The following is a 71,563-nucleotide window of genomic DNA, read 5'->3' on the forward strand; positions in this document are numbered from 1 at the left end:
TCTTTATAATATATAATGAAAATTAAAAAAAAAAACACACACACACTTTCCTGTTGCACAAAAACGCATGAGAGGCATGCAATCACTGACTCCTATGTACTCGAGGGTGCATAAAACGTTTCAAGGGAGCTCAATCCTATAGTCGTTTGGCTTTGCAAACTGAGAGTTGCCACTTCCACACTGTAAAAGGCCTTCTTTGCCACCCGTTGAACATCTCCTTCATTCAGATGAGGAGCCACAGGAACATGCGAGAAATTCCATATGTTTTAAAAAGAGTTTTATTTAATTTGTATATTCCGCCTATCTAGGGTTGCCAACTGCCAGGTAGTAGCAGGAGATCTCCTGCTAATTCAACTGATCTCCAGCCGATAGAGATCAGATCGCCTGGAGAAAAATGGCGGCTTTGGCAATTGGACTCTATGGCATTGAAGTCCCTCCCCTCCCATACCCCGCCCTCCTCAGGCTCCGCCCCAAAAATCTCCCGCCGGCGACAAATAGGGACCTGGCAACCCTACGCCTACCTTCCCCCCTGGAGATAGGGTTGCCAGCTCCAGGTTTATGGTTGCCAACCTCCAGGTGGTGGCAGGAGATCTCCTGCTATTACAACTGATCTCCAGCAGACAGAGATCAGTTCCCCTGGAGAAAAATGGCTGCTTTGGCAATTGGACTCTATGGCATTGAAGCCCCTCCCCAAACCCCGCCCTCCTCAGGCTCTACCCCAAAAATCTCCCGCTGGTGATTTACCAAAGCTGTCCATATTTAATTGCAAGCTTATAAGCTTCTTTTCCCATAAGGGTTATTGGCACACGGATACATTTGAAGCTTGAAAAAAGAATATGAAATGGGGACTTTACCGGAAGCCCATTGCGGTTTATAACTACTCCATTGCCTTTGCATACTTACCAGTTGGATGTTTGGACTTTTTGCTTATTATACCTCTATTTACCTTTTAGAGAAATTGTATACTTACATTTACCTTTGGGATATTGTAACTGTGAATATTGATTGGTTTTTGTCTTTTGCTCCTTGAGCACATATTTATTCTTATCATTGAGGTTGTTCTTTTGAATAGACCTAATTGCATTCCAGTTTGAGTCTGTGCTTTTATTGTTAGCTGTACAAGTGCATTATTTTGATTCCTAACCTCCAGGTAACAGCTAGAGATCTCCTGCTATTACAACTGATCTCCAGCCGATAGAGATCAGTTCCCCTGGAGAAAATGGCCACTTTGGCAATTGGACTCTATGGCATTGAAGCCCCTCCCCAAACCCCGCCCTCCTCAGGCTCTACCCCAAAAATCTCCCGCTGGTGGCAAAGAGGGACCTGGCAACCCTAAGGCTCTACTAGAGCAGGAGATCTGGCAAGATGCGGTAGGATTTGCAGAATCCCCTTCTGATGCCTTGTGGGTCTCTACTTTCTCTATCATGGTATAGTAGTTAAGAGGGGTGGACTCTAATCTGGAGAACTGGTTAGATTTCCCACTATTCCCCTTAAGTCTGCTGGGTGACCTTGGGCTAGTCACAGTTCTCCCTAAACGCTCTCAGCCCCACCTACCTCACAAGGTGTCTGTTGCGGGGAGGGGAGGGGAAGGCGATTATAAACCACTTTGAGACTCCTTAAAGGTGGAGAAAAGCAGGGTATAAAAACCAACTCTTATTCTTCTAATAACTTCAAAACCCCATGAGTGGCTCAGTCCGTCAGGCCTAAATATTTATTTATTCAAACATCCTGCACAGGCGGGGGTGAAGAGAGAGTTTGGTGTCACTTGAAAACTGTCTTCCAACACTCCTAGGTCCCTCAAAATGATAATTCTTCACTGGCTCAGGATTTTGCTTGCACAGAAGCAAAAAATAAATACATCTCTGTGTTGATTGTACATAAATGGTTGAATCCACATTAAACCACATTGCTGCTCTCTGGCGTGTCTGCTTTTCCGTGGAAGACTGAGAGGAACGGCGGCTGGGTCTTGTTTCATAACCCCATAGCCCAACCCCTTTGTACTTAAACAGCCCTAAACCACAAACCTGTAGATGGTGTAATACCCTTATGTTGGGTAAAGGAGAAAAGGAGAACCATTCTTCCCCTTTTTAAGCTTCTTGCTCCACCAACTGGAATCCAGCCCTACAGATAAGCCTAGGTGGACCGTGGACCGCCCCCCCCCCCAATCCTCTCAATGGTATGAATGCATGCAACTGCTGCATACTGAGTCAGGCTATTGCTTTGTAAAGGGCAGTATTGTCTACTCTGACTGGCAGAGGCTCTCCAGGGTCTAAGGCAAAGGTCTTTCCCATCACCCTTTATAACTGGAGATGCCGGGCATTGAACCTGGGACCTTTGGCATGCAAAGCAGATACTCCACCACTGTGCCATGGCTCCCTTAAGGAGAACACGTGAAACTGCTCCATACTGAGTCAGGCTATTACTTTGTCAAGGTCAGTATTGTCTGCTCTGACTGGCAGCGGGCCCTCCAGGGTCTCAGGTAGAAAGCTAATTCACAACCCCTTCTACCCCTTCTATCCTTTGAACCAGAGATGCCAGGGATTGGAGCCAGGACCTTCTACTCGCCAAGCAGACATTCCACCTCTGAGCCACGGCCCTCCCTAAACATGTCTGGTTTTGATAGGGGTGCCAACCTCCAGGTACTAGCTGGAGATCTCCTGCTATTACAAATGATCTCCAGCCGAAAGAGATCAGTTCACCCGGAGAAAATAGCCGCTTTGGCAATTGGACTCTATGGCATTGAAGTCCCTCCCCTCCCCAAACCCCGCCCTCCTCAGGCTCCGCCCCCCAAAACCTCCCGCCGGTGGCGAAGAGGGACCTGGCATATGTCGCCATCCACTAGCTATACTTTGTCATATAGGATACACTCCTTTTTCCTGGAACGTATGTTCTGAGGGATGTTAATCTCACTACAAAAGCTGCCAGAATTTCCAGAGTTGGCCAGTAATTGAAGAAGCATGACGCGAAATGGGGACTAATACCGGAATCCCATATTCCCGGCTTTTGGATCCATGAAGACTTATCTACATTTATGATAAGACGATTCTTATTCACAGTGTCTCTACTCTTTTGTATACCATACACTTTGTACCATTCTGTTTTGACATTGTGTTTTGTTTTACTTTCATTCCTTTTTGGAGAGATTGAGCTTTGCTTGTAATATTTCCATTGCCTTGCATCCTTGCATTGTCTTCATAAACGATTAGCAACCATTCTATTGGATATTACTTGATGTTGATATATGCCATTAGTGCACTGGTTCCCAACCAGGGGTCCGTGGACCCCCAGGGGTCCGCGAGAACTAAATTAAGGTCCGCGAAACAAAGTTATAAACCCATAATAAATTAATATTTTCAATTAAAAGTTCTCTATTATAAAATATATATATTCAAATATTATTCTAAGTTTAATGTTTAACGAACAGTTATGATTAAAGTTTATTTTCAAATTCTCGGAATTTTTATTTTGAACCTTGGGGTCCCTGCCCCGAACAAAAAAGTCCTAGTGGTCCCTGGTTAAAAAAAGGTTGGGAACCGATTAGTGCCTTTTTTTAGTCACTTCCACCTGTTGGCACGAGTTTGTCTTTTTGAAAACCCTCGGTTTTGAGCACATGAAATTTCCTTACACTGAGTCAAACCACTGGTCCACATTGCCCAGAACCTCTGAGGGGCTGTGCCTTGCCCGGCTGTCTAGGGCTTTTCTGGTGGCAGCCCCATGATTGTGAACAACATTCCCAGGGAGGTGTGCCTGGCCCCCTTGCCTTCGATCTCCGGGAGGCAGTTAAAGACAGTTTTATTTAGGACTGTGTTTGACTAATTTTGATGACCCCCCTCTTCATCTCCATTCTTACCCCTTCTCCTTTCAGGGAACCTCCGGGCAGGGCTGCCTTGGCCTGAAAGTACATCGTGAGATTTTGCAACGGCCCCAGCGTTGAGGCAAAGAGTACAAAACAGAGGCCGGAAACCACAGGCCCCCACAGCTCCCCGCAAGGCGCAACCCAGGTGCGACACAGCTCAGGAGGAAAGGGCTGAGAAGCGTGAGGTTGCGCTCGAGCTGGAGAACTGAGCGGTCCTCCTCCTCCACTCAAGGTTGCCAACCTCCAGGTGGTGGCTGGAGATCTCCTGCTATTACAATTAGGGTTGCCAACCTCCAGGTACCGCAAACAAATAGCACTGGGCTCCGTAATATATGCAAATTACAAATTTATATAAACGCAATTACAACAACTAATACTACAGTGTTAATATAAATTTGTAATTTGCAATATAAATTGTGTTTATATAAATTTGTAATTTGCATATATTACTGAGCCCAGTGATATTTGTTTGCATTAACTGATTATTATAGCATAGGTGTTTTTTTCCATAACCTCCAGGTACCAGCTGGAGATCTCCTGCTATTACAACTGACCTCCAGCGGATAGAGATCAATCCACCTGGAGAAAATGGCCATTTTAGCAATTGGACTCTATGGCATTGAAGTCCCACCCCTCCCCAAATCCTGCCCTCCTCAGACTCCGCCCCAAAAATCTTCCACCGGTGGTGAATAGGGGCCTGGCAACCCTAATTACAACAGATCTCTGGGTGACAGAGATCAGTTCCCCTGGAGAAAATGGCCGCTTCGGCAATTGGACTCTATGGCATTGAAGTCCCTCCCCTCTCCAAACCCTGTCCTCAGGCTCCACCCCCAAATCTCCATGTATTTCTCAACCCGGAGCTGGCAACCCTACCTCCACTCCAGAGCAAGCTTCTGGTGGCGTGGGAGGGGTCTCCTTCACTCAGTATCAATAGTGGTGTTACAGACCCTGACACAGAGGGTGACGAGCCTGTTCCTTTTGTAGCCAGGTGGGTACACTGCAGCACCCCAAAACACCCCTAGAAACACATCCCAGAAACCCTCACATTCAGTCCCATATTAAGGTTCAAGTACTTGAGGTTCTTCTGCTCTGCCTGAGATAAGGTTGCAAATTCTGGGATGGGAAATTCCAGGAGATATGGGGGTGTGGGATAGGGTTGCCAACCTCCAGGTGGTGGCTGGAGATATCCCACTATTACAACTGATTTCCTGACGATACAGATCAGTTCACCGGGAGAAAATGGCAACTTTTGAAAGTGGACTCTATGTACTAGCTGGAGATCTCCTGCTATGACAAGTGATCTCCAGCCGATAGAGATCGTATCACCTGGAGAAAATGGCCGCGTTGGCAATTGGACTCTATGGCATTGAAGTCCCTCCCCTCCCAAACCCCGCCCTCCTCAGGCTCCGCCCCAAAAATATCTCGCCGGTGACGAATAGGGACCTGGCAACCCTACGCCTACCTTCCCCCCTGGAGATAGGGTTGCCAGCTCCAGGTTTACGGTTGCCAACCTCCAGGTGGTGGCAGAAGATCTCCTGCTATTACAACTGATCTCCAGCAGACAGAGATCTTTGCTCCTGTACTGAATTTCTTATCCTTTGATACTAGTACAGTGGTGTCTATTTTCTCCTCCTAGCCTCCAGGAACTAGCTGGAGATTTCCTGCTGTTACAACTGATCTCCAGCCGATAGAGATCAGTTCCCCTGGAGAAAAATGGCTACTTTGGCAATTGGACTCTATGGCATTGAACTCCCTCCCCTCCCCAAAGCCCACCCTCCTCAGCCTCCGCCCCAAAACCTCCCGCCGGAGGCAAAGAGGGTCCTGGCAACCCTAGTTTTACTGGCCTCTGAAAGATACTGCAGACTTGGCCAACCTGAGAATTCAGCAGTGGCTGAACATGGACTGACACAAACAGGACACAGGGTCTTATTCCAAGACACTGAAAGACTGGACAATTCTACCAACTATTTTGTCAGATTGCACAGAGAAGCCATTGAAATTCATAAACATCAACACAACTTTAACAGAAAAGAAGAGAGTTTAAGAATGAATAAGGCTTGGCTTCCTGTCCTGAAAACCTCCAGACTAACAAAGACTACAGTCCACAATAGTAGTGCGGATTAGCTTTGGATTTCACACATTAACAGATCACTTCAGGATACAATGGTTCCATATTAACATACCACACCCTCATTAGCACATTATCTTGATACTTACAGGACAATGATTAGCACATTACCTTTGATACTTTTTGCAGGACAATGATTCAACTCAAACCCAACCCCTTTCTGACTATATATTACTCTTCCTACACACTTGACACTGAGAGACACTGTCCTTCAGTGTTACTCCTCAGTGAAGATGCCTGCCACAGTGAAGATGCCTGCTGGCGAAACGTCAGGAAAGAAAATACCAAGGCCACGGTCACACAGCCCGGATAACCTACAAGAACCAAATATAATAAACTTTGCAACAGACTACCGTACTGGCCTCTCAACATTTCTTAGTAAGGAGCAGGATTTCAGATCAGATATTTCAGAGACAACAGGTTGTTGCAGTTCTGGTTTTTTATAGACCAACTGCAAAAGTTCCCATTTTTGGTTAGCAGCACCTTTCTTCCCATGGGTTCTAAAAAAAGCCCAAGCTAATCTAAAGAGTTGCATTGAAATCCACTGGTCTTTAGATGAGCAAGATCTTTTTCTGGCCACTCTCTGTTTCCCTCAATCATCACTGCATCTCCCTATTTCTCTCTCTGTATCTCATGGCCTGCTTGCTTACCCCACCGTTTGCAATTTGCAAAAAAAAAAAAATCGCTTTCAAACCGACCGATGCTATTGAAAAAAAAAAAGCCTCAGAGCTTGCAAGCTTGGTCACACCAATAGGAAACCAGCCCTGGTGGTTTGTGTGACTTCACTTCCCAAAATTAGACACACACACATACACACACACACACACAAGCCCTGTTCATCCGGCCCCCGTGCAAGAACAGCCCCTGCCAATGCAACTGTGCTGGCTGCCCATGGAGTTCTAGGCGGGAAGCAGCAGGTAGAGGCGTGCCATGGATTGCCCCATCAAGGTAAGTTCTGGAGATGATCGGCCGGCTCCATCAGCCGCTGGTTCCTTCACCCCCTTCTCAGTCTGTCTTGCTCTGTGCTGGTCTCCGGTGCAGTTCCTCTCTCATACACACCCAGTTCCAGAAACAGGGGCCCCCTCCGCTCTTTCCTTCTGGTACAAAAAAATTTCCTCTTCCTTCCCTTTCGTGGTGGTTGATGTCTCTGAGCTTGAAAAACCCAAACCAAACCACCACGAGAGACGCCTTCAGCTCTAGAAGAGGAGAGCCCCTTCTGCTGCAGAGACTGACCAACCAATTACTTGGGTGAATAATCAGGGACCCCACAACGTGTTGATAAGGGAAGGCAGGGCTCCCTCTCTTCCAGTTTCTCAGGTGCCAAGGAAAAGGAGATTACTATAGGGATACCTACAATTGTCCCTTCAAACCATCAACTTTTAGGAATAGCTATGAAGAGTCGGGGTCCCTGCGATCCCACAAAATGGAGGTTTTTCCCATCGTAAAAGGTCAGTTCACTCTTCCTTTTGGATATCGAGCACTGGTATTTTTTTGTCCCCCAGATTTCAGATCGATTTATTCTTTACAACTTAAAAAAACATTGGAGGATTTAGGGGTCATTTTCTTGGTTATCACAGATCCAGTTTTGTCAACCAGTCACTGGAGTCTAGAGATGTCTTAAGGTTCCAACCTTCTTCTGCTAAATATCTGCCTTGATTTAGAAATCCTGTGGAATCAGACTTGGTTTTTATGGGTGTGTTCTTGGAGAAACGGATTGCTTTGTGTTAATTACATTTTTCTTAAATCATGGTTGAGATAAACTGTTCTGCCTCTCACCCCCACCCACCTCCAGCAAGCCAAGCCGTGCCTAAAAGATTCGAAAAACCCATTTAAGGACAAAAATAGTTTAGACAGAAAAAGATTACGAAAAACACGTAAGACATCTCGTAATATCTTGACAGTGGGTCTAGGCTGGGCTCGGCCGAAGATTAGGGTTGGCCTGATTTAGTTTTCAAAAACAAGAAACGCCGAGCTGTTCTTGCCAGGGTCAGCTCCGGAGGGTGGCAAAATAATGGGCAATCGCCAAGGCTGCCGCTTGGCAAGGAGCCGGCAGCTACGACCGGGCCCCTGTTCTCAGGATCATCTCCTTGGCTCGCTCAGTGCTAGAACAGCATGTGAAAATGTTGCTTGTCTGTACGCACCACCATTTCAAAGAGAGGTCCGTGAAAGGTATCTTACTCGCAAACTCCACACCATCTTGGAGTGGGGGCTCGCACTTGTTCTAGTGGATCTGCTTGAAAGGCAGTATTTTGAAACACCCTGCCTTAGATGTAAAACCATATCAGTGACACCCTAGGCCATTTTGATGGTGAATTTGGCATCGGCGTTTGGGACAGGAGCCTGAGCAAACGCTTCATCTACCGAAAAGGACAGAAATAGTTACTCCGATGCCGAAACCATTTAAGCTGCCTTTTTAGGATTCTCAGTATTGGTGCCGAATAACTGGGGAGGGAAGGAGGAGGTGGAACAACCAAACTCTCATTTTTTACTAGCTCCTGCTTTTCTGTTATTAACAGCTATTTGATCTGCAAGTGAAGATTTTCAGAGTAGGGAAATAAGTATCATTGCGTGGTAATTTCTGCAGCTGTTAAAAGCAGAACAGCAGGGGCCGCTAAGACAGTTGGCAATGCTACTTCTTGGGGTCACCCAGCAAGTATTCTAGCATTTTGAGCTAATTCTGGTAGAACATGAACAATGTGCAGGACTGACAATGTATTTTTTTTTTTTTATTAACCCTGTTCCTATGCCTGTAAATAGCATCCTAACATGAAAAATAACCAAAGCAGGCAAAGGTTTTCCTACCATGAACATAAAGTGACAGGGAAATATGTATGATTTCTGCATGTTGGATTTCTCTTTGCCTAGTAGAATGTGCTACTTTCAGTTATCCGCTGGAAAATGCAGAGTACAAACTTCAGCTAAACTATGAAGTCAGAAGGCAAGTTACTTTACCGCCAACCCACTCTCTGTAATATAGGAACTGCAGTAGTCGCTTACTTTGCAGGGTTGCTAAGGGTCACTCTGGTCGGTGTGCTTTTAAGAATTGTGTGCGTGGCAGCAGAAGATCAAAAACTGGGGGCAGCTTTTTCAGGTGGAGGTTGAAGGCACAACAGCCCTGCCAGAAAAAGGAAAGCGACAAACTTTATGGCACCTTAAAGGTTAACAAGTTTGTCTTCTAGCATAAAACTAAAACTTTTATGGAGTAGATCTCACTTCACTAGATGGAAGCTGCTAGACCGCTGTTTATTTGGGGGGGCTGAAACAGACACATGCAGCCAGCCCGCTGGAATTAAAACCCCAGGTGAAAATTATGCTGAATGCGGTAACCTTGAGTACTAGGGGTCAGTCTTGAATACAGTGCATCAAAACCTCGATTCCACAGTCCAAGGAGGTGTCAGTGCAAAGGCCCCTTCCAACCCAGACTGGTCTCTCGCTGCCAAATCTTAGCTATCCTCTGCTCAAAGGCAGAGGCGGCGGCCACAGGCTTGGACGATCACTTCATCTGCAGCCCTTAGCAAGTGAGAATCTCCCTACCGCTTTCGGTTGAACCTGCCGATCAAACTGCCTTTAAAGACAGTCCCTCCCGGTGCCCCAAGATCTGCTGGCAACCTTATTGATTTAGTACATTTTTATCCCATCCTACCTCCATGGATAGGGTTGCCAGCTCTGGGTTGGGAAATACCTGGAGATTTTGGGGGTGGAGCCTGGTAGGGCAGGGTTTGAGGAGGGGAGGGACTTCAGTGCCATAGAGTCCAGTTGCTGAAGTTGCCATTTTCTCCAGGGGATCTGATTTATATTGCCTGGAGATCAATCTCCAGCCACCACGTGGAGGTTGGCAACTCTATCTATGGAGTTCAGGGAGGTGTGGGGCTGCCAACCTCCAAATGGGACCTGGGGATCTCCTGGAAATACAATTGTTCTCCAGGTTACAGAGATCAGTTCCTCAGAGAAAATGGCTGCTTTGGAGGGTGGACTGTATAGCGTTATACCCCACAGAGGTCTCTCCCCTCCCCAAATCCCATTCTCCCCAGGCTCCAACCCCAAATCTCCAGGAATATCCCAACTTAGAGTTGGCAGCCCTATGGCTAGGGTTGCCAGCTCCGGGTTGGGAATTACCTGGAGATTTGGGGGCAGAACCTGAGGAAGGCGGGGTTTGGAGAGGGAGGGGGACTTCAAGCCATAGAGTCCAATGGCCAAAGCGGCCACTTTCTCCAGGGGAACTGATCTCTATCACCTGGAGATCAGTTGTAATAGCAGGAGATCTCCAGCCACCACCTGGAGGTTGGCAGCCTTACCTATGGCAAAAATCAATCCTCCTCCCTTTTATTATCACAGCAACTCTGTGAGGTAGGCTAGGCTGAGGCGGGGTGGTTGTCTCAAGGTCACTCAATGAGCAGAGTGGGGATTTGAACCTGGACCTCCTCGATTCTTGTCCAACCACTACACCAATCCATCTCTCCGGGGTTGGCTGCTCTGCTCCCAGTCTTAATGGGGAGGGTACTTCTCATGCCCGGCTTGGTCAGAAACTAGGTGCCAGCTGTAGGTTGGGAAATACCTGGGGATTTGGGGGGTGGAGCCTAAGGAGGGCTGGGTTTGGGGAGGGGAGGGACTTCAGTGGAGTATAATGGCATGGAGTCCACCTTCCAGAGCAACCATTATCTCCAGGTGGGCTGATCTCTGCTACCTGGAGATCACTTGTAATAGCAGGAGATCTCCAGCTAGTACATGGAGGTTGGCAACCCTACATAGAGTCCACCTTCCAAAGTGGCCAGTTTCTCCAGGGGAACGGATCTCTGTCACCTGGAGATCAGTTGTAATAGCGGGAGATCTCCAGCCACGCCCTGGAGGCTAGTACAGGAGCGAAAAAACAATTTAAACAAAGTGCAAAATTCTTTATAAGCTACTACATGAAAACAATACGAGACAAATTGTACACCAAAGACCTACAAAAGCCCATATATACAAGTTCATATGTACAAAATTGTTTTTCAAAGTTGTCTCTGTTATGAGTACCAATTCTTCTTATCGAAGGTAGATATCATGTAGTATTGTTTTCATGTAGTAGCTTATAAAGAATTTTGCACTTTGTTTAAATTGTTTTTCGCTCCTGTACTGATTTCCAAATCTGTTGATACTTGTACAGTGGTGTCTATTTCGTTCCTCCGCGCCCCAGAGGCTGGCAACCCTACCAGAAACCAGCATCTTGGGCTACTGGATAAATTTGTTCCCCTTTATGGAATTTTCCGTGCCGCCGCCAAGGTGCGGAAGGATTCTCCCCAAGTCTTTCTCCTACCAACTAAAGAGAAACAATAGCTAGCAGCTAACCCTCCTCGCCCCCACCCGCACCACGGCCAGGGGTTTGGTAGCCATACAGGAAGTTCTGACCCCATCCCTCCATTGTCCCCCTCCCAGTGCATCTGGCCTTTATTAGAGGAGATGGAAGAGCTATTTAAAGCCCCCCCCCCAAAAGCATGCAACTTCTGATCCCCTGTTTCTCAGCAGGCAGCCCTTATCAGCAACAACAGACACTTCCGGCTTTGCGGCTTCCAATTTCCTGCTTTGACTTCCTGCATTCGCTGTCCCACCAGCATCCCTGAGCCACATAGATTGCCCCCCCACACACACAAATGCTACCCCATCAGCCAGACAGACAGCCTCACATTAGAGCAGCCCCCATTTGAGACCCCCCCCCCCCTAATCTCATGCTCAATTCAGACTCCTGGGTTCAGGCTTATTTATACCCCACTTTGCTCTAGGGTTAGGGTTGCCAGCCTCCAGGTACTGGCACGGGAGAAAATCAGTACAATGGTACCAAAACTATATCAAGACAATTTAACAAGCACAGTGGACTGCAAAAAGTGCCAAATACAAATATATACATATATACAAAAAATGTTTGATGCAGTCAAAAATAGTACAATCTTCTTGGTATATATATATGTAGGAAAATTCATTTGACAAGTCCATAAGGTACGTGTATAAATAATCACAAAGTCTTCATTATGCAAAGATGGGTGGGGGGCGGCCGTTTCAAGGATATTTCTTCAGCCCCAATTCCAATCAAGTTTCCAAGCACATTTAAATTCTTTATACCATAAAGTCAATTCACCAGTTCCCGTAGGATACTCCAAAGTGTAGCCAGCTAATAAGCTTGTTTCAGACCAACCTTTTGTAGTCCACTGTGCTTGTTGAATTGTCTTGAAACACAATATAGTTTTTGTACCATTGTACTGATTTTCTCCCGTGCCAGTTTCCTAACCTTACGGTATTAGCACGGAGGTGCTTGTTTTCTTGCATAACCTCCAGGTACTAGCTGGAGGTCTCCTGCTATTAAAACTGATCTCCAACTAGGGTTGCCAACCTCCAGGAAGTAGCTGGAGATCTCCTGCTATTACAACTGATCTCCAGCCGATAGAGATTAGTTCACCTGGAGAAAATGGCCGGTCTGGCCATTGGACTCTATGGCATCAAAGTCCCTCCCCTCCCCAAACCCCACCCTCCTCAGGCTCCAGCCCAAAAACCTCCCGCTGGTGGCAAAGAGGGACCTGGCAACCCTATCTAGGGTTGCCAGCTCTGGGTTGAGAAATACCTGGAGATTTTGGGGGTGGAGCCAGAGGAGGGTGGGGTTTGGAGAGGGGAGGGACTTCCATGCCATAGAGTCCAATTGCCAAAGTGGCCATTTTCTCCAGGTGAACTGATTTCTGTCACCTGGAGATCAGGTGTAATAGCAGGAGATCTCCAGCCACCACTTGGAGGTGGTTAACCCTACTTTGCTCCCCCTGTAGGGTTGTCAGCTCCGGGTTGGGAAATACCTGGAGATTTTGGGGGTGGAGCCTGAGGAGGGCAGGGTTTGGGGAGGGACTTCAATGAGGTATAATTCCATAGAGTCCACCTTCCAAAGTGGCCATTTTCTCCAGGTGAACTGATTTGTGTCACCTGGAGATCAGTTGTAATAGCGGGAGATCTGCCACCACCTGTCCCCACAGGAGACCCAAAATGGCTTATGACATCATGCTCCCCTAGGATTGCCTACCTCCAGGTGGTGGCTGGAGATCTCTTGCTATTACAACTGATCTCCAGGCGACAGAAATCTCTTCCCCTGGAGAAAATGGCCGCTTTGGCAATTGGACTCTATGGCATTGCAGTCCCTCCCCCTCCAAACCCTACCCTGCACAGGCTCCCCCTCCAAATCTCCAGGTCTTTCCCAACCTGGAGCAGCAACTCCATGCTCCCCGCCTCCATTTTAGCCTCACGACAACCCTGCAAGGTAGGTGAGGCTGAAAGAGAAGGAGACTGGCTGAATGTCACCCAGCAAGACCGCGGCACAGTGGGGATTCAAGCCTGTCACCCTAGCTACTACACTACGCTGGTTATTATTCGGGGGGGCAGTCCTCATAACTGTGAGCCTTTACCTAATTCTCAAAGTCCCTGGTCTCCACCCTGTCATAGACAACCCAATTGAATAAAAAATTAACAGGATTTAGGGAGAGGGGGCATGGTATAGCCCGATCTTGGAAGATCTCCGAAGATAAGCAGGGCCGGTACTTGGAAGGGAGACCTCCAAGGAAGACTCTGCAGAGGAAGACGATGGCAAACCCACCTCTGCGTAATCACCTGCCTTGAAAACCCTTTGCTGGGGTCGCCATAAGGCAGCTGCGACTTGATGGCACTTGACACACACAGGGGAGGGAGAGAAGATGGGATATCTAGGTTCAGTCACACCAGAAGACGTTGATTTTTCCGGACGGATCCGCTGCTTCTCGGTAGCTGATCCTTGCAATCCTTGCTGGCCCCTGGGGAGAGGCTGGGATTAAAAATCCACGCAAGCAAACCTTCCCATCATATCCCCCTAGGGAAGCAGAGAAACATGTGCGGTTGCCGAGCAATCCCAGTTTCCTTCCTCCCTGGACCCAGGGGCAGGGCAGACCTCTCAAATGATGAAGCTGTGTCGTGGCGATAGAAGGGCCAAGCCCAAGATAATCCAGCAAAGTTTGGCGTGCGAGTGGGATGGAGTCAGGGGTGGACTGGGAGAAGTTCCCTGGAAAAGTTCCCATTTCAGGAACTGGAGGAATGGATTTCCCTTGGGGAAATATCGAATGGCTCCTGTATAGTGTGTCTGATGAGGGAGCTGTGACTCTCGAAAGCTTGCACCCTGAAACTCTTGTTGATCTCTGAGGCACTACTGGACTCCAACCTATAACTACTCCTGGGTAGATAGATCACGATGGGTAGCCGTGTTAGTCTGTCTATAGCTGTAGAAAAAAGCAAGGGTCCAGTCGCACCTTAAAGACTCGCAAAACCTCTGGCAGGGTACGAGCTTTTGTGAATGGAGCTGTTACTCATGAAAGCGCCTACCCTGCCAGAAATTTTGTTAGGCTTTAAGGTGCTACTGGGCTCTTGCTCTTTTCTACTACTCCTATGTAGGGTTGCTAAATCCAGATTTAGGAAACTCCTGGAGATGTTGGGGGTGGAGCCAGGGCAGGGCAACGTTTGGGAGGGACCATAACAGGTTGTAATACCATAGAGTCCACTAAAGCCGCCGTTTTCTCCAGGGGAATTGATCTCGGTTGTCTGGAGGGGCGAACTGTAATTCTGAGAGACCTCCTTGCCAGGTTCCTCTTTGCCACCAGTGGGAGGTTTTTGGGGCAGAGCCTGAGGAGAGGGGGGTTTGGGGAGGGGAGGGACTTCAATGCCATAGAGTCCAATTGCCAAAGAGCCCATTTTTCTCAAGGTGAACTGATCTCTATCGGCTGGAGATCAGTTGTAATAGCGGGAGATCTCCAGCTAGTTCCTGGAGGTTGGCAACCCTATCCAGGCCCCATTTTTGTATGGTGATAATACAAACTCTTGGACGCTTCTATATGATTATTTGATTATTTGTATGTTATAAATAATTTCACACACTAAATTGCCATTTATAAAGAGCCCACGTGCTGTTGTTTCTGCTATAGCCAAATTTTTTCAGCATAGGTTATTGTTCAGGTAGAGTTCCTGGAGGTTGGCAACCCTATCCAGGCCCCATCCAGAGGTTGGCAACCCTACTCCGGAGGCTGGCAACCCTACTCATATCCCCCCCCCTTTGAGATTTTCTGTAAGGGTTTGCCCCAGTCTCTAAGACTTCTCAAGGACAATGTCATAACATTATCTCGATATAACGATATTCAATTGCTGATGTTAAAAAGTGGAGAAAGTCTATGGGGGCAGGTAGCTGCTACCAGGGGACTGGGGCAGGGAAACCTGCCATGTGGAAGCCTCGTTGCTGTTAACCCTGTATTGGCTGGTGCCATGGAGAAATGACACATGTCCCCATGCGGAAGGTCTAGTCCCAGTTGTTTTCCGTGGGTGTTCCAGACCAATGTAAGCAAGATACAACTGATGGGGGATAAAAGCAGCTGGGGAGAGAATTTAAGGGGAAACCAACTGGTAGAGGAATGGATTGAGCATTCCCTCTTGCTGATCCCCCATGCAAATATCCCCCTCCCCTTTCTGCACTTGGTAACTCCTCCCCCCGAATCTTTATTTTTGGATTCTCCTTAAATCATAAGAACATAAGAAAGGCCATGCTGGATCAGACTGAGGCCCATCAAGTCCAGCAGTCTGTTCTCACGGTGGCCAACCAGGTGCCTCTAGGAAGCCCACAAACAAGACGACTGCAGCAGCACCATCTGCCTGTGTTCCACGTCACCTGATATAATAGGCATGCTCCCCTGATACTGGAGAGAATAGGTATGCATCATGACTAGTATCCATTTTTACTAGTAGCCATGAATAGCCCTCTCCTCCATGAACACGTTCGCTCTTAAAGCCTTCCAAATTGGCAGCCATCACCACATCCTGGGGCAGGGAGTTCCACAATCCACACTGTGACCCTGCATACTGGCTAGGTTTTCTTCCAGAGGTGCTGTTGAGAAGGGACTGGGGTGCTCTCCCCTCCTCCCCAAAAATCCAGCCCCCTTGTGCTGCTGTGAATGACTTTGCTCTCCTCCCAGCCCTTCTTATTTTTGCTGTTTCGCCTCCTAATCGGAGTCCATCAATTTTTCACAGTTAGGATCCTTATCTCGTATCTCTCGAAGAAGCGTCAGGCTAATCCACTAGCTTGCTGATTGACTGGCTTCTGAAGTGGAGATAGCGCGGAAAGATGAACGCATCACGTGCTGACAGATGCAGAGAAGGTAGAGGAGGGAATGGAGATTTCCATGCAAGAATGCTAAGAGCTTATGGGGATAATTCGGTGCAGTCCTATGCGGAGTGACTCCAGTCCAACCCATCTAAATCCATGGCCTCAGACAGGAGTAACTCTGCATAGGGTTCCATGGTTAGATTGGATTTAAGAAGAGGCCTGCTGGATCAGACCAATGGTCCATCTAGTCCAGCAACCTGCTCCACTGGAGAGTCAACAAACATAAGAACAAAAGAAAAGCCCTGCTGGATCAGACGTGGGACCATCAAGTCCAGCAGTCTGTTCACACAGTGGCCAACCAGGTGCCTCTAGGAAGCCCATAAACAATACAACTGCAGCAGCACCATCCTGCCTGTATTCCACAGCACCTAATATAATGGGCATACTCCTCTGATCCTGGAGAGAATAGGTATGCATCAGGACTAGTATTCATTTTGACTAGTAGCCATGGATAGCCCTCTCTTCCATGAACATGTCCACTCCTCTCTTAAAGTCTTCCAAGTTGGCAACCATCACCTCATCCTGGGGCAGGGAGTTCCACCATTTCCACAAATTCCACAACGTGGCATAGAAGGCAAAGCCTTCTCTGGATATTTATTTATTTACTTATACCTTGCCTTTCTCCCCAGTGGGAATCCAAAGCAGCTTACATTGTTCTCCCCTCCTCCATTTTAACCTCACAACAACCCTGTGAGGCAGGTTACGCTGAGAGTGTGACTGGCCCAAGGTCCCCCGGCGAGCTTCCATGGCAGAGCAGGGATTCAAAATTCGGCCTTCCCCAATCCTAGCCTGCCACTCTAGCAACTGTACCACACGGGCTCACCACACTGGCTCTCCATTACTTCCTAGTGCTGGCATTCAGAGGGTTGCTGCCTCTGTATATGGAGGTTCTCCTCAGTCACTGAGGCTAGTATGTATTGATGACATCAATGGAGAGAGAGTACAGCCGCTTAGATGTCATGCTAGAAATATAATGAAAAAGGGATTTTGTTTTAAATCACAAGAGCACTTTTTACAGTAGCTCACAGAGCAATCCTAAACAGAGTTACCCCCTTCTAAACCCATTGAAGTCAATGGGCTTAGGAGGGTGAAACTCTGTTTAGGATTGCTCAGTACAGGCACTGTGCTCAGTACAGGCACTGCTATAATTAAAGTGGTCAGAAGCAATGAAGGGAGATCTATTCCCACAATATGGTGTAGTGGTTAGTACTGGATCAGGAAGACCTGGGTTCAAATCCACCCTCAGCTGCCAAGCTCACTAGATGACCGCGGTCCAGTCCCTCTCTCTCAGCCTGTCCTACCTCACAGGGTGGTTGTGCGAACAAAATGGGGAGGAACCCTCCACGCTGCTCAGTAGAAAGGTGGTGAGATTAAAAATTAAAAAAACAATTCTCCCAGTTCTGCTCTGACCATAAATTGGCTAACATGTTTTAAGTAAAAGAGGAGAAATCTAAGCAATAACATGACCTGACTGGGAAAGCTGGTGGCTACTTTCTTATCTGAGTACATCCAGAAATTTTAGCAAGTGATTCTCTTCCTGTCAGGCAGATAAAGGGCTTGGAAACAATTCACCTCCTTAATCTCAACACCCCAGTCTTTTGCTAAAGGCGAAGACTGCTCTGAACAAGCCAAGCATAACCTCCCACAACACAAATGTTGTCATAGCCAGAATACTTTCCCTGTCTGCTTTCCATTTCAGATAGCCCCCACCCTCAGACCAAGCAGCTTGCCTTCTTGAGTGAATAGTCTCTGCTGAAATGTAAACCAAGACTCCTTGGAAAGATCCTGGCTTTTCTAAAATGGGAGCTTTCAAACTGTGTTACCAGAATACCCTAGGGTTCCTTCAGGATGTTTTCATCAGGACTGGCAAAAGTACTTTTACTCAATGAATAATCAGGACTGGCAAAAGTACTTTTACTCAATGAATAATTAAATTGTGGAATTTGCTGTCAGAAGAAGAAGAGGAAGAGGAAGAGGAAGAGGAAGAAGAAGAAGAAGAAGAGTTGGTTGTTAGATGCCGACTTACTCTACTTTTTTAAAGGAGAATGAAACCGGCTTACAATCTTCTTCCCTTCCCCACAACAGACACCTTGGCTGTTACCGCACTAGGTATTCCCAGCGATGTATTAAGAGTTTGAAAATGTTATAAAAAAATACTGTTCGCACTTTCTATGTATTCCCACCGATGTATTAGGAGTTTGAAACTGTTATAAAAAATGCTGTTTGCACTTTGTTTGGCCCCTTTAGCTGTGAAGACGTCTTCCGACCATTTTTTAGCCATGGCATCCAAAAACCCTTTTAAAGCGATGTTTTTTATAGCATTTCCAAACTCTTGATACATCACTGGGAATACCTAGCGGGGTAAGTGAAGTAGGTGAGGCTGAGAGAGCTCTAAGAGAGCTGTGACTAGCCCAAGGTCACCCAGCTGGCTTCATGTGTAGGAGTGGGGGAACCAACCCAGTTCACTAGATTAGAGTCCACCGCTCATGCGGAAGAGTGGGGAATCAAACCCAGTTCTCCAGATTAGAGTCCACCGCTCCTAATTTACTACACCATACTGGTGTATGGCCATGAGCATAGCCAGCTTTAAGAGGAAGTTAGATTCACAGAGGAGAGCTCCATCAATTACTATTCTCCGTGGTGAATAAAGGGAACCTCCGTATTCAGAGGCAGTCAACCTCAATACCAGTGCTAGGAAGTAATATCAGGAGGATGCCTTGGCCTCTTTGACCTGTTTGTTGGCCCTCCAGGCAACTGGTTGGCCTTCGTGTGCAACAGGATGCTGGACTAGATGGACCACTGGTCTGATCCAGCAGGGCTCTTCTGATGTTCTTATCAGGAAGGAAAAGATCGGTCAGGAATAGCAGACAATTTTTGTTTCCAAAGGCTGTTCTCAAACTTTGTTCATAAAACGCAGCCCCAAAACAGCAGGGAGTGGGTGTGTTCTAGGACACACTCCCAATGCGTGCAGACAAGAAACTCGATCTACGTTGCACACGAACTGTACATTCAGAATCCTTGGTAATGCACAAACCTTTTATGGCAGACATGTCGGGGCTGTTTGGCAGGAGAGGCGATGTGGAGAGGATTTTCTCAAGGTTTCGGGTTTGTGCTCTGGGAAAACCTGAGTCGGGAGAAATTAACAAAGAGGTGAAACTGACCAAAATGGTTTTCCAGCCTGAAGAAGCTATTGTGTCAGTTTCTCTTGTACATTTCATTTCAATCATTTACTCATTTATTACGGTCATTTGACCAGCATTAATTTCTCTTGTACAGATTCACAGGAACTGAAAAGGGATCAGAGCCCAGTAAGATTTTGGGGCTTGCCTTAAAAAAAAAAAGTGCCTCTGTTATGTAAGGAGCCAGCATGTTATGACTGACAGAGCGTCAGACACATCAGGAGAGTGGGGTTTGAATCATGAAACACAGTGGATAATCTAGGGCCAGTCAGTCATTACCTCTGGAGAGCTGGCATGGGGTAGTGGTTAAGAGTGGTGATTTGGAGCATTGGACTCTGATCTGGAGAACTGGGTTTGATTCCCCACTCCTCCCCATGAGCAGCGGAGGCTAATCTGGTGAACTGGATTTGTTTCCCTACTCCTACACATGTGGAGGAGCAGGGCTGGGGATTCAAACCTGGTTCTCCAGATTAGAGTCGACCGCTCTTAACCACTACACCAAGCTGGTGAGAAGCGAGAAGCAGAGGTGGTTTGCCATTGCCTTCCTCTGCAGAATCTTCCTTGGCAGTCTCCCATCCATGGACTAACCCTGCTGAGCTTCTGAGATCTGACCAAGTTCGGGCTATACTATAACATTCACATCCCATCCCAAACCTCATAGGATTTTAAAATGCCTACCTGACATTTTTCCTTCTAAAAAACTAAAGAATGTTAGGTGGTGGGGAAAGAAAAACAGAGAGGCCGTCAAGGATGGTGGGTTACGTTATGGTATAACAGCCAATAAGACCCTACTTTCGCTTTCTGTTCCTTGGATATGACCTCTTATGGACCTTTTGTTCTACAACGTCTTCGGTACTGTTTGGAACTTCTGCCATAAATCTCGACCAGTTCCTCCTCCCGATCAAGTTCAAGCTCTTTCGCCATTCTTCTAGCTAGTTTTCATCCGAAACTAGTCATCCGTTTCAATGGAAATGCCCATTTGTACATTATTCTTCCTGTACCGAGTCATCTGGTCAAGAATCTTAACTTCTTTTTCCTGAATGTGATGGGAAGAGATGTTAGGAGAAAAAACAGCCCTTATTCATTCATTCATTCATAAACCTTTAATGGCATATAGCACTTACTCTTCCATAGAGTGAGCCAGCGTGGTGTGGTGGTTGAGAGCGGTGGTTAAGAGCGGTGGACTCTAATCTGAAGAACCCGCTTTGATTCCCCACTCCTCCACATGAGCGGCGGACTCTAATCGGGTGAACTGGATTGGTTTCCCCACTCCTGCCCATGAAGCTAGCTAGGTGTTCTTGGGCTAGTCACAGTTCTCTCCGAACTCCCCCACCTACCTCACCTACCTCACCTAGCCCCACCTACCTCACAAGGTGTGTGTTGTGGGAAGGTGGAGGGAAAGTGATTGTAAGCTGGTTTGATTTTTCCTTAAGTGGTAGACAAAGTCGGCATATAAAAACCAACTCTTCTTCTTCTTCATAGTTAAAGTACGGTAGTATATTCTCTCTGGACCAAACAAGCTAGAACACTGGAAGATCCTTGACTGCATTATCTTATAGTGCCCGTCAGTATGCCCAGCAATGTTTGCTGTAGAATTTCAAGATTTATGAGTCAAAAGAAGGGACTCATCCAACAAAACTGACATGAAGTCTCGCGAGTAAACAAAAGGTGGCATGAAGCTACTCTTTGGTGGGGAGGATCTGAATGTAGTGCTCCTTCCCAGCAAACTAGATTATGCTCTGTTTTCTAACTGCGCTTTGTTAATGCAGACCTGTGCAACTGCCTTGGGGGTGGGGGGCCCATCGCGCTCGTGGGCATGCCTGGCTGTTTACTAAGGGGCCAATACCCATGTGGAAGCTGGTTGTATACTCCTAGCTGGATCAGAGTGCAGAATATTCCTTAACACGGAAAGAACCCAAAGGTTCTTCTATACTCGAATGTCGAATCTTATCTGAATATTTTCTGGATGTGTGGATATTCTCAGCAGGAGCATTTTGACTTCCCAATGTTTTCCAGCAGCAAGGAGAATTTACACATTTAGACCACTCAGAATTTAACAACCAGCATGCAACAGCCTGATCTTGTCAGAGCTCAAAAGCTAAGTAGGGTCGGCTCTGGTTAGTATGTGGATGGAAGATAGAGTTGCCAACCTCCAGGTGGTAGCTGGAGATATCCCGCTATTATCACTGATCTCCAGGTGACAGAGATCAGTTCCCCTGGAGGAAATGGCCGCTTTGGCAATTGGGCTCTATGGCATTGAAGTCCCTCCCCCTCTCCAAACCCTGCCCTCCTCAGGCTCCACCTCCCCCCCAAATCTCCAGGTGTTTCCCAACCCGGAGTTGGCAACCCTAATGGGAGACCTCCAAGGAAGTCCAAGGTAGCTACGCAGAGGAAGGCAATGGCAAACCACCTCTGTTAGTCTATTGCCATGAAAACCCTCCGGGGTTGCCAACTTGATGGAACTTTATATACATGCAACAGCAGCCGTTATTTGATATTTGATAGCATCTGACAGGACACATTGATGAATATTTCATTTTGACAGCTGACCCGCAGCGAAGTATAGTACATGTTATGTTAACCTTTCATTTAGCCAATCAAAAAAATTTCCCCCTAATTTCAAAACTGCTTGTTTTGAATTTTATAATGTTTTCTCTAGCTCTGGTATTCTTGAAGGTCAAATTTTCACGGGTGCAATTTAAAGATGTCTGGAATTCAACAATTCAAAGTTGGCGATTGGACATTTTGCTACATTTCAAATCTGCAAGACATTTTCCGTTCCATTTCAGCAATCCTAGACATCTGGCAACCAAAGGTGTACTGTGTTCAAACATGGAGGGTTCATTCTGATCAGATAATGGCCAAAACCTCCAGCAATCTATCTAATTCTTTTTCAAAGGACCATTTTCTATTAGTGACCATCACAACATCTTGTACCCATGAATTCCATAGGAAGAAAAGAGCAACCAAAACTATCAGGGGGCTAAAGCAACTGCCCTATGAGGAGCAGTTAAAACGCTTAAGGCTGTTTAGCTTGGAAAGAAGGCAGTTAAATGGAGACATGTTCGAAGTGTATAAAATTATGCATGGTTTGAAGAGAGTGGACAAGGAGAAGCTTTTCTCCCTCTCTCAGAATACCAGATCGCGGGGTCATCTGCTGAAGCTGGTGGATGAGAGATTCAAAACAAACAAAAGGAAGTATTTCTTCAAACAACGCATAGTTAAATTGTGGAACTCCCTGCCCCAGGATGTGGTGATGGCTGCCAACTTGGAAGGCTTTAAGAGGGGAGTGGACATGTTAGGTTGGGTTGCAAACTGCCAGGTAGTAGCAGGAGATCTCCTGCTAATTCAACTGATCTCCAGCCAACAGAGATCAGATCACCTGGAGAAAAATGGCCGCTTTGGCAATTGGACTCTATGGCATTGAAGTCCCTCCCCTCCCCAAACCCCACCCTCTTTAGGCTCCGCCCCCCAAATCTCCCACCGGTTGCGAAGAGGGACCTGGCAACCCTAATGTTAATGGAGGATAGGGCTATCCATGGCTACTAGTCAAAACGAATACTAGTCATGATGCATACCTATTCCCGGATGGCCAAACTTACAGATTCTTTACATGGTAAAGATATGGAAGAGTTTAAAAAAACATGGTTAAAGGCCGTCGCATACTGGGATAAACTGGCGAAAATGAATTTTACAAGCATAGTTAATGAATTATAGATAAAAAGGTAATGTTTTTTATAATAATAATAGTATAATAATTTTAAATACTGTCAAAACACTTCTCCGGAAGTTTACTGGTGATGGGACACATTGTTAAGGTGGGTGGTGGGTATTAGAGCACTATGTATTTTACATTTTATATTATTTGATGTAATTCTGATTGTTGTTTAATGTGCTCTTTTGGTACTTTTTGTATTTTTTATGTTATGTTTTGTATTTCTTTTTTTCTTTTTCTTTTTTGTTTGTCTTATTATAAAAATAATAAAAACTTATTAAAAATGATGCATACCTATTCCCTACAATATCAGAGGAGCATGCCTATTATCTTGGGTGCTGTGGAACACAGGCAGGATGGTGCTGCTGCAGTCGTCTTGTTTGGGGGCTTCCTAGAGGCACCTGGTGGGCCACTGTGTGAACAGACTGCTGGACTCGATGGGCCTTAGACTGATCCAGCAGGGCTTTTCTTATATTCTTATCTAAGAACTTCCTTTTCTTCATTCTTCCCCATTGACAACCAAATACCTGGGCCAACCTGACTTTTCAGAACAAACATTTCTCTCCATCCCTTCTATCTGCACTAGGTTTTATGAGCATGCCACGCTTGCCCATTTCTCTACGGGTAAGTTTCTGCTGGAGAGGTCATGCCAGGCAAAAATCTGGATCACACCCAGCCGGGGTTTTCTTCATTTGGTGACTCATAGCTTGGTGCCCCATCCTCCTGATCATGTTTTGATTTTGGAACTGGGTGCTGGTCACGATGTTGTACGAGCAGCCCGGGCATCACGTGTACCCTTCCGTGCCCCGTGCCAAGACCTGGTGATGCAAAACAGCATCCTAAATCTGGGCTCACACATTGAAGTAGGGTTGCCAACTGCCAGGTAGTAGCAGGAGATCTCCTGCTAATTCAACTGATCTCCAGCAGATAGAGATCAGATCACCTGGAGAAAAATGGCCGCTTTGGCAATTGAACTCTATGACATTGAAGCCCCTCCCCAAACCCTGCCCTCTTCAGGCTCTGCCCCAAAAACCTCCCACCGGTGGCAAAGAGGGACCTGGCAACCCTACACTGAAGGCATCTCTCTATAGGAATTCATTATCACAAGCAGTAGCAACAGCCGGTTGCTAACTTACTTAAATTCTCCGTGCCCTGAATGCTCAATAAAACATTTCCAAGGCTGCTGTCATTAAAACAAATAAAAACACAAAGCGATCAGAAATAATAGTAATAATAATAAAATAAAACAGCAGCCCCAAAATCCACAGTGGCAACACCTCCCATCTCGAACTAGGATGGCGAGGCATGACCCATCCTGACAAGTGTCATTGACGTCATATCGTAACAATTGAGTTCGGCACCCCCAGTTTAAAGCATCAGTAGAGACAATAAGAGCCAGGAGAGAGAAAACCATACCGAAGCCACCAACATTTAAACCGACCCAGCGAAAAATGAAGCAGAGAGAGACAAATGAACAAAAAGCTTAGGGGAAGCAAGTTCTTTTCACCTGGTGCCTGAAGAAAAACCAATCTGGTGCCATGTGTGTCTCTGAGAGTTCCCAAGTCTTGGTGCCACAGCTGAAAAGGCCCCGTCCCTGATGCCCACTCCATCTTACTTCTGAAAGTTGGAGCACAAAACAAAGGGCCTGCGAAGATGCTTTTAACTGATAGGCAGGCTCACATGGACGGAGGAACGCCTTTGCCTGCCCTGATCTACAGCACAATTCATCTTCTCCAACTTGTGTCCAGAAGCAAATTGGCAAGCAACAGAGACCTTTTTGACAGCAAGGGATCAGACGAAAAAGACAGAGGCTGGGTCTTCCAATGGCCAGCATTAGCCATGGGAGTTAGAAATGGAACCTCCGCATTCAAGGGCAGTATATCTTATTGTGATTGTGCAGGTCTGAGTGGAGGTTGGACATTAGCCACACCTGTTGCTTTCTCCCACAGTGCCAGCCCCAGGAGTGCGAAATGGTGTACCACTGTTGGCTAAGCTTGCCAACCTCCAGGTACTAGCTGGAGATCTCCCGCTATTACAACTGATCTCCAGCCAATAGAGATCAGTTCCCCTGGAGAAAATGGATGCTTTGGCAATTGGACTCTATGGCATTCAAGTCCCTCCTCTCCCCAAACCATGCCCTCCTCAGGCTCGGCCCCAAAAATCTCCCGCCGGTGGCAAAGAGGGTCCTGGCAACCCTACTGTTGGCGCATGTGCCAGGGGGTGCCTACCGAGAGGGTACTCTCTTGTTTGGGCCATACCTCTGTGCCCCGTTTACTCAGCAGTAAGCACCACCGACATCTACAAGGCTGACTGCCCAAGCCAGCAGGAACCGGGCGCCCGACTTCATCTGCCAGGCCCCAACAGCCTCTCTTGACAAACGAAAGACGCCTGGCAGCGAAACTAACCGCAGCTCCCCTCCCACCCCCACCACTGGAGCCTTTGCATCGGTTGATAGCATCTTCCACCCGCCAGCGGCACGCTGCTAGGAGAAACGCCTACTCAGCACCCCCAGAGACTTCTGCTTTCGATGCACACAGTAGCTCGCACCCCCAGGGTGGAGGCCGGGGACGCAGTTGCTAGATGCAGCCTTGGCGGCAAATAAACAGAACACGAGCCTAGAGCAGGGCTTCGTAAACTTTTTCCACTCGGGACCCTTTCCGCCCGAGAAATTTTTACGCGACCCCCGGGTATATAGGTATATAAAATAGGTATACCCACTCTGCTGGGAGCCTTCCCCCAGTAGTCTCTTTATACCCCAACATTTTACATGCCTAACCGATCCTAACCGAAGAACAGCCTACCGTATGTTTCGCTCCATAAGACGCACTTTTTTCCTCCTCAAAAGTGAGGGGAAATGTCTGTGCATCTTATGGAGTGAATGTATGCATAGAGCCGGCTGGGTGCACTGGGAGGCGGGCGGGGAAAGCCAGCTTGCGCCGTTCCAGCGCGCCCAGCTGGCTCTGAGCTCCCTGCCCGCCTCCCAGCTGGCCGTCAGGGCGCACAGAGCCGGCTCGCGTTGTTCCAGCGCGCCCACCTGGCTCTGTGCGCCCCGCCCGCCTCCCAGCTGGGAGGCGGAGGGGCGCACAAAGCCGGCTGGGCGCACTGAAGCGGCGCAAGCCAGCTCTGTGCGCCCCGCCCGCCTCCCAGCTGGGAGGAGGGGGGCGCACAGAGCTGGCTGGGCGTGCTGGAACGGCGTGAGCCGGCTCTGTGCGCCCCGCCCGCCTTCCAGCTGGGAGGCGGGCAGGGCGCACTGAGCCGGCTTGCGTCGTTCCAGCGCAAGCCGGCTTTCCCCGCCCCGATGGCCAGCTAGGGGGGGCGTATTATGGTCAGGTGCGTCTAACGGAGCGAAAAATACGGTATATCCTGGCTAGATTAAATGTTCTCCCATCTGCCATGCTGCATAGGAGATTTAATAAAGTCCCCTTTGCTGATAGGGTTTGCCCATGTAAAATTGAATCAGTCTCCCACGTTTTATTCAACGGTGTGCTAGAGGTCATTTTCAATTACTAGACCCAATATATGTGGACAGAGAATGATGACCTGTAAGCATCAAGGCCTCCGTCCTTATGAATAGGGTTGCCAGGTCCCTCTTCACCATCAGTGGGAGGTTTTTGGGGCAGAGCCTGAGGAGGATGGGGTTTGGGGAGGGGAGGGACTTCAATACCTTGGAGTCCAATCGCCAAAGTGGCCATTTTCTCCAGGTGAACTGATCTCTATCATCTGGAGATCAGTTGTAATAGTCGGAGATCTCCACCTATTACCTGGAGGTCGGCAAGCCTACTTATGAACGCACAGGATCCACTAATAATCGATGCAGTGGCAAGTTTTTTACTGAGGGCAATTAAAGTGTGTGAAAGCTTGTACAATTCATGAGGCAATTTTAGGGCTGTGAAGCAAGTAACTTCCACTACACTTAAAACCGTTTTAGTGTTAATTTTATGGAGGCGATCCTAAACTTTTTTTTATGCTTATGTAGGTATACAAAATAGGTATACAAATCAAACATTTACTGATAATAAATCACAAAGAAATTTATTTTAAAACAATTTTTTGGCATACATATAATTTGTTTGCGACCCCCGCATTCAGTGGTTGCGACCCACAGTTTAAGAAGCGTTGGCCTAGAGCATACCCCTGGGATTTGTTTTGCAATTAGGGGTGCCAGGTAGGGTTGCCAACTTCCAGGTGGTGGCTGGAGATCTCCCGCTATTACAACTGATCTCCAGGTGACAGAGATCGGTTCCCCTGGAGAAAATGGCTGCTTTGGCCATTGGACTCTACGGCGTTGACTCCCCTCACCTCTCCAAACCCTGCCTTCCTCAGGCTCCACCCCCAAAATCTCCAGGTATTTCCCAACCCAGAGCTGGCAACCCTAATACCAGGAGACTGAGAGGAAAATGCCCCATCCCTTTAAGAGAGACGTGCACGGGAATGAACAGATGAACCTTTGCGTGGCTTGGAGGCAGCCACCACCAACCCTGCTCCCAATTCTGGGTGGCAGGGGTCTTCTGATTAGGGTTGCCAAGTCCCTCTTCGCCACCAGCGGGAGGTTTTTGGGGCGGAGCCTGAGGAGGGCGGGATTTGGGGGAGAGGAGGGACTTCAGTGTCATAGAGTCCCATTGCCAAAGCGGCCATTTTCTACAGGTGAATTGAACTATATCGGCTAGAGATCAGTTGTAATAGCAGGAGATCTCCAGCTACTCCCTGGAGGTTGAGCAACCAAAATAAACCCCACTGTACTGATACCAAAGGTTAGGAAATAAGCACAGAGTACGGCTGAAGAAACTTACAACCACTATATGGAACAAAGTGTATTAAAGTGCATAAAGTGACTATAAATAAATAATTACATATATACAATATAGCTAAACAGTCCAAAAGATACAGGTATCAAAGTTCATAGCAAGTAGAAACTGGAACGATGTCTTCATGTATAAATGTTGTTGCAGGGGGACGATCGTTTCATTTCTTCTTCAGCCCCGTTTCAATTAGAATCACTTCACATGCATGTTTCAATTATGCAGGCATTTCAGATACTTTCAGTTCTCCCGTCGGGATGAAAGAAGCAACTTAAGTATATTAATAATCTTCAGTTGTATCCCTTTGGGAACAGTTAGAATCGTCTGTGCAACTATGTATGTGATTTGATGTATCCCATGTGGTACTCTGTGCTTACTCCCTGGAGGTTGGCAACCCTACTTCCGATCGACACCGCTTGCTGGATGGCACCTCCACGTGGAGGTCTGAGCATGTAGGCAGCAGGTATCGGAAGGCAGGGGCTTCTTCCCCCCCAGCACTTGGATCGCCCTCCCCCACCCCCACCAAAGTCAGGGGCTGCTGGGGAGGGCGATGTACACACTGGGCTAGCCATCGGAGGCAGCCACCCCCCAGTCCTGATATGGGCATGCAAGCCCGCTGCAGGCTGGTACACATGGCCAATCTGGGGTGGTACACATGGCTGAGCCTGACCAAATGACATTTATGTCATATCCGGCCTTCCTAACAAATGAGTTGACACCTCTCCCCTATGGGATTGCTATAAGTCGGCTGCAAAAACCTGACGGCCCTTTACACACACAGGCCTCTATTAAAGGGACTGGCATTTTTCTCCAGACCTGTTGGCAACCCTTGGTGCAGGCACATTAGCTAGCAATGTCAGCTTCCCCAAACCATTCTTGGGGAATCGGGAGGCTTTGCTGAATGGTGTGTATAGCAGAAATTAAAGAATCACCAGTTTGTGATTCTTACAAATATTTATTGTCAACAAATCATACATTTTAAATATCTTCCTTAATTAAAGATGCATCGGGATAAAGCCATCGCTGAGAAGAAACACTCACACGTTCTCTGTTTGACGATCATGCACTTCAATGCCAAAACGGCTATTTTCTCCAGAGGAACTGATCTCTGTCGCCTGGAGATCAGTTGTAATAGCAGGAGATCAGCTATTGCCTGGAGGTTGGCAACCCTACAGCCGACCCATGGCATCCCCTTGCGGGGTTTTCAAGGCATGAAACTAACAGAGGTGGTTTGCCAGTGCCTTCCTCTGTATAGCAACCCTGCACTTTCTTGGTGGTCTCCCCTCCAAATACTAACCAGGGCTGACCCTGCTTAGCTTCCGAGATCTGCCGAGATCGGGCTATACCATGCTGCCTTCCCTCCCTAGTGGCACACGTAAGATCCCACAATAAGTTATAAATAGCCACAGGAGCACCCTGCACAACTTCTTTAGTATGCTGGAATGAATCCGTGCATGATTTGTACTTGGATCACGGGCAACCGTTCCTCTCTGTAACGTCCCTTTCTGTAAACCATCTCGCCCCATAGAAATCATTGTCTGCCATTCCTTTTGCATCCTGGTGATTGCAGCATCCCAGCTACCCCTCCAATAGACCTTAATTATTTTATTATTATTATTTTTTACAAAACTGGTTATATGTGGTTCTGCACTGAGTCACGTTCGGCTATGGACTCATAGGTCGCACCCCCCTGTGTTATCGGCAGAGGGCAAGGAATAAAAACTCCTTGCCTGATCTAGAATAAAGAGGAGGGAGAGGCTGTTTTGCCTGCTAAGTGCCCCTTTAGCAGAAGGAGTTTGCGTGCTTATAAACATCTGTAGGATTCAGGACATAGAAAAAGGCCAGAGGAAATTGAGGTGTGAGACGGGAGGAGGAACGGCCCCAAAAAGACGGCAATCACTCGGGTTTTTTTTAAAGCTCTCCAAGGGCTGGAGGACCAACAATATCAACTCTACCCACTACTCTCCCCTGTTCTTGCAGATAGGGTTGCCAGCTCCAATTTGGCAAATTCCTAGAGATTTGAGAGCAGTGATTGAAGAGGACAGACTTTGGAGAGAGATAAGGGTTATGAACTCCATGCTGGGAAATTCCTGGAGGTTTAGGGGCAGAGCCTGGGGAGGGTGGAAAAGAAGAAGAGTTATTTTTTATGCCCCCCTTTTCTCTACCGTAAGGAGTCTCAAAGCTGCTTACAATCGCCTTCCCTTCCCCTCCCCACAACAGACACCTTGTGAGGCAAGAGGGGCTGAGAGAGTTCAGAGAGAACTGTGACTGGCCCAAGGTCACCCAGCGGACTGCGTGTGAAGGAGTGGGGAACCGAACCCGGTTCTCCAGATCAGAGCCCGCCACTCTTAACCACTATGCCACGCTGAAGAGGGGAGGGAGCTCATCAGGGATGTGACACTATAGAGCCAACACCCCAAAGCTGCCCTCTTCTCCAGGAGAACTGATCTCTGTAGTCTGGAGATCAGTTGTAATGCAGGGGAAATTATCAAGGTTGACCTGGCCTTGCTGCAGTAACATAATCAAGGTTTGGTCTCAGTGACTCCCCGTGCAACATGCACCATAAAGCAAAAGAAGGCTTTATTGTGATGGGAATTAATACCCTTGTCAGAGGAAATGGATCGTTGAATATTAATGGTATGAGCGGTAGAAGCTAATTAAGGTTGCACGCATACAATAAAGACTCGCAGTCTGTTCTCTTAGCAAAAATCAACTTTACTTACTAACATCAGGGAAGGGTAACTTTGAGTTTAAAATAATAAATTCCTTACTACATTCTAAGTTTCCTATCACTTCCCAGATTCATAGCTGGGAGTTTCTACAGCTTCACCTAGTAAGATCTAAAATACAATGGCTGTGGCTTCTTGCTAAACAAAGAAGAAGCACTTAATAGGCAAATACTTTTACAACTGTCCTGTTTAACCAATAGCTAGTTGGCACATACTGCAGGTCACATCACCTTTGGATCTGGTCAGCTTGGTTACAAGCAATTTCACCCTTGACTGTCTGCAATACAATGCAACTCGCTACCTAAGACCCAACATATTGAAGAAACTCAATAAATGATACAAAAACGCGGCATATAGCTCAGCGGCAGTGAAATGCACAAAAGTAACAAAACTGCCTAGCTATCTTCCTTCCTGGGCTCCTAACCCATTGCAGTTGGTTCTTAAAGCAAAGGGTTCCAGAGCATAATACAAATATTTTCTCAGCTGCAAGGAGGGATAGGAAGAAAAGGGTAAAAGGAGATAAGAATTTTTGTCTCTTATGGGAAAAAACACTGTCCGTAACCTCCTCAGCCAACCACTGGGCAGTATTCATGGTACTTTCCAGGATGAGAGTGAGGACCCCCTCCCTTACCAGATTCCCAGCTGAACTGTGTGAGCTAACTAACGGGCCCTGAGTAGATGACCTTGACCAGTAACGGCCAGTGTGTGAATCGGAGAGCTTAGCTGGAACGAACTGGAAAATTCCTCTAAGGTAACTTCTCTCTTGACCAGTTGGCAGCCCTAAGAGGCACAGGCAAAGCCCTCCGCGGTACTGAAAAGGAACCCTGACCTGGATGGCTCAGGCTGGCCCAATCTCACCAGCTCTCAGAAGCCAAGCAGGGTCAGTCCTGGTTAGGACTTGGATGGGAGACCATAGCGGGGTCGCTGTGCAGAGGCAGACAGCGGCAAACCACTTGTGAACGTTCCTTGCCGTGAAAAACCCCACGGGGTCGCCGTAAGTCGGCTGTGTTTTGATGGTACTTTCTGAGACATCTTCTCTCCTTCAGTGGGAATGACCGATATAACAAAACTATCCAGAAAATCCAAGGCAACATATAGATCGGCGCGATCAGGCAACACGGTGCTTTATTTGACAGTCCTAAGAAGGCTTTCCCTGGCAGTAAGCCCCATTAAATAAAATTGGCCTTACTTCTGAGTACACTTGCTTTGGTTGGCTTGCTCCCTTCAGTGGATTCTAGCGTGTCTTTGAAATTTGGACCCTTTAAATGAAAACAGCAACTGCACAGAATCAGCACATTGCTGGAAAAAATGCAATCAGTAGGCTTGCCATCCTCCAGGTACTAGCTGGAGATCGCCTGCTATTACAACTGATCTCCAGCCGATAGAGATCAGTTCACCTGGAGAAAATGGCCGCTTTGGCCATTGGGCTCTATGGCATCGGAGTCCCTCCCCTCCCCAAACCCTGCCTTCCTCACGCTCCGCCCCCAAAATTTCCCGCTGGTGGCAAAGAGAGACCTGGCAACCCTAGCAATCAGGCCTGTCTACAGTTGCCACCTCCAGGTTGGGAAAATCCTGGAAATGTGGGGATGGAGCCAGAGGAAGGCCAATGCAATCAGTAGGCTTGCCAGCCTCCAGGTACTAGCTGGAGATCGCCTGCTATTACAACTGATCTCCAGCCGATAGAGATCAGTTCACCTGGAGAAAATGGCCGCTTTGGCCATTGGGCTCTATGGCATCGGAGTCCCTCCCCTCCCCAAACCCTGCCTTCCTCACGCTCCGCCCCCAAAATTTCCCGCTGGTGGCAAAGAGAGACCTGGCAACCCTAGCAATCAGGCCTGTCTACAGTTGCCACCTCCAGGTTGGGAAAATCCTGGAAATGTGGGGATGGAGCCAGAGGAAGGCCAGTTTGGGGAAGGGAGGGACCTCAGCAGGTTATGCCATAGACTCTACATCTCTATCCTCCAAAGCAGCCACTTTTCTCCAGGGGAACTGATCTCTTGTCTGGGAATCTGTTATAATTGTGGCAGAGCTCTAGGAGGCACCAGGAGGGGCTACGGCTCAGTGGTAGAGCCTCTGCTTGGTATGCAGAAGGTCCCAGGTTCAATCCCCGGCATCTCCAGTTAAAGGGACCAAAGGCAAGGAGGGGATGTGAAAGACCTCTGCCTGAGACCATGGAGAGCCGCTGCCAGTCTGAGTAGACCTGGATGGACCAAGGGTCTGATTCAGTATAAGACAGCTTCATGTGTTCAGGAAGCTGGCAGCCCTAGCCCAAACCCATAGAGCTCTGCCCCCAGGTCCCAACAAGGGAGAACCAGATCTTTATGTATTGATTTCAAGAATTACAAGTGTAGCTCATGAATACAGTTTTGACAACTTCTTCTTTTTTTCTGCACCAGAGATACAGAGGTAAATGGAGTTTGTTACAGAGGTTTGGCCGCCCTAGCTTTGATTGCAAGGAGCCTCCTCCCTGCATTTCCTGAGCCAGGGCTGCGTCACCGCCCTGGAATTCCATTGTCAAGCCAGGCAGAGAGGTGGAAAAACCTCACAGTGCAGCCATGGGAAACCTCAGTCGGTCGATTCCCTCCCTGCCGTGTTTTCCAAACTGATTCCAAGCCCTGCTTTTAAGAAAACTTGACAAAGCCTCTGGCCAGCGTGGTGCAGCGGTTAAGAGTGCTGGACTCTAATCTGGAGAGCCGGGTTTGATTCCCTGCTCCTCCGCATGAACGGCGGACTCTGATCCAGTGAACCAGGAAAGGAATGTTCTGTTCTACTTCAATGACATACAGGTGTAATCATTCAGTATATCTTTACTCACAAGTAACTAGATAAATCCCAGGTTGCATATAGCCCTCTAGGATGTGAACTATTCCATTTAAAGATAAGTCTTGCTTCTTGTTGTAATAAATGTTTCTGGGCATATTAGAACACATTTCTAGAATTAGGGATCATATTAGAGAAGCCCCCTTAGTGCAACATTTTATGGATGATAAACATACTGAGAAAGATGTTACTTTTCAAATTTTATATAAATTGGACAGTATAAGTAAAGAACATTCCTTTCTAAGTACTCAATTGTTTTGCAAATGAGTCCCATCTGAGCACTTTATAGGTCTGCTTGGAGATGTTAACATGAGTCTATGAAGATGATTATGCGTTGGTAACTCATTAAGAGAACAAAACAGCATAGCCTAAGATAAAGACAATTCAACGTTTTGTTTATATAGAACATTTTTGGTAAAATGTAATTTGAATTAGAATGTTGTACTTATTGTATCTACAGATAAAAGCATTATATAAGGATTGAGGAATTCTATGTATGTACTAATAGATCCTATTCAGATCCTGCTCAGGTGCAATGATTGTAATACGCTATTCAGAAATATATATAGTAGTGAAAATTTTGGAGACAGTAAGTTTTAAAAGTATTTGATTTGTTATTGTAATTTTGTTAGAAAGAAGTTTGGATGTCTGAAAATGCTCAGAGGAAGTTAACCCCTGTGAAACAAGTGAAACCTAGGAGCTTGTTAACACAGATTTTGGCTGCTACATGAAGGACACAACTAGCAGCATATAATAATATGAAAAAGCACTGTATAATAGAATTATCTTTTATTCAGTCTGTATTATAAGGTGTCATTTTGCAAGACTTGCATTACAAATGTAACATGTACCTTGGCTACCACTGAATTCATATTTATATACAAATACATAGTGAGTCTTGAATATAAGTTTACACCAATGGCTGGATACTGTTTAATATTTTGTTGGTCTTGTACATTTAGTACCTGACTCCCCCTTTTTATTATTATTCAACTCCTCCAATGGTGGCACATTTAATCTAGCCTTGGTGAAAAGTATTCTATATTCGGGGACAGTTAAAAATTTACAACGAAGGGCTTTTATGTAGGGACTTTTCCCCGCAGTCACCCCGGCCGACCGCTTCAGGGCTTCCTTGTGATTATGCATGTCTTCTCCGACTGTCAGAGGTCACCTTGCTCTCCCCACACATTTTGCCTGCATTTTCCAGACTCTGGCTAAAACAGCATCTGGAAAACACGGGCAAAACGCGCGGGGAGAGCGAGGCGGCCCCTGACGGTCAGGAAAGGCGCGCATAATCAAAAGGAAGCCCCGAAGCAGTCGGCGGGAGTGACCATGGGGAAACGTCCCTGCATAAAAGGCCTAAGGGGGGGTTCCCATTCAAAAAACGAGAGTCGTGGGCTGAAGTACACACGTGAACCTCCAACAGGAGAGATGACTGTGCAAAGCTGGGCAGGAAATGAACTCCGCTCCCCAAGGCGCAACTATTTTTGCACGCCTAATCTAAGTCACACAGTCTCTGCTCTTACCCTTTCTTCTTGAAAAAGGCCGCTGTGCAAACATCCTGGGCCTGGACGATTTCTCTATTTCTTTTAAGAAGAAGTGTTGGGGGCTGGGGGGACTAGAGAGGCTACCCTCACCCTGAGCTCTGACGGTTTTTTAAAATTTATTTTCAAACGCACATCCTGCCAACCGGCCTGCCTGAAACTCTTCGATGGTTTAGGACACTAAAAAAAAAGAAGACGATGCAAATTCAAGAACACTTTTCATCGCCCTGTTAGGAAAAGCTTCCCTCGCTCAACGTTTGCATATTGAGCTTGAGACGCAGGAGTCAAGTCCGCTAAAAAATAAGAAGTTGGCAAGCCATGGGTGTGGAGCTCAGAGAGACTCAGTGTCTGTACACGAACACATGAAGCTGCCTTATACTGAATCAGACCCTTGGTCCATCAAAGTCAGTCTTGTCTACTCAGACCGGCAGCGGCTCTCCAGGGTCTCAGGCAGGGGTCTTTCACATCACCTACTCGCCTAGTCCCTTTAATTGGAGATGCCGGGGACTGAACCTGGGACCTTCTGCATGCCAAGCAGAGGCTCTACCACTGAGCCACGGCCCCTCCCCTTAATACAATCACATTACATATACACTCACAATGAAACGTTCAGATACCTTAAGATAGGACCTATTGATAAGGGTTGTCAACCTCCAGGTACTAGCTGGAGATCTCCTGCTATTACAACTGATCTCCAGCTGATGGAGATCAGTTCCCCTGGGGGAAATGGCCGCTTTGGCAATTGGACTCTATGGCATTGAAGTCCCTCCCCTCCCAAACCCCGCCCTCCTCAGGCTCCGCCCCAAAAACCTCCCGTTGATGGCAAAGGGGGACCTGGCAACCCTACTATTGATGCATGAAACAGACCATTAAAAAACACAATTTAAAAGCCGAAGTCATCATCTTTTAAAAAAACTACAGTATTAAAAGTTGCCTTCACTTAAACCAATAAGATATTACATATTATACATTTCTGAAATATTTTTTTAATGTTCAGTAAAAAACCCATATATTATCAACGTAAAGTATTTGTTGAGATGATATAGAAACTAGAGTATGTAGAGATGAATAATGACAATTAGTAATAATTATAGATATCACAGGAATAATTAAATTAGGGTATGTATTCCATTTGCCAGCTTAATTGTTTTTCATATGATATATTCAGATAAGCTATCCTTGAATTCTATAACTCTTTTAATATACCAAAGTGGTTTTTATTTAGTATATATGATAAGGATGTTCGCCTTATTTTATGCAATTGGGTCCTTGGCGTGAATTTGTTGGAGACTCATATACGTAGTGGTAATCTCAATTTGGTCTGTATTATTTGTTTGATTGACTCCCTCTTATCTTTTTTTCTCATCTTTTGTATTTTTACTATATAAAAAAACCAAAACCAAAATCAAAAAGACTTAAACCAATAAGAATAAAAAAAATTAGAACTATTCATGTTGAAACCATTTCTCCTTCAGAAACTCAAGAAAAGGTGTCTATAAACTATGCTTTCCCTTTCATAACACCTTTCTGTTTGTCTCATGGAGAATTTCAGAATGTAGTTAGAGGTGGGGTCCCCAACATGGTGCCCATCGAGTGTTTTTGGAAAGTCGGTGGAGCCGGGAAGGGTTCCCGCCCAGCAGTGCTTCTGCTTGGCCACTGGATAAATAATTGGCTTAAAACAATGTCTTCACGTAAGAACATAAGAACATAAGAAAGGCCCTGCTGGATCAGACCAAGGTCCATCAGGTCCATCAGTCTGTTCACACAGTGGACAACCAGGTGCCTCTAGGAAGCCCCCAAACAAGACGACTGCAGCAGCACCATCCTGCCTGTGTTCCACCGCACCCAAAATAATAGGCATGCCCCTCTGATACTAGCGAGAATAGGTATGCAGCATGACCAGTCTTTATGGGCAGCAGCTGCCACCATAATGGTAAAGGTAGTCCCCTGTGCAAGCACCGGGTCATTCCTGACCCATGGAGTGACGTCACATCCCTATGTTTACTCTGGCTGTTAGCGCACTAGGGATTCCCACCGATGTATTAAGAGTTTGAAACTGTTATAAAAAATACTGTTCGCACTTTGTTTGGCCCCTTTAGCTGTGAAGACGTCTTCCAACCATTTTTTAGCTGTGGCATCCAAAAACCCTTTTAAAGCGAGGTTTTTTATCACATTTCCAAACTCTTGATACATCGCTGGGAATACCTAGCGCGGTAACAGCTTCTGTTTACGGGGTGGTTTGCCATTGCCTTCCCCAGTCATCTACACTTTACCCCCAGCAAGCGGGTACTCATTTTACCAACCTCGGAAGGATGGAAGGCTGCGTCAACCTTGAGCCGGCTGCCTGAAACCGACTTCTGTCGGGATCGAACTCAGGTCGTGAGCAGAGCCTGGACTGCAGTACTGCAGCTTACCACTCTGCGCCACGAGGCTCTTTTAGCTGCCACAGTGTTGGTTTTATTTTCTCTCACATTCCCACCATATATTTGACAATTACTCCTCTTGCTCCCTGCAGGGCTCAAAAAGATTGGGGATGCCGGGTCAGAGCACTGGATTAAGATCTGAGACCCAGGTTCAAATCCTTACACCGCCACAAGACTTGCTGGGTGACCTTGGGTTAACCCCCCTCTCTCTTTCTCTCTCTCTCTCTCCCTCACCCTAACCTACCTCAAAAGGTTGTTGTGAGTATAAAATAGGAAATGGAGAATCGCGCATATTGGTCTGAGCTGTTTGGTGGAAGAGTGGGATTTAAAAAAAATGCTAGTTAAGATAAACTCTGATAATTTGGGCTCCTGACTTTTTAATAATCGGCAGCAACCTGCTGAAACATCCCTGTGTGTATGAATATATTATCTCAGTAGATGAAGATGCCTAATATGGAATCCGAACCTTAGTGCATCTTGCTCAATATTGTCTGCTCTGACTGGCAGCAGCTCTCCAGGTCTTTCCCAGTACCTAAGCGACTCTTTGGGATGTGGAATGGTATAGTATAGCCTGATCTTGTCAGATCTCAGAAGCTAAAACACAAAACCAGCACACACAATTCAATGCAATACAACTATATTAAAGTGCAAAAATATCAAGTGAAATACTTAACTAAGGACACTAATATTTACAATATATACAAATACACAAGGGTGCAAGGAGCAACATCAATTCTATATGTTCTTTTGATCCAGGTAAGTATTTCTGATATCGTTCATATGTTAATAGTATTGCATATGTGTAGCAATGCTACAGGTAAGTGGTTGCAGTCCACGTTGAGACAGCCGAGAAGGGGATACTAGAACGTGTCGTCCAGATCGGTATCCACGTTTCGCCGGAGGCTTCATCAGCTGATTCGATACATTCAAAGCAAAATAGTTGTACAGGAAAAAACTTCAGGCATAGAAATTCCAATGGCCAAGACGGCTCAAAATGTAATGAAGTGCAAAGTATAGTTGGCAACTTCTACATGGATGATTCCCTTACTGGGGTTGCCATACGTCAGATGCAACTTGGTGACATGTACAAAAAGGACCCTTCAACTGGAAATGCCCGGGACTGAACCCAGGCCCTTCTGCAAGTCAAGCGGATGCTCTACTACTGAGCCGTGGCCCAAAACACATCTTGTCCACATGAAGCTGCCTTATACTGAACCAGACCATTGGTCTATCATCAGAGTATTATCTAATCTGACTGGCCATGCCTCTCCAGGGTTTCAGGTAGATGCCTGTCACCTCCTACCTCATCTCCTCCACATGAAGCCAGCTGGGTGACCTCGGGCTAGTCACAGTTCCCTCTGAACTCTCTCAGCCTCACCTACCTCCCAAGGTGTCTGTTGTGGGGAGAGGAAGGGAAGGAGATTGTAAGCAAGTTTGATTTTCCTTAAAAGGTAGAGAAAAGCGGCATATAAAAACCAACGCTTCTTTTTCCGCTATTCGTTTAATGTTTTGCTGAAGCCTCTCCAAAGGGCAGCCGGTCAAAGCTAACCTCTGGCCTTGATGCTTCCCCCCCATCTGCAGGAGGCGCTGTCGGTGGTAAGCGAGGACCAGTCGATATTTGACCCATCCTTCGGCGCCCCACAGCTCTTGAAGACAGAGCTGCCCTCAGTGGACGACTACGGCGGCAAAGAAGGTCTCGGCTTGGAGGACCCTCAGTGGTCAACCCCGAACAACAGAGGCCATGTGGTCAAGCAGGAGAATGAGCAGGTCAACTGCTCCAGCAGGTCAGCAGGGATGGCTTTGGGTCTGATCTGGGGGAAACCCCTGCTCAGCAGGGTGGCCAACTTTTATTTGGGCAGGGCTCCTGTGCCACACAGCTATTAAGCATTCATCAGGGGAAGCTCCTCCCCCCCAACTAGGGTTGCGAGGTCCCTCTTTGCCACCGGCGGGAGATTTTGGGGGCAGAGCCTGAGGAGGGCGGGTTTTGGGGAGGGGGGGCTTCAATGCCATAGAGTCCAATGGCCAAAGTGGCCATTTTCTCCAGGGGAACTGATCTCATTCCGCTGGAGATCAGTTGAAATAGCAGGAGATCTCCAGCTAGTACCTGGAGGTTGGCAACCCTACCCCCAACACACACACCATACAGTTGCGGTCACGCACAAACATACAGCGTGGTGTAGTGGTTAAGAGCGGTGGACTCTAATCTGGAGAATCAGGTTTGAATCCCCTCTCCTCCACATGAGCGGTGGACTCTAATCTGGAGAACCAGGTTGGTTTCCCCACTCCTACACATGAAGCCAGCTGGGTGACCTTGGGCCAGCCACAGCTCTCTCTGAACTCTCTCAGCCCCATCTACCTCACTGGTGTCTGTTGTGGGGAGAAGAAGGGAAGGTGATTGTAAGCTGGTTTGAGACTCCTTAAAAGGTAGAGAAAACCAGGATATAAAACCAGCTCTTCTTCTTCTACGTGAAGCTGCCTTATACAGAATAAGACCTTTGATCCCATTAAAGTCAGCATTGTCTACCCAGACTGGCAGCAGCTCTCCATGTTCTCAGTCTTTCGCATCACCGACCACCTGATCCTTAATTGGAGATGGCAGAGATTGAATCTGGGACCTTGCTGCATGCCAAGCAGAGGTTCTGCAGTTGAGCCACGCCTCCTCCCTCATGGAGAAAGCTTTGGCTGCTGGATTTCTGCAGCACTTAAAAGTACAGGAGCCGTGCTTGGAAAAACGTTGGCAACCCCGTGTTTGCAGCCCATGTTCACTCTTTGGTCTTCCAGTTGCTTGCCAGTGGGTGGAGGACGGAGTCTCATTGGTTCCCCCTGGTGGTGAAAGGGAATGATGGCAGATTTGGGGGTTTAGATTACAGCAGTAGAAAAAATATATATATATATAACTGGATCTGCCGTAAAGTGAAAATTGTGTTTTGAGATTGGTTGATAAGTACGAACAGGGATATCTTGTATTCTGTGACTCACAATGCCTCTATAGTTGTCAACTGTCTTTACTGGCCTGGCTCCCTTCATCATTTTATTGCTATAACAGACAAAAGCTTGACCTGCTAGATTTCTGCATGGCGGGCAGCGATTCCCAGTGGCAGATGCAAGGGCCAGTCAAAAAAGTGATGCTTTCTTTCGATCGCACAAGGTGTTCCTTGTCTTTTGAAACAATCTGAAATTTCCATTTCTGTGGGAACCTGACGCTTAAGAGCAGAAGGCTCCCAAAGCATAACACTCACTTTTATTTATTTAAAACATTTATATGCCACCTTTCCACCCAAATAGGGTCCCACAAGGCAGTGAACACAGAATGTCTGAACCTAGCATTTCAGATGCTTTAGGACAAAATCTAGTTTGAATTAAGGAGTAAATGAGCAAATTCGCTTTTTTTTCCTCCCCGTGATCAGTTGGCAACCATAGAATTGGTTTTAACCCTATTGGGCTGGCTAATCATAGAATCACAGAGTTGTAAGGGACCACCAAGGTCATCTAGTCCTACCCCCTGCACAATGCAGGAAATTCACAACTACCCCACACACCCCCAGTGACCCATACTCTACGCCCAGAAGATGGCCAAGATGCCCTCCCTCTCATGATCTGCCTAAGGTCGTAGAATCAGCATTACTGACAGATGGCCATCTAGCATCTGCTATAAAACCTTCAGGGAAAAGGAGAGCTTACCACCTCCCGAGGAAGCCTGTTCCACTGAGGAACCGCTCTAACTATTAGAAAGCTCTTTCTAATGTCTAGATGGAAACTCTTTGGATTTAATTTCAACCCGTTGGTTCTGGTCCGACCTTCTGGGGCAACAGAAAACAACTGTGTTCCCTCTTCTATATGACAGCCCTTCAAGTACTTGAAGATGGTTATCATATCACCTCTCAGTCTTCTCCTCTCCAGGCTAAACATACCCAGCTCCTTCAACCTTTCCTCACAGGACTTGGTCTCCAGACCCCTCACCATCTTTGTTGCCCTCCTCTAGACACGTTCCAGCTTGTCTACAGCCTTCTTAAATTGCAGTGCCCAAAACTGAACACAATACTCTAGGTGAGGTCTAACCAGAGTAAAGCGATATTTAAAATCTTTATATGCTACCTTTCTGCCCAAATAGCGTCCCCCAAGGAGGTGAACACAGAATTTCTGAACCTAGAATTTCAGATGCTTTAGGACAAAATCCAGGTTGAATTAAGGAGTTAATGAGCAAATTCGCTTTTTTCCTTCCCGTGATCAGTTGCCAACCATAGAACTGGTTATAACCCTATCAGGCTGGCTGGTCCTAACAGCATGGTGATTTGGAGCTTAAGCGTGGGACTCCTTGGTGCAAAGGTGTGACCAATCCTACCCTGGCCCCTTCTGCAAGAGCTCTTGGGGATGGCATCAGAGAGGGCGCCCCGTTTTGCCCTCTCCCCCTTCCCCGAAGCCTCATAACGGGCAGCGAGACTGATCTTCTCCTCTCCAGTTTTGTGGCTGCTCAGAAACCCACAGGAAATAACTCACTTCCCTTTGGCCAAATAGCTTGGATTAGCATCTTGGCATCAATAAAGGGAGGCGGCTGGGAGGGGTTGGGTTGGTAGGAGTCCATACGGGTCAAGGCTGCAGCGGAATTTGCAGGCAAACGTTCCCGAAAGGATGGCAGGCCTTGGGGGAAAAGGTCTACCAGGAAGTCGTCTTCCAGGTCTCAGAGCTTTCACAAGAGCGCAGCTGGAAAAGGGGAACATGGCGCACCATTGCAGCGCAATGGGCCAAAGAGCTGACACAGGTAGCCCAATGTCCTCTACTCCTGATTGACATAAGACACTGCCCTATACCGAGTCAGACCGCTGGTCCATCAAGGTCAGTCTTGCCTACTCAGACTGGCAGCTGCTCTCCAGGGTCTCAGGCAGAAGTCTTTCCCATCACCTACTGCCAGATCTTTTAAACTGGAGATACTGGGGGTCAAACCTCAGGCTTTCTGCATGCCAAGCAGATGCTCTACCACTGAGCCACGGCCCCTTCCCTGGCTTTTCTGGGTCTCCGGGCAGGACTTTCCTGGCCTTGTACCTTATGATCCTTATACATAGGTCCCTCTTTGCCACAGGTGGGAGGTTTTGGGGGCGGAGCCTGAGAAGGATGGGGTTTGGGGCGGGAAGGGACTTCAATGCCATAGAGTCCAATTGCCAAAGTGGCCATTTTCTCCAGGGGAACTGACTTCTATCAGCTGGAAATCAGTTGTAATAGCGGGAGATCTCCAGCCACCACCTGGAGGTTAGTAAACAATAAATAGCAGTAAAAAAGAACACAATGAAATAATGCTTTGTTAAATAAGTTGCTATAATACTATATTCAATTTGGGCATATAGAACAGCACAGTTATGAATTCATTATGTGTACATACAATAATAAAGTCACGTAGTTGAAACACTGTGTTAATTCACAGGCATTAAAACATTGAAGCATTGAAAGTGACAAAAAAGTCCTTGCGAATGTATCGCTACTTGCACAAGGAAGCGTTTAGTTGCAGTCACGGAGCGTCACGTGGCTTGAAACGAAGATATTGATTTTCTTCTGTAGATGCTTCATGGAGTTTAATAACTCAGAGTTCACACAAATGGCAGTGGCGAACAATGCCGACAAGATATACAGGGGGCCGGTTAAGTCCCTGTTTCGACCACGAAGGTCTTCATCAGCAGCCAACTCGGGCTGTATTGTAACAAGCTCCTGTGTTGGGTGTTCCAAAATACTCCAAAATACGGAAAGATCCGAAATATGGACCGCTTCTGGTCCCAAGCAGTCTGGATAAGGGATACGCAACCAGTAGCTTGAAATTGTTGAGAGCCAGCATGGTGTAGTGGTTAAGAGCAGAGGTTTGGAGTGGTGGACTCTGATCTGGAGAAGCAGGTTTGATTCCCCACTCCTCCACATGAGCAGCAGAGGCTAATCTGGTGAACTGGATTTGTTTCCCCACTCCTACACATGAAGTCAGCTGGGTGACCTTGGGCTAGTCACAGCTCTCTTAGAGCTCTCTCAGCCCCACCTACCTCACAGGGTGTCTGTTGTGTGGGAAGGGAAGGTGATCGTAAGCTGGTTTGATTCTCCCTTAAGTGGTAGAGAAAGTTGGCATATAAAAACTAACTTTTCTTCTTCTAATGCAAAGCATATGTGCCATTTGGGATTCTCTGTGCTTTTTAAATTTCAGGGCCATTCTGTTCTTTTGTTGCTTTTAATTCTTTTATGTACTGGTCTTTAACGGTTATTAATTTTAGTTTTTTTTTTAATTTTTGTGATTTTTATCTTTTATGCCATGAGCCGCCTGAAGCAGGACTCAGAAGAGGCAGCATGGAAATTGTTTCCAACAAATACATAAACAGGACACGTTTTTTGGGATGAGCTCGAGGGCCTGATCCATTAAGCTCCCTTCTTCTCTCTCCTAGGCAGTCGCCTGTCGACTGTAGCGTCACCCGGAGGAACAAAGCAGGAGGTGCCGTGGACCCTTCTGAGATATCGTACCCCGGTGGCTACAACAACCCGCGCAACAGCCCCCCAGCCAACGCCCCCAGCGAGGAGAAAAGGGTCATCGTCCCCGCAGGTCAGCACAAAAACCACCCACACACATGAACACACATGAAGCTGCCTTATACAGAGTCAGACCCTTGGTCCATCCAAGTCAGAATTGTCTACTCAGACTGGCAGTGGCTCTCCAGGGTCTCAGGCAGACGTATTTCACATAGGGTTGCCAGGTCCCTCTTTGCCACAGGCGGGAGGTTTTTGGGGTGGGCCTGAGGAGGGCGGGGTTTGGGGAGGGAAAGGACTGCAATGCCGTAGAGTCCAATTGCCCAAGCGGCCTTTTCTCCAAGTGAACTGATCTCTATCAGCTGGAGATCAGTTGTAATGGCAGATCTCCAGCTAGTACCTGTAGGTTAGTAAATCCCTAAGGAAATAATCTCAGTACACAGCCACTAATTTTCTTTAACATATGCACCTTTACTAATATACTACTGCAATATGCACACTGTATATGCTTAACACTATATAACTAAATTCTAAATTACAAAAAGCCTGAAATTAATGTCAAATAGGCTTCTATGCATTTACACAGTTTTCTTCTTTATAATACAATCATCCCAGATCATGATGCCCCCAGGGGGAATATTTCTTACGACCAGCAGCAAGGTCCACAAAGTCCTTAAGATGTATTATACACCTCCAGTTTATAGTACCTGTAGGTTGGCAATTCTACTTTCACATCACCTACTTGCCTAGTCCCTTTAACTGGAGACGCCGGGGACTGAATCTGGGACCTTCTGCATGCCAAGCAGGTGCTCTACCACTGAGCCACGGCCCCTCCCCAGAGGCAAGAGCCTATACCCTTAAGCCAGCAGTCACTCCTTCACAACTTGAAAGCTTATACCCAGTAAATCTTGTTGAACACATGAAGCTGCCTTATACTGAATCGGATCCATGGTCCATCACAGTCAGTGTGGTCTACTCAGACCGGCAGCGGCTCTCCGGGGTCTCAAGCTGAGGTCTTTCGCATCACCTACTTGCCTGGTCCCTTTAACCGGAGATGCCAGGGATCGAACCTGGGCCCTTCGGCATGCCAAGCAGACGCTCTACCCCTGAGCCACGAGCCCCTCCACTTCATTCCTCCCCAATCACTGTATTTCCCCCAACAGACCCCGGCGTCTGGACCCACGAGCACGTCCGCCAGTGGCTAGACTGGGCCGTGAAGGAGTACAGCCTGCTGGACGTGGACCATGCCCTCTTCCACCACGTGGACGGCAAGGAGCTGTGCAAGCTGGGGAAGGAAGGCTTCCTGCGGCTCACCACGCCGTACAACGCGGACATCTTGCTGTCTCACCTGTCGTACCTACGCCAGAGTAAGCCCTCAGCCCTCCATCACCTGTTCGCCAACCGCAACATTGAATTTTAAAACAAACGGCAGACGCCAAGCCCCGTCTTGGGAGCATCCGCGTGGCATTCTGGTTGGAGTGTCAGACTAAGGTCTAGAAGATGCGCTGGCGTTTATTGATTGACAGCCCGCTTTTCTCCCAGTTGGGAATAATTTTCTAACCGTTAGAGCGGTTCCTCAGCGGGACAGGCTTCCTCGGGAGGTGGTGGGTTCTCCTTCCCTGGAGGTTTTTAAGCAGAGGCTAGATGGCCATCTGTCAGCAATGCTGGTTCTATGACCTTAGGCAGATCGTGAGAGGGAGGGCACCTTGGCCGTCTTCTGGGCATGGAGGAGGGGTCACTGGGGGTGTGGGTGGGAGGTAGTTGTGAATTTCCTGCTTTGTGCAGGGGACTAGATGACCCTGGTGGTCCCTTCCAACTCTATGATGCTATTATGCTATGACTCAAAGTAGCTTAGAACTTTGTTCTCCGTTTTCTCACAACAGTCCTGTGAGGCAGGCCAGGCTGAGAGACTGTGAGGTGCCCAAGGCCGCCCAGCGAGCTTCCATGATATAAGTCGGGACTCGAGACCAGGTCGCCCAAGGCCCTAGTCCACCACTGTCCACAACACAACACTGGCTCTCAAACCTGGAAGCGCCAAGTTTGAATCCCTGTTCTGCCGTGGAAACATGTGAGATGACTTTGGGCCAGGCACTCTCTCTTAGCCTAACCTACCTCACAGGGTTGTCGTGAGGGTAAAATGAAGAAGGGGAGAAAGCTGTCAGCCATTTCGGGTCCCCCACTGGGCAGAAAAATGGGGTACAAATGAAGTAAATCTAAGACAACATACAAGTATCTGGACATCGGTCTTTTATGCATGGCTATTTCATTCACCGTCATCCCTCCAGCATGGTGTAGTGCTTAAGAGCAGTGGTTTGGAGCGGTGGACTCTGATCTGGAGAACCGGCTTTGATTCCCCACTCCTACACATGAAGCCACCTGGGTGACCTTGGGCTAGTCACAGCTCTCTCAGCCCCACCTACCTCACAGGGTGTCTGTTGTGGGGAGGGGAAGGGAAGGTGATTGTAAGCCAGTGTGATTCTTCCATAAGTGGTAGAGAAAGTCAGCATATAAAAACCAACTATTCTTCCGATGACTTTGGGTCTTTGTGCTGATTACGCATGCCGTTTCCGACCGTCAGAGGTCGCCTCGCGCTCCCCCTGCGTTTCCCCACGTTTCGAAATTCGAGATAAAACAGGCTCTCTGAAAATGCGGGCAAAACGTGGGGAAATGCAGGGGGAGAGCGAGGCGACCTCTGACGGTCGGAAACGGCATGCGTAATGAAAACAAAGACCCAAAGTCGTCAGAGGGGTGACGGCGAGGGAAACAGCCACGCATGGAAGACCATTGTCTGAAAACAATGGAAGCGCACCATCATCTTCGAAATGAAAAGTTTTATCCCTAGGCAGATGTATGCACATTTAAGCCTCCAATGTTGAATCAGATAAGGTTTTTGAGATGGGATAATGGTCTTAGCGGAAACACTATCGCCGAGTTGTCTCCGAATGCCTCACTTGGAAAGATGGGAGCTATAACCTTAGAATAACGACTCCCAGATCTTGAGTCCGCAGAACAAGAGAGCGGTCTGCGGCTGGCCAGTTACCGCTCGGGCCCCCTCTCCTCTGACGCCTTCTTCCTCTTTCCTCCCCTGCACAGGCAGCCCCACCTTTACATATCCATCATCGCCGGTAATCACCCAACAGCCACCCCCACCGCCACCGAGGGCACAAGTCAAAACCGGTAAGTTGGCAACGTGGTTGTCTGTAACGAAGGCAGTGATGGTAGGACCGGGGAGTAAGAAGTGGGTTTCCTGGGGAAACTGCAGCACAACACAGGGCCTGTTCGTGATGCTAGAGAGCAAACCCCAGGGTCGGGGAAAACCTGGCCATAGAGTTGACCCTGCAATCTTGACGCTGGAGAGCCAGCATGGTATAGTGGTTAAGAGTGGTGGTTTGGAGCGGTGGACTCTTATCTGGAGAACCGGGTTTGATTCCCCACTCCTCCGCATGAGTGGCGGTGGCTAATCTGGTGAACTGGATTTGTTTACCCACTCCTATGCACGAAGCCAGATGGGTGACCTTGGGCTAGTCACAGTTCTCTTAGAGTTCTCTCAGCCCCCCCTACCTCACAGGGTGTCTGTTGTGGGGAGAGGAAGAGAAGGCGATTGTAAGCCGGTTTGTCAGAATATAAAAAACAACTCTTCTTCTTCTTCCATTTCTTCTTCTTCCATTTCTTCTTCTTCCATTTCTTCTTCTTCTATGCTCTGGGGGACCACTTAGGAAATGCCAGGGTGACAGCTGTCATCCCAAGCAGGAGAATTACATACAGTGCAATCCTATGCAGAGTTACTCCAGTCTACGTCCATTTAAATGAATGGGCGTAGACTAGAGTAACTTTCCTTAGGATTGCACTGATAGCGTACCTTTGGCTGCATCCAGATCGTGTAAGAGAGTGCATGTTTGGATGCTCTTGGGTGTTAAATCCGAAGACTTCCCCGCATATGGAAAACTAACGTAACAGAGAAACAGGGCTAGGCTAGGCATCCTGATGGGATATCTTTCTTTCTGCTTGGAGTTTATTAAGAGTGAGGGTACGCTTCCAAAGGAGAGAGCCATCACTCGCCGTCTCGAGGGATCCAATCTAGACATGTGGCTATATGAAGCTGCCCTGCACTGGGATTCATTGGCAGATCTGGCCACCGTGTCTTGGTTGTACCCAGACTAGATTACGGTAAAGAACACTGCACGGAAATCCCTTTGAGAGGTGTTTGGAAACCCCTGTTGGTGCAGAATGTGGCCTAGATTTACATAAGAAAAGCCCCGCTGGATCAGACCAAAGCCCATCAAGTCCAGCAGTCTGTTCACACAGTGGCCAACCAGGTGCCTCCAGGAAGCCACAAACAAGACGACTGCAGCAGCACCATCCTGCCTGTGTTCCATCGCACCCAAAATAATAGGCATGCTCCTCTGATACTAGAGAGAATAGGTATGCGGCATGACTAGTATCCATTTTGACTAGTAGCCATGGATAGCCCTCTCCTCCTTGACCGTGTCCACTCCTCTCTTAAAGCCTTCCAAGTTGCCAGCCATCACCACATCCTGGGGCAGGGAGTTCCCCAATTTAACAATGTGTTGAAGAATGCGTAGGATTCTGCAAATTTTGGCCATTCACCCACCAAGCTATTCCTGGGGTTTCTTTAGGGTTACCAGGTCCCTCTTGGCCACTGGTTGGAGGTTTTTGGGGTGCAGCCTGGGGAGGGCGGGGTTTGGGGAGTGGAGGGAATCCAATGCCATAGAGTCCAATTGCCAAAGCAGCCATTTTCTCCAGGTGAACTGATCTCTATCGGCTGGAGATCAGTTGTAATAGCAGGAGATCGCCAGCTTGTACCTGGAGGTTGGGTGTGTTCTGGGTCTCTGCGGGAGGGAAGAATAGGCAAAAAATCTCCGCCCCGGTCCCACCCATGGAAATATAGCAGGATCCAAGCCAGTGTCTGGGAGTCCTCTTTCTGATAATAGAGTTGATCCAGCAATCTCTTCTCCAGGGCATCTCTTGCCTCCCCTCTTTCAGACCATCAGCGGCCACAAGTCTTCTTGAGGAATGCATCCATTTCTGACTCTTGCGCCATATAAACGTCACCCCAGAAAACGTTGGCAAAATTCACAGCTTTTGTCTCCCCGCTTCTTCTAACCTTGGTGGGAACGTTGCCGCATACCCAAAGGCACCCCACCCAAATCTGAAACGGTCGCCCTCCTCCCTGTTTAATTCAAACCCCTTTTCCATCTCTGGGCGCAGAGTCTCCCTACGAGGAAATCCGGCGGAGCAGCTGGAGCGGAGGCCCAATCAGCACCACTCCTAAAGGTAAGAACCTGAGAAGAGCCCAGCCGGATCAGACCGGTGGTCCATCTAGTCCAGCATCCCGTCTCACACAGTGGCCAACCAGTTCCTCTGGAGGGCCAACAAGAGGGCCTGGGGTCAAGGCCTTCCCCAGGTGTTGCCTCCTGGCAGATAGGGTTGCCTTCTGGAGATTTGGGGGGGATGGAGCCATAGAGTCCATCCTACAAAGCAACCAAAGGTCCAGTGCCATAGAGTCCATCCTACAAAGCAACCATTTTCTCCAGGGGAAGTGATCTCTGTCGCCTGGGGATCAGCTGTAATAGCGGGGGTTCTGTGGGTCCAACCTGTAGGGCTGCCAGGTCCCTTTGCCACTGGCAGGAGGATTTGGGGTGGAGCCTGAGGAGGGTGGGGTTTGGGGAGGGGAGGGACTTCCATGCCATAGAGTCCAATTGCCAAAAGTGGCCGTTTTCTCCAGGTGAACATATCTCTACCGGCCGGAGATCAGTTGTAATAGCAGGAGATCGCCAGCTAATACCTGGAGGTTGGCAACCCTACCCATCTGAAAGTTGGCAATACTCGATCCAGAGGTTTACTGCCTCTGAATGTGGAAGTTCTCTTTAGTCACCACGGTACTGGACCTTCCTCAGACGGAGTTCGGGGACGCGGGGCTGGTTGGAGCCGTTGCGTCCCCTTCAGCCAGCCCCTTCCTCCCACGTCGTCGGCCCTGCAAAGTATGGGCATTGCCCCGTGATTGTGCCATTGCGTTTGTTCCCAGCCAAACACGGTGCCCGGCTTTTGTTTCTAGTTAAACCAAGTGACCGCCAGGACCTTTTCCCTTTCTCTCTTGCTTGCGCTCTTCTGCGCTTTAGGCTCCCCGTCACAGATCCCGAACGTGGGCCGGACTCCGGATTCGACACGCGTCGCGCCAGGTACACCACCATCCCTCCCTCTGGGGCAAGCTCTACCACTTCCTGTCTTCTCGTTGGGTTGCTGATCTTCTTTTTTTTAACCAGCCCTCCTCCCGGGGCCTTGAATGTCGATGCAATCTACAAACATGAGCCAGCGATAAAGGGGAGGGGGGAAAAAACCCTTATCTCTGCCGCTGCGAAGAGCTAGCAGCAGATCGAGCGACTGATTAAAATATAACAGCAGGCGAGGCCGTTTTCTTTACGTATATACGGTTGCGTTGGCCACCGGTTGCGTTGGCCACCGAGCCCCCTCGGCAGCACTCTGGGTTAGTCGAGGATGGCAACCATGTCCTGACGGTGCCGTCGCGCCAACATCTGCAGCTCTCGGAGGCGAAGGGAAGAAATTCTGCCGGTGAATCTTTTCCTGCAGGATGGCAGGGCTTTGGGGAAAGGATTATCTGTTGGGTCTTTTAGCTGTTAAAGGCACCGGAGCCCTGCTAGGAAAGGAAGCTAGCGACTCCACCAAGGTGGTCTTTTGGGACCTTGCTCCCAATTCAGTAGTCCAGAGTGGGTCTGATATGGTTTGGCTGGTGGCCTCGCTGAGCTGAGACGCCTGCGATGGAGCTGTGCCACACAAGGCCATAGGCGGGAGTAGATGCCTCGATGCAAACAAGGAAAGCCCTCCGGACAGAAAACTAGCAGCTTTTCCTTGACATACCGGCTTTCTGTGCTCAAGGCAAGCACCCAATAGATGACCCCCCCTCCACTTGCAGGCTCCAGTGGTACCGTCCTGACCCAGATTTACCACCTCAATGAGGACTGGGCCAGAAAGGCACCGAGATTAGCAGCCAGGCATCCTAGGATGATGGGATGAGAGAGACGAGGCAGGCAGAAGTAGGGTTGCCAGCTCCGGGTTGGGAAACACCTGGAGGTTTGGGGGGCAAATCCTGGGGAGGGCGGGGTTTGGGGAGGGGAGGGACTTCAGTGCCATAGAGTCCAATCGCCAAAGCGGCCATTTTCTCCAGGGGAACTGATCTCTATTGTACTATCTCCTGCTAGAACCTGGAGGTTAGGAAAATAGTATAGGAGCGAAGAACATTTACAAACAAGGTGCAATTTATATAAGCTACTGAGATACCTATAAACATACAATGTACAAACACAAGTAACCACGCTATAGCCAACACACAGTATGTACAAAATATACAATCAAAGGGCAAAAAGTCTTTCAAAGGTCTCAGCAGAGTACCAAGTAAGTAATGAGTTCAAGTTCAATATTCAAGATGAATGAGAAGCCACAATCTTCAATAGGATACGGCCGTTTCAAATTCACAATAATGTAGAATCCTTCTTCAGTCCTTCCTGTATTTTAAAACGGCAGTACATAGTCATATACTCTAGATTACAGCTATTCAAGATGCAAAGTTAAATGAATAAAACATACTTACAGAGAATGATTGTGTATGACTATACACTCTTTAGAAGCAATTCTCTGTAAGTATGTTTTATTCATTTAACTTTGCATCTTGAATAGCTGTAATCTAGAGTATATGACTATGTACTGCCGTTTTAAAATACAGGAAGGACTGAAGAAGGATTCTACATTATTGTGAATTTGAAACGGCCGTATCCTATTGAAGATTGTGGTTTCTCATTCATCTTGAATATTGAACTTGAACTCATTACTTACTTGGTACTCTGCTGAGATCTTTGAAAGACTTTTTGCCCTTTGATTGTATATTTTGTACATACTGTGTGTTGGCTATAGTGTGGTTACTTGTGTTTGTACATTGTATGTTTATAGGTATCTCAGTAGCTTATATAAATTGCACCTTGTTTGTAAATGTTCTTCGCTCCTATACTATTTTCCTAACCTTTGGTATTAGTATAGAGGTGCCTGTTTCTCCCCCAGTACCTGGAGGTTGGCAGCCCTAGGCAGAAGTGGGGAAGGATCACTTGAGTGCACCTGGCTCTAGCCCTTCTCTCTGATTCACTTCTCGTTCCTGCCAGATCCATACCAGGTCCTGGGACCCACCAGCAGCCGCTTGGCCAACCCAGGTGGGTCCAAATCTCCTTCCTCTTGGGGGTTGTGGGGCAGGGGGCGACAGGTTTAGGGGAAGGAGTACCTTTTTCTCCTGGCATGAAGGTATTACACAGACGTGGGAGCTTCACCTATTGAACATCTGCCTTTTGCATTTCTTCAGGGGGGAAATATGGGTGTAGAAATAGAAAAAACAAATTGGAGCCCACTGGCACCTTGAAGACCAACTAATTTTTCCAGGGATGAGTTAGTGTTCACTTTATCAGCCAGAAGTTTAATGTACTGGCTGATAAAGTGAGCTTTGACTCATCCCTGGAAAAATTAACTAGTCTTTGAGGTGCCTCTGGGCAAGGGTTGCCAGGTCCCTCTTCGCCACTGGCAGGAGGTTTTTGGGGTGGAGCCTGAGGAGGGCGGGGTTTGGGGAGGGAAGGGACTTCAATGCCATAGAGTCCAATCGCCAAAGCGGCCATTTTCTCCAGGGGAACTGATCTCTATCGGCTGGAGATCAGTTGTAATAGCAGATCTCCAGCTACTCTAGGCTCCAATTTTTTCTCTATTTTCTACACCCATCTTTCCTTCCTTCCGGCCTTTAACAGAAATGCAAAAGGCTCACGACCTGAGTTCGATCCAGACGGTTTCAGGTAGTCGGCTCACAGTTGGCTCCGCCTTCCATCCGAAGTCGGTAAAATGAGTACCCAGCTTGCTGGGGGTAAAGCGTAGACCACTGGGGAAGGCACTGGCAAACCACCACGTAAACATAGTCTGCCTAGTAAACGTCAGGATGTGACGTCACCCCATGGGTCAGTAATGACCCGGTGCTTGCACAGGGGACTACCTTTACCTTTCCCTAGCTTAATGTACAATACCATCCTGAGCCCAACTACACCCTTGTAAGTCAATTGTGGCACAGAGTGGTAAGCTGCAGTACTGCAATTCAAGCTTTGCTCACGACCTGAGTTTGATCCCGACGGAAGTTGGTTTCAGGTAGCCGGCTCGAGGTTGACTAAGCCTTCCATCCTTCCAAGGTTGGTCAAATGAGGACCCAGCTTGCTGGGGGTAAAGGGAAGATGACTGGGGAAGGCACTGGCAAACCACCCCGTAAACAAAGTCTGCCTAGGAAACATCGGGATGTGACATCACCCCATGGGTCAGGAATGATCCGGCGCTTGCACAGGGGACCTTTACCTTTACTTTTTAAAGTCAATTGTAGTCACTGGGCTTGCTCAGGACCTTTGAGCGCAACGATAGACGTTGGCTCATGTGGTGCCAGCCAGCATCAACAAACGAGCCAATGCCATTGTTGGTAGCGGCAGTGGGGTGTGAGCTGAATGGCCCCCGCAGTGCTCCGCTCGGCTCGTTCCGGGCCAATTCTGTCTCCCCCATCCCCGGCCGCTAACCCATCCCCGGTCTCCCTCGGCAGGCAGCGGGCAGATCCAGCTGTGGCAGTTCCTCCTGGAGCTGCTGTCGGACAGCAACAACGCCAACTGCATCACCTGGGAAGGGACCAATGGCGAGTTTAAGATGACGGACCCCGACGAGGTGGCGCGGAGGTGGGGCGAGCGCAAGAGCAAGCCCAACATGAACTACGACAAGCTGAGCCGGGCCCTGCGCTACTACTACGACAAGAGCATCATGACCAAGGTGCACGGCAAGCGGTACGCCTACAAGTTCGACTTCCAGGGCATCAACCAGGCCCAGCAGGGGCAGCCGGGGGAGCCCCCCCTGTACAAGTACCACCCCACGGACCTGCCCTACCTGCCCTCTTACCACCAGCAGAAAGTGAGCTTCAACCTCGGCCACGCCGGGCAGATGCCCGCCTCCTCCGCCGGCTTTTTCGGGGCGCCCTCCCCTTACTGGAATTCCGGCAGCGGGAACCTGTACCCGAACCCCCCTGTGCCCAGGCAGGCCGGCAACCACCTGAGCTCTTTCTATTAGTCCCCTGGTGGCTTTGAGGGGCGCGAAGCTACCTGGGACTTTGGCCATCTGGAAGATCTTGTTACTGAAACACCGGTCAACCCCTCGGGACTAGGAGACCTTCTGATCCACCATGAGTAAAGGTGGGTGGGTGGAGAGGGGGTTGCTCTGACACCAAAGCTGTCCCACACCTCTCACGCATGAAGCTACCTTACACTGAATCAGACCCTCGGTCCATCCAGGTCAGTATTGACTACTCAAACCGGTAGCCGCTCTCAAGGGTCTTGGGTGGAGGTCTTTGACATCACCTACCTGCCTAGTCCCTTTAACTGGAGACGCTGGGGATTGAACCTGGGACCTTCGGCATGCCAAGCAGATGCTCTACCACTGAGCCATGGCCCTTCCCCAATCTGGGCATCCTTGCCCGCTCTTGCGTCTGTTACACCCGGCCCTATCCTGGCATTAAAATCACCTAATTGAAAAATGGGAATTAGGGTATTGAAAGGATAGAGATTCGGGATTAGAAGACCTTTGGATCCACCATGAATAAAGGTGGGTGGGTGGGTGGAGGGGGGGGGGTTGCTCTGATGCCAAAGCCGTCCCACACCTCTCACTCATGAAGCTGCCTTATACTGAATCAGACCCTTGGTCCATCAAAGTCAGTAGTGTCTACTCAGACTGGCAGTGGCTCTCCAGGGTCTCAGGTTGAGGTCTTTCACATCACCTACTTGCCACAGTCCCTTTAACTGGGGGTGCCGGGGATTGAACCTGGGACCCTCTGCATGCCAAGCAGATGCTCTACCACCGAGCCACGGCCCCTCTCCTTCTTCCATCCCACCATTCGCCATTGGGTTCAGCACTAAGGAAGGCTGGATGGAAGGAAATGAAGGCAGGGCAGGCTAAAGCCCCCAGCCGAAGATTCCCTCTGGGGGCCCCTTCAAGCCCCCCAGACCCAACCCAATTAAAAAATAACAGGGGTCGCCAACCTTTTGGAGCCTGCGGGCCTATTTGGAATTCTAGCACAGGGTGGTGGGCGCAGCCACAAAACGGCTGCCACAGGAGACAGAGCCACACACACAGATAGGGTTACCAACCGCCAGGTACTAGCTGGAGATCTCCTGCTATTACAACTGATCTCCAGCCGATAGAGATCAGATCACCTGGGGAAAATGGCCTCTGTGGCAATTGGATTCTATGGCATTGAAGTCCCTCCCCTCCCCAAACCCTGCCCTTCTCAGGCTCTGCCCCAAATACCTCCCGCCGGTTGCGAAGAGGGATCTGGCAACCCTAAAACCACCGCACTCTGCTACTTCCGGCGGGCTAGCCGTATGGGTCTGCAGTACAAAAACAAACAGGAGCCTCCTGGCTCTTTAAAGACTAACACACCTTTATTCCAGCGTTTCCTATTGTGAACAAGGGCCCCCTTTGTCAGGTACACGGCTTCAGATGATTGGAGCTTCCAGCCGTCAAATCTTATGCTGGAAGAAAAACCGATTTGTTTTTAAGAAGCTCAGAAACTCCTTTGTTTTTGGATCCATAGAATCATAGAGTTGGAAGGACCACCAGGGTCATCTAGTCCAACCCCCTGCACAGTGCAGGAAATTTACTGAAGGCAGACATCTTGCTTAACCACGATGAACGAAAACCATGCCCAAACCTGGTTTGTTTCCAGGTTTGCACACGTGCCTCATTCCTCTTTCCTCCTTTCCTGGGCTAAGACTCGTGGTTAAAAACTAAAGCCTGGTTACCTGAGATGCTCAAATGCAGGCATGTGGATTAACTGGAGTTAGTTGTCCGCCCACTAACTGGGATCTTAAACCATCCAGGCTTAGAATCCCGTCGGGTGGGGTGCGGGAACGAACCGCCTGATGTTTGATGGTTCCTTCTCCCTTCTTTCTGCTCTGCTGAGGATGAGACCACTACGTTCTGCTGCAAGTGCGAACGAGGCCTTATTGATTCAAAGGAAGAGAGAAAAACATGGAATGAGCACACCTGTGTCTCCTTGTAACATCTAGATCTGCCTCATGTTTCAAACCCTTGAGGTAAAGACAGACCTATCACTTTCAGTGTGGTGGGGGTGGTTCAAAATCACCTTTGCTACCAGGGAAAACTCATGCATTTTTTCTATCCCAAAGTGAGCTTGGGAGAGGGGGAATGGTTCTGCAAGTTTTCTAGGTATTGGAGGAAAAGCTCCCTAGGGTGAGCACCTCTTGGCTCGAACCCGTAACGTCACCAACCTCTCTTCCATTCCAATCACCCAAGCTGTTTTGCAGTGTTTTTAAAAAGTATTCTTGGATTTTTTTTTTGTAAAGTGAAAGATGCAAATATATGTCTATAAATGTATATACGTAGCTTTAAAATGCACTTTTAATGGAAGGCAGGCTGCTTGTGGCAAGGAAGGAAAAACCGGGGCAATGGTCCAGCAGGAGTTGACCTCTTTGAGAGGAGAAAGGCAAGTCCTTAAGTTGGGTGGGACACATGTGCCATTCGTCTTCACGTCTGGTTATCCTGCCGGTAGATAACTCCTGCTGCCCTCCAGTGGTCGCAAACCTCAAAGGACAACTTGCAGAGAAAACTCAACAGAGCTCTATGAGGAATCTAGCGGCAGACTTGAGCCCCAGCTGTCTTTTAACCTGCCTGTGTTTTACCAAGAGGTGCGCAGTGGTGGGTATTGTTGAAAGTAGCCTCCTCTAAACAGAGGGCTAGAGGTAATCTGGTAGGGACATCGTTACACTACCAACTTGGTTTTCAGTTGCTTGAGAACCTTGAAAATTCAACGTCTTTTGGAGGAGCTCTGTATTTTTCGTTGGAGAGATGCAGCCACACAATTTGCAGAACTACTGTCTGCAGAATTTCCCTGGGGAGTGGGGTGGGGAAGGCATGACGATTCAAACTGTTTCAGTCTACCAGAAGGTAGTTGTTACAGGCAACTCTGTTGGCCCAGAGCAAATTCTCACAGCGAAATCCGTTGGATACCTTTTACGAAGAGCGGTCAAAATCGTGGAAAACGGCGTGCAAGCCCTCAGATTCTCCAGGATTCTGCGTCAAGCCGGATGCTAAAACAAAACAAAAAAAAACACCAGCAACAAAACTGTGTGTATGTGGTGAGATGTCTCATGGGAGTTCCTTTCTGGATAAGGAAGTGAATTTAGAAATTGCTAGAGAGCATGGAGAGGAGGAGAGGGGATGAACTGGTGCAGCGACATATTACGCCTTGAACTGCCACTATAGAAACAGGCAAATATTTGACATTACACCGAACTCTTTGGCTGCCCTCAAGCGTTCTGTGTAGCTTGACGGTTTGCCCAGCCTGGTTCCAGGAAGCAGGTTTACAGTGCTACATCCCTTAGCAAAGTTCCCCCTTTCTAAGCCCACAGACCCCAGTGGACCCAGAAGGGGGAACTGTGCTCAGGACTGCATCGTTCTTGTTTCTTGCTAGCCTCCTGGGACCTTGCTGGCGGCAGCATCCTCTCAGAAAGAGGGCTGACTGTCTGTTGGTTGGATGAGGTTCTGGCATCCCCACAGGTGCCTTTGGAAGAAGAAGAAGAGTTGGTTCCCCAATTTTCTCTGCTTTTAAAGAATTTCAAACCGGCTTACAATCGCCTTCCCTTCCTCTCCCCACAACAGACACCTTGCCAGGTAGGCGAGGCCGAGAGAATTCGGAGAGAACTGTGACTAGCCCAAGGTAACCCAGCAGGCTTCATGTGTAGGAGTGGGGAAACCAACCCAGTTCACCACATTAGAGTCCACCGCTCATGTGGAAGAGAGGGGAATCAAACTGATAAAAGGAAGTATTTCTTCACACAACACATAGTTAAATTGTGGAACTCCCTACCCCAGGATTTGATGATGGCTGCCAACTTGAAAGGCTTTAAGAGGGGAGTGACATGTTCATGGAGGAGAGGGGTATTCATGGCTACTAGTCAAAATGGATACTAGTCATGATGCTTAACTATTCTCTCCAGAATCAGAGGAGCATGCCGAATATATTAGGTGCTGTGGAACACAGGCAGGATGCTGCTGCAGTCGCCTTGTTTGTGGGCTTCCTAGAAACATCTGGTTGGGCCACTGGGTGAATAGACTGCTGGACTTGATGGGCCCTCGTCTGATCCAACAGGGCTTTTCTTATGTTCTTAACCTGGTTTTCCAGATTAGAGTCCGCCGCTCCTAACCACTACACCACACTGTTTTGGGGTCACTCTGTTGCTGGGACAAACTGGGAACGGGTTCTATCTGCATACGTTTGAATTGTATAAGAGTCTGGGCTGGATGTGGTCGCTAGCAAGAGTCTTGGAATCTTCTTACTCCAAAAGGGGGATTGCGCTGCGATACCCAGTAGGGCTTTGCCAAGTGACCCGAAGAAAAATTCAGCTGGTTTTTTCCCCAGTAGCAGCGTGATCTGCAGGCAATAATGCCATGGAAAATTGTCTCTATTGGTATTGGTGGATCACCTCCTAGTAAAGGCACAGAAACAGTGGCTAGTTGAAAAGTTGGCAGCCTCAGATTTAAAAAAAATATATATCAAGTGCTATCTCACAGCGCCACCCTTATATGGAGTTCTTGGCTGCAACTAGTGGCAATCTGTGAATTCTGCAATTTTGCCACCTATTCACACATGCCTAGGATTTAGCACTGGCCAAGGAATTCCACATCCCTAGAATCATAGAGTTGGAAGGGAGGGGACCACCAGGGTCATCCACTTCAACCCTCTTCACAATGCAGGAAATTCCAAACTACCTCCCCCACCCACACCCACAGCGAGCCCTACTCCATGCCCAGAAGATGGCCAAGGTGCCCTCCCTCTCATCATCTGCTTACGGTCATAGAATGAGCATTGCTGACAGACGGCCATCTAACCTCTTCTTAAAAACCTCCAGGGAAGGAGAGCCCACCACCTCCCGAGGAAGCCTGTTCCACTGAGGAACCGCTCTGTCAGAAAATTCTTCCTAATATCTAGACGGAAACTCTTTTGATTTAATTTCAATCTGTTGGTTCTGGTCCGGCCTTCTGGGGCAACCGAAAACAACTCGGCACCATCTGTATGACAGCTCCACTCCTTGCTTTTTAAAACTTTTGAAATCAAGTTTCTGGCACTTAAGTATTGAAACCACACGGGCAAAACTTAGTGAAATCTCAGGGGCCGATCAAGACGGTTAGCTGCACTGCTTTAGTAGTACTATAGTAGAAGGAGATTGAGACTGGGAAGGGCAGCCATGAAGGAGCTAGAAAAGAATCTTAAGTGTGAGGATGTGTCACCGGCCACCCAGATCAAGTTAATTCATGCCAGAGTATTCCCTATTACTGCGTATGGGTCTGAAAGCTGGACAATGAAGGAAGCTGATAGGAAGAAAGTAGATTCCTTTGAAACGTGGTGTTGGAGGAGAGTGTTACGGATACTGTGGACTGCCAAAATAACATATCAGTGGGTTGTAGATCAAATCAAGCCTGAACTGACCCTAGAAGCTAAAATGACTAAACTGAGGCTATCATATTTTGGTCACATCATGAGATGACAAGAGTCACTGGAAAAGACAATCATGCTAGGAAAGATTGAAGGCAGCAGGAAAAGAGGAAGATCCAACAAAAGATGGATTGGGTCTATAAAGGAAGCCACTGCCCTCAATTTGCAAGATCTGAGCAAGGCTGTTAAGGATAGGACACTTTGGAGGACATTGATTCACTTCCATGAGTTGGAAGTGACTTGACGACACTTCACACACATACAAAAGGCAAAATAAGGGCAAGCTGTATCTGAAGCTCATTCCCTGCCAGAAATTTTGTTAATCTTTAAGGTGCTACTGGACTCTTGCTTTTTTCCAAGGGCAAGCTGGTCACAATCACAGCGATCTTTTTGCCCCTCCTCTTTCTCTCCGGCTCCCTTATTTATTTACTCAAGGAGCCTCGTCCTTCACAACAGCTGGCGTCTGACCCGCCTGCCTCTTCCCCCGCAGGAGTCAAAGCGACCCCCTTCCTCTGCTTCTCCCATCTGCTTCCTACTCGAGAGGGGCCTCCAGCCAAAGCTGCCTTTCCTGTTTGTCCAGCTTCAGAACAATGCTGATCTCTCGTCTGGAGTCAGCCCAGCAGAGATACTTAGAACAATGAGGGCTGCCACGCAGGTGGGCTGGGCAGCAACGCCAGCTGCTGCGGGCATTTCCCTTCCTCCTGTTTTGATCCGTTCCCGCTGTGGACGAAACACCACCTCTGCCCAGTAAGAAGAAAAGAGCAAGAGTCCAGTATCAACTTAAAAGACGAACAAAATTTCTGGCAGGGTATGAGCTTTCATGAGCCACAGCTCACTTCTTTAGGTACAACTAGAATGTGAGTCCATCTATCCTTAAGTAGAGAAGAGGGAACTAGACACACAATGGCAATGTAAATGTCAAAAGTAAATGACATTAGCAGGCGTGATTGGATTAAGTGTGATATGCAAAGGGGTCGTAGGCTCGGAAAAATTAGCATTGGTAATAAGACAGGAATCTCAGATCTCTATTTAGTCCAGGAGAATGCATTGTCTTGAACTTCATTATTAGTTGTAATTCAGTAGTAAGAATAAGAATAGGTTTTTATACTCATCTTTTCTCTAACTTTTAAGGAGACTCAGACCAGCTTACAATCACCTTCCCGTCCTTTCCCCACAAGACACCTTTTGAGGTAGGTGGGGCTGAGAGAGTTCGGAAAGAACTGTGACTAGCCTAAGGTCACCCAGCAGGCTTCATGTGTAGGAGTGGGGAATTGAACCCGGTTCTCCAGATTAGAGTCTGCTGCTCATGTGGAGGAGTGGGGAAGCAAACCTGGTTGTCCAGATTACAGTCCACTATTCTTAACCACTACACATGCTAGTCAGCAAAAGGCACGAGCTTAAAAAAAAAGAGCACACTTCAGCCATGCACATGGAGCAAAGGGAAGGGTTCTCACACATGGGTAAGAGAGCACTTGTAGGGTATGCTTGGCTCCTGCTCAAGCACAATGACCTGGAATACGCTTGGGGTGTGTGTGTGGGGGGGAAGGGTCTCCCATCCTCTCCCCCTGTGATTCAGTAGCCACAAACGCCCTGGGGTGCACACTGGATAAGCCCTGGGGTGCACACTGGAGAAGCCAGAGGTCAGTTCCTACATGAGCCGCAGAAGGAAAAGAAGAGTTAGTTTTTATACCCCACTTTTCTCTACTTTTAGAAGTCTCAAAGTACCTCTTCCCTTCCCCTCCCCACAACAGACACCTTGTGAGGTAGGTGGGGCTGAAAGAACTGTGACTAGCAAGGTCACCCAGCAGGCTTCACATGTAGGAGTGGGGAATCAAACCTGGTTCTCCAGATTAAAGTCGGCCGCTCTTCACCACCACACCATGCTGGTTCTCCATCACGCTGGCTCACCACGCGGCTCTTAACCACTTCATCATGTACTGCTAATTGGCTCAGGGACACAAGGGGGGGGGGCTGCCTCATCATGAACAGCAACACTTTGAGCAAAGCAACATCTCCACCTTAGCGACAGGCAGAACTTTGGAAGGGGGTCCACATGGGATGGCCTTAAGTGGTAGGAGGACAGCAGAAAGGGTAGAAGCACTGCAACGGAGAGTAAAGGTGAAGAAACAGAGGGACACTGTTTGTTCCCCCCCCGTCAGGTCTGATTTCCCAGACACAATGAACCCATAGGGCAACCACTGAAATTGAACACATGAACCTGCCTCATACTGAATCAGACCCTTGGTCCATAAAAATCAGTATTGTCTGCTCAGACCAAAAGCGGCTCTCCAGGTCTCAGGTAGAGGTCTTTCACATCATCTACTTGCCTAGTCCCTTTAACCGGAGATGCCAGGGATTGAACCTGGGGCCTTCTGCATGACAAGCAGATGCTCTACTGTCAAGACACAGCCTTTCCCCTAAAGAAATGCTTCATACATGAGCAGACATGAAGCTGACTGATACTGAACCAGACCCTTTGTCCAGCCAAGTCAGTATTGTCTACTCAGACAGGCAGAGGCTCTCCAGGGTTTCAGGCAGTGGTCTTTCACATCACCTACTTGCCTGCTCCTTTTTAACTGGAGATGCCAGGGATTGAACCTGGGACCTTCTGCATGCCAAGCAGATGCTCTACCACTGAGCCATGGTCCATCTCTAATTAAAATTCTTTTAAAGATACCCTGCTTTCCTGGATGGTAACCTTTTCCCGAGTCTCTGCACTGCAGAATTGAGCCAACTGCACCCACTCACAGAAATAAGGATGCCGGCTCAACCCAGATTGCATCATGAGAAATGCTGTTTATATAGAAAACCATGATTTTAATATAGTCTTACTGACTAGTGATTTATATCGTGATTTAAATCAAACCCACCCTGGGAGCGCCATCTTTTCCTCCCCACTCCATTAGCTGGGCAACGATACACATCAACACATGAACCTGCCTTTTACTGAATCAGACCCTTGGTCCATCAAAGTCAGTATTGTCTACTCAGATAGGCAGCAGCTCTCAAGGGTCTCGGGCAGGGGTCTTTCACGTCACCTACCTGCCTAGTCCTTTTAACTGGAGATGCCGGGGATTGAGCCTGGGACCTTCTGCATGCCAAGCAGATGCTCTACCACTGAGCCACAGCCCCTCCCCTAAGTGGCGATTGGCATTACCCTAGGCATGTAAGATGAGGCCATGAGAGCCAAACACTGACACAAGCCTTCCTGCCCTTCTTCTCACAATCTGCCTAAGTTCACAGAATCAGCATTGCTGACAGATGGCTGCCTCATACTGGATCAGACCCTTGGCCCAACAAAGTCAGTATTGTCTACTCAGACAGGAAGCAGCTCTCCAGGGTCTCGGGCAGGGGTCTTTCACATCACCTACCTGCCTATTAACTGGAGATGCCGGGGATTGAACCTGGGACCTTCTGCATGCCAAGCAGATGTTCTACCACTGAGCCACGGCCCCTCCCCGACCATCAATGCAGAGACCGAACTGTCTGGGATTGAGGACTTTCAGGCCAGACTGCCAGCATCAAGCGAGCAGGGAAATTGGATGGCTGACGATGCAGAGTGTGAATGTGCCACCAGGCGGGCCCTATAACACTTCAGCCTATAACAAAGACTATCAAGCCCAGGTCAGTTTTACTTTAAAAAAATAATAAGTAAACTGTGCCCAAGGAAAAAAGTGTTCTTGCAGAAGTCAAGAAATTTCAACGCAGAGATTTTTCTAACCACCAGAAAGGCAGCGAGGCGAGGAAAACAGTTTGACAAAGCCCCGGAGAAAACAACTGAAGCAGAAGTGGTAAGAAAAAAAAAATAGAGACACGTTTATTGGCTTAAAACACTCCCCCCCATGAAAACTGTTGTTACACTCAATGTTCTTCCCCAGAAGAGAGCGGAGGACCCTGATCTCGTTGGTGCTGCACCCACTCAAAGGCTTTAAGTCTGTCAGAGCTATAAGGAGGGGTATGCGCGTGCACATCTTACGCGGCTGGCAGGCAGAGGAGCTGTGGAGGAACTTGAGGTCTCCTACCCTCAAAGCCTGCCTGCGATCGGCCTCCCGCCCGCCAGAGAGCAGGACTTGACAACTCAGAGACGACCTGACGGTTCGATGGTTCCTTGCTTTCCGAATATGAGGGTGAACGGCCAGTAAGCTTCCACCTCTGCCGGGCTACCTCAGTCCCAGCTTCTTCTTCTCCTTATGTTTCTTGCGCACCACGTCAATGTTGCGATCCTTCCACATGCTCTTGCGCAGCTTGATGGGCCGGCTGCCAACGTACTTCCCTACAGCAGAAAATGCAAGAAATGGAAGCGTGGAGAACGTTTAAACGGGCTGGCTAAACGCGGAAATGGAGAGGTTCCCTGAGCAGAGCCCGTTCCTCCGTGACCTGGACTTCTACCCAACAGCCTAAACGGCCCAGTATGACCAAGGTTCAAAGGAATCTGGTCACACCTCCCCTGAGAAACAGAGCAGGAAGGGACCCCCAAGAGTCATCCAGTCCTGCCACCTGCACAATGTAGGAAATTCACAGCTACCCCTCACTCCCCCAGTGATCCCCACTCTATGCCCAGAGGAAGGCAAAAAACCCTCCAGGATCCCTGGGCCAATCTGGCCTGGAGGAAAATTCCTGACTGACCCCAAAGTTGCAATCGGCATCACCCTGGGCATATAAGAAAGGGCCACAAGAGCCAAGTACTCATGCAACGCTTCCTGCTCTCCCTCTCATGATCTACCTAAGCCAGCGTGGTGTAGTGGTTAAGAGCAGTGGTTTGGAGAAGAGGACTCTGATCTGGAGAACCGTGTTTGATTCCCCACTCCTCCACATGAGCGGCGGAGGCTAATCTGGTGAACCAGGTTGGTTTCCCCACTCCTCCTCATGAAGCCAGCTGGGTGACCTCAGGCTAGTCACAGCTCTCTCAGCCCCACCTACCTCACAGGGTGTCTGTTGTGGGGAGGGGAAGGGAAGGTGATTGTAAGCCAGTTTGATTCTTCTTCAAGTGGCATATAAAAACCAACTCCTCTTCTTCACAGAATCAGCATTGCTGACAGATGGCCTCTGCTTAAAAACTTCCAAGGAAGGAGAGCTCACTACCTCTTGAGGAAGCCTGTTCCACTGAGGAACGGCTCTGACTGTCAGGAAGTTCTTTCTAATGTTTAGCTGGAAACTCTTTTCCTTTAATTTCAACCTGTTGGTTCTGGTCTGACCTTCTGGAGCAACAGAATACAATTCTGCTCCATCCTCTATATGACAGCCTTGAAGGTACTTGAAGATGGCTATCATATCACCTCTCAGTCTTCTCCTCTCCAGACTAAACATACCCAGCATCTTCAACCTTTCCTCATATAGGACTTGGTCTCTAGACCCCTCACCATCTTTGTCATCTTCTTCTGGACACATTCCAGCTAATCAACATCCTTCACAAGATCATTAGTTCTCTCTCTCTCTCTCACACACACACACACACACACACTTCTCTGCAAACCACAATTTACTGCGAGATAGATCAAGATGGGCAGCTGTGTTAATCTGTAAATAGCAGTAGAAAAGAGCAAGAGTCCAGTAGCACCTTAAAGACTAACAAAAATTTTTGCAGGGCATGAGCTTTCGTGAGTCACAGCTCACTTCTTCAGATACCTGAAGAAGGTATCCGAAGAAGTGAGCTGCGACTCATGAAAGCTCAAACCGTGCCACAATTTACTGCTGCGTCAAAAATCAGCAAACCTCTGGTTTCGAGCTCCAGCAGGATGCCAAAGAAGGGGGGGGAATCAGGGTGAGCCTTCTCCTGCACAAAGCGGGGCTTTCTAAGTCATTTCATCCTGGTTGGAAACAGCCAGCCAATTTGCCCGAGCGCCTGAGTTCAGATTTCAGGGCAAACTGGGACCTACACCGAGAGCTTATAAAACACAAAAGTCTTCGAGTGCGTTCAAGGCACGATGGGAGAAGGGAGGGAACAGTGCATACACATGCATGCAGCAATGGCCATAGAGTATGGGATGGGGGACTCCGGCTTGCACACATATTTAAAGTATTTATGTGATTAACGCTTTATTTATGTTATTTACAGCCCACCTTTCTCACTTGGACTCGAGGGGGATAACGCAGAATATGTCAATATAACTGATGGGAAAGGACATTCAATAAACAATAAAACGATATTAAAGTTGTAGGACCAACCAGAAACCCACCTTTCTCCCCAATGGGGACCCAAGGCAGCTAACATCATTCTCTTCTCCTCTATGTTATCCTCACAACAGCCCTGTGAGGTGGGTTAGAGGCGAAGAGTGTTTTGACAACCCGGCAAGCTTCTATGGCAGAGTAGAGGATTTGAACCGGGGTCTCTCCGATTCTAGTCGGACACCCTAACCCAGGGGTGTCAAACAGAAGGCCCGCAGGCCGGATCCGGCCCCTTGAGAGGTCTTACCTAGCTCACAAGCCAGCCACGCTGCCCACACATTCTCGACCAAGTGACACTGAAGTCATATCTGGCCCTCGTAATAACTGAGCTCATCACCCCTGCCCTAACTGCTACCCCACGCCGACTCTCTCTTTTCTGGCCTTCCCCAGTAGGGACCAGCTAACCCTAACCCTTCACATCCTAGCGACCCGGCACTGCACCCTACGTTCCCAGCATGGGCAGGTTCTCACCGTTCATCTCCCGCATAGCACGGACATAATCGTTGGGGTCCTTGAAGCTGACAAAGCCGTAACCTTTCGTCTTGCCAGTGCGCTTGTCCCGGATCACTTTGGCCTTCAGGAAGGACGGGTAGCGACTGAAGGCACGCGCCAGGATGTCGTCGTTCACCTCGTTGCCCAGGTCCCCGCAGAAGATCCGGAAATCATCTGGCAGAGAGGGAGGGAGGAAGTGCACATGACATAAGGGAAGGCAATTTTGGGTTGCCTTTTGAACCTTTGCAGAGAGGCAAGCTTCTAACAAGGAAGCAGAGATAACCCTGAACAAGCATGAGGAGAGAGAAGGCTGCCTAAGCAGAATTTTAAGCCATCGAGGAGTCTTAGTGCAGTGCCGGTCATGTCTCTTGCCTAGACAAGCAGAATCGAACTTTCTCTCCCCCTTTAAATCCTAGTTCCCACAATTTATATAAACCTCAGGATTCAGTTTTACTGGACAGTGTTTGAGTTAATTTTTCTGCCGCATTATTTAAGGAGCGGGATGTTTTAATAGCTACAGCAGAGGTGGGCAACCTATGGCTCTAAAGCTAAACATGGCTCTTCAAATAGACAATGAAATCTCTAAAGTATACTGGAGAGGGAGGCGGGGTGCTAGCATAACCCAGATGTGAACAGTGGGGAAAGATGTCTACTGCTTCTTAGAGACACTTTACAGGAAACGAAATGGGAGATGTGAGCAGTGACCAGCAATCCATGCAGATTTGTGCCAGTGTGCTAAAATAACCGTTCAGGATGCTGCTGTGTATATTTATGACTTATCGCAAGACCTGGCGTGTGCCACTTCCTGATGAAGGACTCACAACAATCACTGTTTGGGCTACGGAAACTTTATGGATTGTTAGAAGAAGAACTGGTTTTTATACCCCGCTTTTTCTCTACCAAAAGGAGTCTCAAAGCGGCTTACAATTGCCTCCCCCGCCCAAGCACCTTGTGAAGTAGATGAGGCTGAGAGAGTTTGGAGAGAACAGTGACAAGCCCAAGGTCACCCAGCAGGCTTCATGTGGAGGAGTGGGGCAACAAACCCAGTTCACCGGATTAGAGTCCGCTGCTCATGTGGAGGAGTGGGGAATCAAACCCGGCTCTCCAGGTTAGAGTCTGTGGAGGAGTGGGGAATCAAACCCAGTTCACCAGATTAGAGTCTGTGGCGGAGTGGGGAATCAAACCCGGCTCTCCAGATTAGTCTGCCTCTCATGTGGAGGATTGGGGAATCAAACCTAGTTTACCTGATTAAAGCCCGCCGCTCATGTGGAGGAGTGGGGAATCAAACCCGGTTCTCCAGAGTCCACCACGCTGGCTCTCACATGTTGACTCTAATGTGTTGACTCTCAATGGAACAGTATACCTCAAGGTGCACAAACGGGGCCCCTTATACTGGCTCTTTGTTGATCCCTTGCTCTGAGTTGTGATGAAATCTGGCTCTTTGACGAGAGAAGACCGCCAAGTCCCGGCTGCAAGCTCTGCTCTGGACACCCACCATTCAAGGCTACTGACTGCCGGCTCGAGGAAAGAGCCCCTTTTGTTCTCGGCAAGGGTTCCCACGCACGTCAGCTACTCACCGGGGTCCCACTCCAGGAGACTGGCATCTTCCCAGCAGGTGCCGGCCGCTGTGCGGATGCAGCGCTTCAGCTTCTCCTGCTTGGTTTTCTTCTTGTCCTCAGGAGTGTTCTCCGCTACAGGCTGGGGAGGGGAGGGGAAGCAGTGTGCTGATTAATTCACACAGTAGTCCATATTATTTATTATTTATCTATTTTATTACACTTCTACCCCGCCCCGTGGCACAGAGTGGTAAGCTACAGTACTGCAGTCAAAAGCTCTGCTCACGACCTGAGTTCGATCCCCACGGAAGTTGGTTTCAAGTAACCGGCTCAAGGTTGACTCAGCCTTCCATCCTTCCGAGGTCAGTAAAATGGGGACCCAGCTTGCTGGGGGTAAAGGGGAGATGACTGGGAAAGGCACTGACAAACCACCCTGTAAACAAAAGTCTGCCTAGGAAACGTCGGGATGTGATGTCACACCATGGGTCAGGAATGACCCGGTGCTTGCACAGGGGACCTTTACCTTTTTTTACCCCGCCCTCACATCTCTATGAAGCCGCAGAAATCTTCCCCTGCCACTCCCTCCACATCTTGGTACACTTTATGAATACACCGATGAACAAACCTGAACTTTCAGTCTCTAAGGAGCTCCGCTGAATGACAAACGAAGAAGAAGAGTGGGTTTTTATATGCTGGCTTTCTCTACCTTTTAAGGAAAATCAAACTTGCTTACAATCTCCTTTCCTTCCTCTCCCCACAACAGGCACCTTGCAAGGCAGGTGGGGCTGAGAGTATTCAGAGATAACTGTGACTGTCCCAAGGTCTCCCAGCAGGCTTCATGTGGAGGAGTGGGGAAACCAACCTGGTTCACCAGATTAGAGTCCACCTCTCTTAACCACTATACCACACTGGCACTCTAAAGGAAAGGAGGGGAGAAGGCCGTGGCTCAATGGCAGAGCAGCTCCCCAGAATGCAGAGGGTCCCAGGTTCGATCCCCGCCATCTCTGGTTTGAAAAAGGCTCGGGTGACGTATGAGGTGAATGCTTCTGCTGTCACAGTCTCTGACATATTACAGCACATAAATAGTATTTTGTTGTACATGTGCAGAATTATTCACTATAAAACTAAAAGCTACACATACAAACAGCTAAACAATTATATAACTGAAGGTGTAGTTACTTTTAAAAAGAAGGAACAAAGTCTCTGGTTTCATTGAGCTTATGTGTCTGAAATTACACTGACAGATGGCAGGAGAAATGTTTCTTTACACTTTCAGTAAAGAGCTCCTTCACCCTTTCAAGATAAACATTGAGAAGAGCTCCACCACCATTGAGAAGAGCTCCACCACCTTTTTTAATGAAGGAGCACAAAAGCCTCTTCATCTTATCGGCTATGAACAGTCTTCTTGCCTGTTCAATGCCATACACTGTTTTTCTACCCTCTTTCAATGACATTATATGTCTTTCTGCCCTTTCAATGCCATTATATGTCTTTTCACCCTACCAAGGACATTACATGTTCTCTACCCTCCAAACCACAAGGCTAACTAATGCAATGTAAGCATATAATTGTGTTTTATGATTTAAATGTGTAGACATTATACTATTGATTCACAGATGAATGTAATGAATGTGTCTTATGCTGGAGATGAGAATGATGTTAAATTTGAAAATATAGAGTAATTATGAAGCTCACAAATGATAGTTTATAGTTTAGTAAAATAGACACAGAGGATGTGGATGTCCAAATATGGTCTTATGAGGGGAGCAATTTAGCACACTAAGTGGAACAACTTAGCACATTCCTGCTACAGTCACAGAACCCTCCTGATAACAGGAGTGCAGGATCTTTCTTCCTCCTTTTCAAGGAGTTTGAAACAGTATAAAGACTAGATGTTCAGACCTCAATCAGAGTGTCTCAAGAAGAGGCTGTGGGTATGTATGGTTTTGACTTATTATTCTAGAATGTGACTTAGATACTTTATACTAAATTAGACTTATTTGACTGTTATAATTTGAAGTTGGATTTTAAATTTGAATGTGCTACACATTTGTTTGCTTTACTGCATACATTGTAAAATACATTGTCACTGCATACACTGTAACAAAGTATAAAAACTTTGTAACTTGAATTTACACATTTTTACTCTTAGTATTTCAATAAAAAGACTTGCTTTTTAAAAGTAGGTAAAGTTGTTGAGTCCAGCTTAGTGAGTGACTAGCTGAATAAGATAACATATCACTTCTCAGGAAGTGGTCCTTTCTAACAGCCTTTCACTTCAACAGCATGACCCGCTTTACTGCCTGAGACCCTGAGTAGATAAGGCAGACCATGACGGACCGAGGGTCTGACCCTGGGATAAAGCAGCTTGAGGTGTGCGAACTACATATGAGAGAAATTTCCAGGGCCTGCCCACCACCAATGGGTGCTCACAACAGCCCTGTAAGGATGACAAAGCTTAAAGGTGGTGGTTTCGAATCCATGTTAAGCTGAAAACTTGTCCTTACACCAGTGAAAAATAACATGAACCAAGCAGTAAGTCTGCAGTCCTAAACACACTTACTAGGAAGTCAATCCCATTCATGCAGTAAGATTTAAATCTAAGTACATACACTCAGCCTTTCTCTCACCCCTCCTGAAGTTAACCCTTTTATGCCTCTAGCCATTACAAGAAGAAGAAGAATTGGTTTTTATACCCGCTTTTCTCTACTGAAAGGAATATCAAAGCAGCTTACAAGCTCCTTCCCTTCCTCTCCCCACAACAGACACTTTGTGAGGCAGGCGAGGCTGAGAGAGTTCGGAGAGAATGGCCAATGGTCATCCAGCAGGCTTCATGTGGAGGAGTGGGGAATCGAACCCGGTTCTCCAGATTAGAGTCCACCGCTCTTAACCGCAACACTACACTGGCTCCACCCCACTCCAAAGAGCCAAGTCTGTATCCAACACCCCTAAGTTCGACAACTGGGAATGTGCCTTCTATGCACAATGTTCCAGAATTACATCCCTAAATATAAATAAAAACTGTGATTTTTCTTCTGGTACAAATCCATTTCCCTCTGCCTCCTTTGGCAGACCAGTCAAAAGGAGGCATCAGTCCCAGGTTTGGACACTAGATTTTGAAGGTAGCAGACACCCCTTCTTACCTCGACAGGTACGAAGCCAGAGTCAGGCCCTCGGGGGCGCTTCCCTCGTGCGGGTGGTGGCTCGTGCGCACGCAGCGGCGGAAGCCGACCCAGGTCCACCAGCTGAACGGGCTCCGCCTCCGGCATGCTGGGACCAATCACCGGCTCGTCCGGTCCAACTGGCTCCTTCTCCTCTACCACCGGGGGTGGGGGCTCTCGATGCTCCTCCTGTGGAGGAAGGGGAAAAGGCCATTTATCAGATGCATTCCTCAGAAGATCGCCTAAGGAACCACCTGCCACGGGAATCTCAGTTGTGCACCTCTTGCATCCCAGAGTTGAACATGGTTGCCACACAGAAGAAGAGTTGGTTTGTATATGCCAACTTTCTCTACCACTTAAGGGAGAATTGAACTAGCTTACAATCACCTTCCCCTCCCCACAACAGATACCCTGTGAGGTAGGTGGGGCTGAGAGAGCTCTAAGAGAGCTGTGACTAGCCCAAGGTCACCCGGCTGGTTTCATGTGGAGGAGTGGGGAAAACGACCCGGTCCACCAGATTAGCATCCACAGCTCATGTGGAGGAGTGGGGAATCGAACCCGGTTCTCCCGATAAGAGTCCTCCGCTCCAAACCACTGCTCTACACCACGCTGGCTCCCCCAGGATTCACCCACGGGATGCTGGGATGTCAGCTCGCTCACTAACCTCTTGTTTCTTCACCGGCGGGGAGGAATACACCGTAGGAGCTGCCTGAATGACAGTGGGGTTCACTT

The 71,563-nt window shown here is 48.0% G+C and overlaps 2 protein-coding genes across 2 annotated transcripts in view; one reads left to right on the forward strand and one right to left on the reverse strand.

The window, feature by feature from the left end:
• The first annotated feature begins 6,818 nt into the window (after nucleotides 1-6,818).
• Nucleotides 6,819-54,017, forward strand: LOC130475209 (retroviral integration site protein Fli-1 homolog). The gene is made up of 9 exons (XM_056846949.1): nucleotides 6,819-6,932; nucleotides 38,955-39,157; nucleotides 43,784-43,938; nucleotides 45,026-45,229; nucleotides 46,956-47,039; nucleotides 49,092-49,157; nucleotides 50,003-50,062; nucleotides 52,052-52,099; nucleotides 53,503-54,017. Exons 1-9 carry the CDS (start codon nucleotides 6,915-6,917, stop codon nucleotides 54,015-54,017), a joined length of 1,353 nt encoding a protein of 450 aa, XP_056702927.1. The 5' UTR covers nucleotides 6,819-6,914.
• Nucleotides 54,018-63,617: 9,600 nt separating this feature from the next.
• RBM42 (RNA binding motif protein 42) overlaps nucleotides 63,618-71,563 on the reverse strand; it is a 17,414-nt gene continuing 9,468 nt past the window's right edge. The window contains exons 6-10 of the mRNA XM_056846994.1: nucleotides 71,496-71,563; nucleotides 70,814-71,020; nucleotides 67,692-67,812; nucleotides 66,094-66,288; nucleotides 63,618-63,730 (exon numbers count right to left, since the gene is read on the reverse strand). The exon at nucleotides 71,496-71,563 is cut by the window's right edge and continues 73 nt beyond it. Of these exons, the coding sequence (XP_056702972.1) occupies nucleotides 63,618-63,730; nucleotides 66,094-66,288; nucleotides 67,692-67,812; nucleotides 70,814-71,020; nucleotides 71,496-71,563 (704 nt within the window). The remainder of the gene's footprint in view (nucleotides 63,731-66,093; nucleotides 66,289-67,691; nucleotides 67,813-70,813; nucleotides 71,021-71,495) is intronic.

This window comes from Euleptes europaea, chromosome 3 (genome assembly GCF_029931775.1).
Source record: "Euleptes europaea isolate rEulEur1 chromosome 3, rEulEur1.hap1, whole genome shotgun sequence".
Lineage (NCBI taxonomy): Eukaryota > Metazoa > Chordata > Lepidosauria > Squamata > Sphaerodactylidae > Euleptes > Euleptes europaea.

Bases quoted from the DNA above. Each gene is read 5' to 3' on its own strand.
- LOC130475209 (XM_056846949.1), top strand. The intron at 39,158-43,783 runs GTCAGCAGGGAT...TCTCTCTCCTAG, and splicing joins CAGGTCAACTGCTCCAGCAG to GCAGTCGCCTGTCGACTGTA. The intron at 43,939-45,025 runs GTCAGCACAAAA...TTCCCCCAACAG, and splicing joins AAGGGTCATCGTCCCCGCAG to ACCCCGGCGTCTGGACCCAC.